The following is a 72,089-nucleotide window of genomic DNA, read 5'->3' as shown; positions in this document are numbered from 1 at the left end:
GATTATTTAACCATTGTTCTTAATTATTTAAGCCTGCTCCATTGATTTTTTTAATGTAAGTTTACTCCATCGCGTTGTGTTCCGAAATACGATTTTTAAAATTCTTAAATCATCGTACTTTTAATATTAATAATAGAAATTTCATTAAATTTTTCTATTTTCATTATTTTCTTATAAACCTGTCTATTAATACTATAATATATTTAATATTCATAACATCTTTCAATTAAAGTCCCAATTGAAAAAATTCTTTTATTACTTATTCACTTAGCATAACATGATTATTTGATTATTTGATCATATAATCATTATATAATAATTTTACTGACTTTTTAAATGAACTATAAAAGATGACCGTGTATTTTCATCTCGGTAATCATATTTTCATAAATCTTACATATTTAATATTATGACATCATATTGAGAATTACCTGACATATATCAAAAAGAAAACTTGAAAGAATTTTCTCATCAAATAAATTGATTAATTTTTAATTTTTCTATTTCTATTTGAAATAATTTTATGTATAATTAATTCAGTTTTAAATGTTTTGCTTATTTCTTTTTTGTTTTTTTTTTCTTTTAATAAAAACTAATATTGACATTATGCTTTATGCTATGGACACCTAATAACAGTGTTGAATAATAAATTCATTCAATTTGAAACTTACAATTAAAGGAAAAACATGTTTAAATAAAATTTTAATCATGGCATTTCTTTATTATATGTATATATTTATCCAAGAACTCGGATAAAATCAGTTATACCAAAGCTCATTGTGCAGAAAAAAAAAAAAAACATTAAAATATTGCAAATCATCGATTTCATTTCGACTATATTAATAAAATTGATTATAATAAAAAATTTAGGGAAAGTATTGCATTGCAAGTAATTTAATTATTGTGAGTTAATTAATAAGTCCTCGTATAAATAGCGATAGCTATTGTTAATTAAGTTCAGCGATCGCCGAATCAACCATACATTCGCAAAGATTCGACATTGTTCGCCAGTTCATTCGGTATTCTTAAAACCGACATAATTAATTTCAAATCTAAACGTCATACTGGATGAGAAGCCGCAATTATCGTTAGGCTCTTAAATCGATGCCACTCAATTACATAAACAATAAATTTATTAAAGCTAGTGCGATAGCAATCGACGGTGTTTCAATGTATGTGCAAAAGCTGTCGCGACGGGACAAACCTGGCAAGCGAAACACGACCGATCAATCCATCAAAAGCAGACGGCTTATCCGGACAGGAAACAAAGGCGCCCGAGCGAGCGCGAATAAATAGAAAAACTAAATGTAAGGTAAAGGGGGGAAAAAAAAAGAAAGAAAAGAAAAGAAAAAAGGCGAAGTAGCAGAGAGGGCAATTCGAGCACCGATGCCGGATAAGTGCTCGGCTCGAGCATCGTCTCGCGCAAAAACGAATCCGAATATAACCAAGAACAAGCAAGGGGGAAAAATAAGGCGCACATCGGATGGCACTCAGGCGGGCAGCGCACGAACACGAGAGAGAGAAAAGTGTGCCTCGGGTTGGACCGGGAAAGGGAGGAGCGCGGGGCCTTAGGCGGCCGCGGCCGCGGGGAGTCGAAGACGCGTATGCGGGTCCCCCCTCCAGTGGACCTCGGTCCCCGAACTCTCGGGCCGCGGCGAGCGGCCGTGTGGTGAGGGTAATTTAGGTTACTCGTAGCATCAGGGAATGTGGGCCGACTATATACTGAAGCGTCACTCGCGCCCGTCCGTTCATTCCTTTCTCGTGTTTCCGATTCGCAGGGCACAGCTAGAAGCACCTGGGTGCATCGCACGAAGCCCATTGGACCTTGCAAGTCTCTCGTCGCACAACTGGCTGGACAACCAACCCTTCTATCCACTCACTCGCCTGAAGATATGAGAGGCACATGACATTATCACTTATAAAGTACTTGAAAGAAGAAGTCGCCGGTCCAAAATCGAAACGCTTACGCGCAGCTCACTCATACAAAAGTATATATTTACAATCACATCTTTGCTCGAATTCTCTCTCTCTCTCTCTCTCTCTCTCTCTCTCTCTCTCTTGCAGCCCTTTACACCACTCTCGGTAAGTTGTAAATTATTTAACTGCTTCCTTAATAATACTTTTGCTTTACGATCGTTCGTTTCTTCGGGGCACAACCCCTAAAGGATAAAAATACGCGAAAGCTCTAATACGTTTGTAATTCTTAAAATTCTTAATTCGAAGCTCTCGTTATGGCTGAATGATGCGAGCGATGATTTCTCGTTGTCGCCCTTCATTGTCAATTTCTCCGTTAATTTAAGACACGACGTTAATTACGCTAAACTCGAATGAAATGCAACATTATTGTTATAGGAAGCAATTAGTATATTTAAATTACTTATATTTTTCGAGGATTCGTAGGTCGTTCGTAAGAGTCGAACGAGAACGTAAAAGCGCGAATTCACTTTTACCGACACTCGTGTTAATTGTTTGAATAAGCATTGTCCGTAGGATGCTATAAAAAGAAAATACTTTAGGTGGAGGATGGATTAATAGAACGACTGTGATTTATCAACAATCTTATTTATTAAGTCGACCGTATAATAATAATAATATGAAAAGCACGATTATCGTAGCATTTAGATCGGAGCTCGATAAACAGTTGTCAATCTTCCGTTACATTCCTTTCATCTTATTTATAGTGCGTTCCATTGATCTTTGCTTAAGAAAAATTAGAGCACCGATCACATTATATATTCCGTAGTTATCATCTTAACACACATATTTTTCATCTCACACGTAGCTCCTAATTAGTGACTTATAGCCCATAATAATCGATAATCGATGGTATCGATTGGAATGTGTTAATCGGAGAAAAGCCTTAACTCCAACGTACTGGGTGCTACGTTATTTCTTAGATTGTACGCGTGGGAGAGTTCACTGAACTACGGTGATTTAAATTTCCCGCTTTAATGCAACAACGGCTATTATGAGACGCCCAAGGCGCTCGGTTTACTTACCTATTTCCGGATATATGATTTAAATTTGAAAGGTTAGCATAGATTTTAACTAATCGCACAAATTGTCATGCGCCTGAAGATATGAGAGGCACATGACATTATCACTTATAAAGTACTTGAAAGAAGAAGTCGCCGGTCCAAAATCGAAACGCTTACGCGCAGCTCACTCATACAAAAGTATATATTTACAATCACATCTTTGCTCGAATTCTCTCTCTCTCTCTCTCTCTCTCTCTCTCTCTTTCTCTCTCAATCCACTTTTAATACGATAAATTCAATCTCATTCGTATTTTTGAGTTCAGAATCAGCTCGTTTAGAAAGGCCCAACATGCCATCTTTCAAAACCTATTAATCTTGCATTCTTCGTTAATTTTTTAGTAACTATAGTAGCTTACAGGATAGTATATTGAGCACCAAATTCGTTTGAAAAAAATAGAGAGAAACAGAAATCGTGAATAATTTTGAAGACTGCATGTTGCTCACAATATTATACTTAACTACAAAACATTACAATATCAAACATCTTATTATCCAATTGATTCAATTACTTGTTTTCTATAAGATGAATTTCTATTGTTTCGAGATTCGAAATGGTGATGAAAATTTGGCATATAAATATATGCAGGGATTTACAATATTTGTTTCATAATTTAAAGAGAATAACATAGTATCCTTGAAAATTGTTACGCACAAACTATTGTTGATGATCAGGTATTACAAAACGTCCGATTCGTCAGTCATCGCGAATGTCCATACTGTATTCTAGAGATCTCGGCCCATTAAAGTCCACGCGAATTGCTCATCGGTAACATCTCGAGGAGGATCGATTCCCTTCCCCGTCCCCGCTCCCGCGCCATTAACTATCTCACGGTCGAAGCTTCACGAGGATCGGCACCATTGGGCTGGGGCAGCGCAATCTATAGCCCGGGCCGTTGCTTTATAGAGACGTTAATTAAACGAACGGCAGACAGAATTAGAAGAGACGGTGATATAGGCGTAAATATGGTGAGTCGACGATGGTTTGGGGAAGCGTCGTTGTGAAAAAATCGGGCGCAGGCCAACGGATAGAAGGGAAAAAAGAATAAGACCAATCGGCCATCCGATCGATATCTGGATCGATCTGCGGCTTGGTACGAAGGTGACGAGGTGGGGGCCCGAAGAGGGCCTTTACGGCGAAATCCCAGTGTGCCAGGTCGAGGCTCCTCGAGCGGCGCATCTCCTCGAGTCGTCGCGTAAAGCCGGCCAGCTAACGGTTAGTCGGCATCGCCACCGCCATCGCCACCGCCACCGCTGCTGCCGCCGCCGCCGCCGCCGCCGCCACCACCTTTTCCCATTCCCGGTTCTCTCACTTGGTACGCACCGCATTGTCAATAGTTCGCTAGCGAGAAATGTATAACACCATTCCGACATCCGGCCGGACGATCTTTCGATCTTTCAGCGGCGCGCGTATGCTATCCATGTAGATCGTCAGCTCGTCGCGGCCCCGACGCTACGCTGTGCCCCAGCAGGACTTGCTCATCGCCTCGATCAGGGCTTTTATTATTGGGAACGCCGTTCTCGGTGAGTGAGCAACGGGATTCGGATGCTCTGCTTTTTCGTGGATTTTACCGGCAGGTGGTGCGTTGACAACGCGCGAATTGTCGCATTGAGCTACGAGGTGGGAAAGGGGGGTGGGGCGACCGATGGGGAGGGGGTAGGGGGGGGGAGGCAAGCGGTTATTGCACTACCTGCACATTGTGGTGATCGTAACAAAATGCGCTGACCGTATTTTTACTATTTCATTCTTTACGTTTATCTGGATTTTTTTCTTCGGATCGAGTTCAAACGTCCGATGTAGCTAATGATACCGAGCACTGTCATTGACCGATTGTCCCGAGTAAATAATGATGATGATTAATAATAATGATGAATAAGGAGAAGATATTCCATATGGGTATGGAAATTTATCGTAAGGAGGCAGTTGAGTAGTTGAATTGAAGAGAATTAAAGTATGTGCTCGTTATACCGGGATGTTCGTCGCGTTTGCAATTCAATTTTAACTTTTATTTTATGTCAATGGCATGATCTGAGTTTATCGAAACTATATTTTGGACGATATTCTCAAAAACATGAACTAGCAATTTCCTAAATTTCTGAAATATTCAAGCTTTGTAAATTACATATGATAAGAAAAAAAATCTTATAATAAACAGTGCCTCTTAAGATTTTGATACTGTACTTGTATTATTAATCTTAATCAATTTTTTCTTCGAATAGATTCATTTTATTTTATTTTAATTTTCATAATTATGATATAGACGCTACGTATTTTCATAAAGTCCAAAATTTCAATGTTCGATCGTACGAATTGTAGAATGAGATAAAAAAAATTATACTCTTTAATTACAGCTTCGTAAGTAAGAACTTGAGGCAACAAATTCAGAACGATAGAATAATTTAAACAAAATAGGGTTAACTACGTAGCTTTTGATTCGATGATTTGGAATTTAAGAAGAAAATACTGGTTACGCTTGAATCACCAGTATGGATAATTTTCGGCGCTCTAATTACTTTGAAAGTGTCTTAAGGTTTCATTGTATTATCACTCCAAATCGTTCGAACTGCAGCTTCATTATAGTATTCCTTAAAGTCAAATGGATTATTATTAAACAAGTATGCGAGTATACTAACAAGATAGCGAAGGAAAGAGGCTAAGAACAAAGAGGATATAAGAAAGAATGAAAGGAAAGCACGCATGGATGTGTACATTCGGATGTCGTACTCTAAGAATAACGGTATTTAATTTTAAAAGGCGTCACTCTCCTTATTTCCTTTTTTCTATCAACCTCTTCGATCAAAGGTAAGCACGTGACTTCTTTTTATTACATGTGTAATTATTGGTAGGCTAGAAAGAGTCTCGGATACTTTGGTTTTCTTCTTGAAAGCGTGGGCACTTATAATGAATGCCGCCATAAATATTCTTCTGCCTGGGTATCAAAGAAAAAGAAAAAGAAAAAAAAAAGAAAAAGAAAAGAAATATGCACATGGATAACTCAAGTATTTGCTTTAATTTCCTATGTATGCAGTCAGCGATTAAGTGAAATGGAAATGGGATTTTTCGAATTTTTCCCATTCGCTTCTCTTACATTTTGTAGAATATTTTGCAATTACTATATTTTACGCAATTCGTGTGTAAAAACTAAAAGAATTTCAATTATATTGGTTATTATTGAATACAAACTACAATCATTAAACTAATACATATAGCGAGAATTTTTTTTTTTTTTTTTTTTTTTTTTTTTTTTTTTTTTTAAAGAATATTTTCTTACTTAATTTTTTTTGTATCTATAAAAAGGGATATTGCGAGTTATGATGATAAAGCCAATTAATTTCATAGTTTTAAATTGATTTATTAATGGCGACAACGGCAATGTGACTTATAATTTTGTTTATTTGATTGAAATACTATAGAGTCTAATTATCTAGAATCTCAGATTTAACGAAAGCAATTGTCATAAAAATAAAAAAAAATAAAATTCAATGAACAATGCAAGACTTAATTAAATATTCTTTATAAATTCCTTATAATCGTTATAATCTACAATTTATTGACTTACATATATATTTCTTGTATGGGCATATGTTGAAATTAAAAATTTGAATAAGAATTTTTAAATTTCTTATCGAAATGCATAATTAAATGCTAATTAATAAATAATAAGTATAGCTCGACTATGCTTATGTTGGCCAATAAATGTACTATAATTTTAAGAGAATGTTACAAGCTTATAAAGTCAAGTGAAAATATATAATTTTTAAACTATAAAACATAGATGGAAAATATATTTCACGCCAATGTTAATGATATTAAGTGCGAACTCGTGAAGCCCAAGCAGTTGTTGGTCGTTTTATTTCGTTGCGAAACATAACGCAGCTAAATATTATCCTGTCAAATGTACGGTTGGTTGAATAGTTTAAATATTTACGCGGCTAAAAACCATTGGGATTGCCATTTTAAGAAGCGTAATGAAATGTGCTCGTTGCGCCTCTCTCTTTCACTTTAGCAACATAAGCCCATCAGTAGCCTCCTACTTGCTAGGCTCGAAATCCACCAATATATCATTCAGCAATCTAATGCATTGACTAATCAAGCAAGCAATTTCATAAGCAGCAATTAAGCGCATCACACAGCTGTGTCGCTTTAGTAAATGTAATTGCATTGCGTTTAACATTCCAATTTCACCAGCCCTCCTCCTCCTCCCCATTCCCCCTCCTCCAACCCCAACCCCAACCCCAACCCCCACATTTTTTTTTATTCGCATTTTAGTTTTTTCTCTGGGAACTTTTACTTTTTACGTGGGAAAATAAGGGAGTTACAAAACACGTTAATCTGTCTGTAACTCAGTGCCTCATATCGAGTCCTTTATTTAACTTTGAGAAAAAGTTTCTTAAAACTGCTATCGCAATGCCCTCAGTTCTTTTTAACGCGCAAGACACTTAAAACATTCCTATACCCAAATATAATATTGTAATTATAATTGTAACTGTGGAAATAATAAGGTTCTTTTATTCATTATTCGAAAAAAAGATATGTTATTATTAAATACTACTAAATATTTGTCTAACGACAATTTCATGAGACTAGGATTCACAATATACACTAACTTCGCTATAAGAATTGAAAAATTCTATGGTAAATGTAAAAGAAAAATAAATAATAATTAAGAATTATTAAGTAATAAATGTATCGCGCATATATATATATATATATATATATATATATATATATATATACAGATGCAAATACGTATGCACGAGTGCACAAACAATTGTGATTTTTATTTCTAGTAAATTTATACTTATGAAGAAATTACATATTTATATATGGTAATTTAATGTAAAGTATGTGGTACATTTTATTTAAGAACGTGTAATATAAATAGAAGAAAAAAAAAACAAATTTTCTTGCACCGATGAAAATAATATCTAAATTCCATGTACAATATTAATAACAAATTTAAAGTAAGCTTTTAAAATAAAAAACTGATTTATTCGAGAAAATTAATTGCTTTAGCGAACTCGAGACGTTTAAAAATGTTTTACCTAAAATATGAAAATATTTCGACGCCTCAGTAATATTATTCAATTATGCATGCGAAGCTGAATTTATTTAAATATTTAAGAGCTGTATATCAAAGAAAATAATAAATTATTTAAAATTCTTGACGAATATAATTCATTTAGGCTTGAATATTCTCCTATTCATCAAAGTACTTATAATATTATTATTAGCCTAGTCAAGAAATTTAGCAACTTTTCTTGGCAAAAATATTGCATAAGATACTACATATACATTTATCCAAAACATCAAGTTAATATAAACACAAATCTATAAACTCGATATACTAGTCTCTCTTTCCTCCTATTTCTCTGCTCTCTCTCTCTCTCTCTCTCTCTCTTAAATAGCATAGGCTCGTGTGCGGTTTACCTCTCGCGTGATAATGGAATTTCAGATTAACCTGCCGGCTCGTATGCGTACAGACACAGCCTGAACATCAGGTTCTTCGATCCTATAAACGCGTGCGGGTCTCTCTCGCGAGCCGCGCCAAACTGGTATCCTCGTCTCTTCGCAGTGATCGGCGCCGATCAAGTCCAAAGGCTTAATAAAGAGAAAGGATAAATTTGCGGCAACTCGCGAGAAACCGATGCCCGATAATAAGATGAAGTCTATGCAACGAGGAGAGCGTATCGCTTGAATTAATCATTCCATATCTCGTCCAGCTACCGTCAAGTCATCCTGTTTATAAACCGCATGACTTGGCAATCGAATCATAAGCAAATAGTTTAATTTAAATTATTCACTTTTCGTCCTTTCCAGCCAACGCGCGAACAAATTCACCAGCATCGCTGATTTCGTGATTCTACACAGCCTCTTGCATGGCAATTACGAACTTGTCGGACTTGTCGCATTTTTTAAAGTTCAAAGTAAAGATTAGAGCTTTGAAAGCTGTTAAATAACTTATGTATCGAGAATTTAATAGTTTATAGAAAGAAAGAAACAAAAAAAAAACACTTTAATTTAGTTTTCATTTAAAATAAACGCTTGCCAATGTTAAACTTCCCAAAGATATCTACAGTTAAATTAAAATTCTGCATCTTCTCATTTTTATTACCAAAATAATTCACGTTCGATCAAGTGTAACTTCGATAAGACATTTCAGTATACGTATTATATTTTTAATCGACACGTTGTTGTTTTGTTAACTGAAATTTGATGATTAATTCTTTGAAAAAGATAAAAGTACATCGAGCCTATGGAATACATAGTTAAAAGAGTACAATATCTCTATACACCGTGTAAACTATACATTTACATGAAAATTTATTAAAAAATCATAACCCATATACATAACAATAACCAGAAGTACAAAAACTTAAATTGCTCTCTGTGTACTCGAGAACTCGTCAGACAGCAAAAAAATCCCGATTTACACATTACGTAAGTAAGCGAGTCTCGATCTCAAGATGCTCGATGTTATAAAGACAAATCTCCACCTCACTTTCGAGACAAAGGAAGAGAACGAATGAAGCGAAAAGCAAACGCACAGATATACAATGTGATTAACGAATACCAAAGTACGTCAAAGGAAAGCTGCATCTTCCGTAAGATCGGCCAAGTAATTATCTTTCATGAAATTGCTCGTTGCGTTTATCTATCACATTACGCAACGCGACAAACGTCGATTTGCAATGAGCTACTCGTCTTCCCCTTTAATTCCCGACAATTAAATCATTGAGGATATTGATCAATGCAAAGTGATATCTTCGCTTAGCCAGCAATTAAGTACAGTACTGGTCACTTAGGTACGGGAGCCTTACTCCCTGTCAACTATCTTCGAATTATAATATCGAAACGGAAATTTACATAATCGTGCGCCAATTCTGCAGCTTACAAACTTTACAACATTTCTGCATATTCTTCTTTACTATAAATCTTATTGTCTTCTAATCGAGGACATTATATCTTCATTTTTCTCTGTTCACATTCAGAGCTTCATTGTCGCCACTCTGATTATTAATGATCACATTGTACTAATGAATCTTTATAATTAAAATTTTCTTTATCAACATATAACACGTTATCCTATTTTACAACATTACTTCTTCTAATGACTCTATGGAATTCTTATATAACAATTGCAAACATAACTATATATATATATATATATATATGATAAAAATATTTTATTCAAAAATTTTTATTTTATCGAATATATATTTATCGATCCACTGTCACCTCCAATACATTTACTTCAAAATTAATTTAAACTACAAATTTAATAAATACTATTGAAAATTTCTATCGTTTGGATAAATTTTTCTTTTCTTTTTTTTTTTTATTAAACGCAATTTTTTCAACAATTTCATCACCCTAACAACTGCTAGTGAAAATAAATTAATCTCCGGAATTAAATTTAATAACGAATTATATTTCATTAATTATCAGATTCTAAATAGTGAAATTGAATACTGTAAGTATGAAACTCTATTGCTTCTTGCGTATCACGAAGTAAAGAAGGACGGCTGATAAAAAAGATTTCCTCCATCATAACAGTATAAGTGGCATTAAACCCCGGCTTCACTTACTCCGTAAAATCACATTTCTTTCTCTTCCGTATAAAAAATTTTTACGAGAGTGTACGAGACAAATGCTTCATTCAAATATTAACAAATATCACAGTGAAATTTCATCGAGCGATCTTTTCTTTTGCGAGAAAAATCTTTTTACGCTTAAGTCACTTTCGATGCGGTACGATTGGATCACGATAAGTGTCACTTACTTGAATATCGCTTGGTTTCACATTACCGGCTTTAATCATAATATTTGCCAGTTGAAATGATTATTGATAGTTTAAGTAATGATTATTGAGCTGAAAACAAAAACCCATTTATCTTGTTTTTACACCGTCTGATCGTTATTATTGCTATTGTTGTTGTTGTTGTTGTTGTTGTTGTTGTTGTTGTTGTTATTGTTATTGATGTTGTTGTTGTTGTTATTGTTATTGATGTTGTTCTTATTATATTCGTATAATAATAATAATAATAATAATTATTATTATTATTATTATTATTATTATTATTATTATTAACTTCATCAACATTATAAATATATTTTTTTTTTATTATTATTGAAACAAAGTAATATTAGAATAAGAAAATAAGATTACACAAATAATATTAATTCATATATATATTAATTCATACATATATATATATATATATTTAAGAATTTTGATAAAAGATTTTTTTTTTTAACGTATTTTTATAATTTCTAAGATTTTGTATATTTATTGGCTTTCAAAATCACTTAATTATTCTTCCGAGCAGTATTGAATGAAATTACACATGAAATTACAAATTTAAAAGGTTGTATATGATAAGAGGACTTCTCTATTGATGTAGAAGAAAATATTGAGTATGTGGTGCTACAATATTTTATGAGTAATGAAAAATCTTTGTAATCTTTGAATAAATAATGAGATATTTATGAAGGTTTTGAAATATTGATACGTAATTTAAAATATTAATACTTTGCTTTACTCGAAATGCAGACTTATTCGTATTATAAATTAAATAATCTTGTCATATTAACTATGTCAAAATAAATGTTAATAATATATACAATGTATGTATAAACTAATGAAGAAAATATCTTAAGTTAATATAGATAATAGCTTAAGAAAAATATAAAATTGTTATCAACTTGTTAATTGGCTTATAGATAAATATAACTTGACATGCTACTTTCGAAATACACTTTGTATAAGCATTAAAATATATAATTTAATTTCTATTTTAAAGCCTTAGAAGGAGAAAAGATTAAAATACGATAAAAATAATGTCTGATTTAATGAAAAATATTATTTTCTACGAGAGGGCAAACGTATAATTATCTCCTTGACAAAAATTTAAGATAATGACACATAAATACTAACCATTCAAATAAGCCAAATTAACGACTCCACATGATTCGAAGCAACAAACTGAGTTCTCGAGTTCGCATGCGATTAAGAATTAGGAAGAATGTCGATTGTAGTCGAGGTAATTCAGAGGTAAAATGAAAAAACTTGAAGACAGACAAGAATAAAGGAAGCGATGAAATAATAAAACTATGGAAATGATGATTTGAATGAAAGTCGCACGCAAGAAATTGCATTGGCAAATAACCCTTGATTACACACGCGTACCAGACTTGTGTAACAGTTTTCTTATTGCAAAAGTGCAACTTCGCTATGCCACTCTATCGCTCTCTCTCCCTCTCTCTCTCTCTCTCTCTCTCTCTCTCTCTCTCTCTTTCTTCTCTTTATATGCCACATATATGTGGTCAGCAAATTTCGACTGTGGAATACAATGCCGCGAATGACGTTTTTTAATCCAAACATCTACCAAGACATTTTGCCAGAAGAAAACATAAAGAAATTCCTTTTGAATTATTGGTGAACCTAAACCAGCTGCTGTCGCTGCATAGCTACGTAGTTTACGACCTTTTCATTATTGTTCTTTAATCACATGCGCTTAAAAACTTACCACTATACATAGCCATTTTTCTTATCGTCAGTTAATACGAACTTTTATGATCACGAATGCTAATCATGTTGAGAGTTACATTTTGTTTACGAGATCATATGCAAAATTCCTCGAATTAATTTCCGCTTTAAAAAGTATGTATTAATAAAAAACCGAAGACAAAAAACTCGAATTTCAAATTTAAAACAAAAAATTGTTAATGAACGTTAATTTATGGTTGGTAGTAGTAATATTTTATGCTATGTAATTTAGAAGAGTGAGAGGAAATTATCTGATTCTTAATAGTGATGAAACGAGTCGTTTTATTAAAAAAAAAGAAAGAAGAAAAGTAATATAATAATTATAAAAACTATATTGTAGTAGATACAAAATGTGATTGATGAATTATTTATTTTTGTAATTTTATTATCTTTTTGGAATGTGTGTATTGAAAAGTCAATCCAAAATTGATTATTCTGCTTAATTACTTTGCTCTTGTGCAAATATCTTAATATTTCTTTTATATAATTTAACATATCGATTGAATGTTGCTATTAGACAAGATATAAATCATCTTTGAAAATTACCTTACTCTTGGCAATTTATATGAGATAATATAGAATTAAGAAAATTCCATATATAATAAATAACAGTAATGTAAAGTATGTTGAGTATATTTTCAAACTGAGTCTGCTGCTAAAACACTACGTAATTAAAAACAGGATCATTATGGTTAGCATAGCACAAGGAAGAAAATAAAGAGGAATTCTCGGTATTTTAATAAAAATGACTCTGCTTTATACCGATAATAAAGCATTTGGTGTTTGGACGCGCGTATAAGAAATATCAAGACGTTAATAGGCCTCTTCCCACATAATTCACGTAAATGTCCTTCTCTTTACTAGACAATCGACTGATCAAAACGATTTTTGCCTCTTAGAATTGAATCGACACAAGCTTACGGTAATCATCGTCTTGCTCCTGCATTAAGAATTACATGCATAACACAAGTGAAGCTCTACATGCACTCGTTTAATAATCAGTCCTCGACGCCAATCATCTACGTTTACTGGCTACACAAATCCGTTACTTCTCCTCGCACGCCTCCTCCTCCGCTTCCTCATTACATTTTCCTTTGGTAAATACTTATAGCCAAGCTGTGTATTACTTTATTCAAATGAATACCGTAATCCAAGACATCGGCGAGCCTCGTTTATCTATCATTTCCGAGATTTAAAGGATTAAAGCTGATCGGCAACGCGCTTATTTATTATTCTCTTGAGTTAAAAATTTAATGGCTTTGGTTGAAATTTAATTATCGCAATGTCGGACTTTTCCTGTGTCTATATATATACCGTTCACTCCATATAAACGTTGTTTCTTTCCTTCAAGTCTCTTTTACTATTTCTCTACATTAGTCTACAATACATTTATATTATATTTTTATATTATATTTTTATATTATATTTTTATATTATATTTTAATACTGTTGATTGACTGAGTGAAAAGAAACGCGTCTTTTGTATTTTCATAAATACTTTCGAAATTTCATCTCGTCGTAAAACGATTAATTTGCTCGATGTCAAACATTTACACTAAAAATAAAACAAACGTTCATACGATTAATTTACAATTTTAAAACCTATTCCTTTTTTTTCTATTTTCTTTTTTTTTCCATTTATCCATTTTTGTTTGTTTTTTTTTTGTTTTTTTGTTTTTCTTTTCTTTTTGTTTACACAATTCCATACAATAAAAAGACTATACTTCAGTACATTGTCTTACGATGTAACACGCTGGTACAGTAAAATGATTATATTATCGTCGGGCACAGAGATTATATACAATTAGCCAATTAAAGTGCCGAATCGACAAAAATGCAATAATTAACTTGGCTCCACCGTATATTGAAAAAAAAAAAGAAAAAAAAAGAAAAAAAAAGAAAAAAAAAGAAAAAAAAAGAAAAAAAAAGAAAAAAAAAGAAAAAAAAAGAAAAAAAAAGAAAAAAAAAGAAAAAAAAAGAAAAAAAAAGAAAAAAAAAGAAAAAAAAAGAAAAAAAAAGAAAAAAAAAGAAAAAAAAAGAAAAAAAAAGAAAAAAAAAGAAAAAAAAAGAAAAAAAAAGAAAAAAAAAGAAAAAAAAAGAAAAAAAAAGAAAAAAAAAGAAAAAAAAAGAAAAAAAAAGAAAAAAAAAGAAAAAAAAAGAAAAAAAAAGAAAAAAAAAGAAAAAAAAAGAAAAAAAAAGAAAAAAAAAGAAAAAAAAAGAAAAAAAAAGAAAAAAAAAGAAAAAAAAAGAAAAAAAAAGAAAAAAAAAGAAAAAAAAAGAAAAAAAAAGAAAAAAAAAGAAAAAAAAAGAAAAAAAAAGAAAAAAAAAGAAAAAAAAAGAAAAAAAAAGAAAAAAAAAGAAAAAAAAAGAAAAAAAAAGAAAAAAAAAGAAAAAAAAGAGAAAAAAAGTGAAAAAAAACTGCTTATCGTCTTAACGTCTTATCAATTCGCCGCATCTAAAGTAACGTTCGGCCGAGCCCAGCCGCGACGCAGACGCGGAAAAACTCGGCGCAACAACCTAATGTTCCTTGGATTCGTCGAGTCTCGTAATTAGCAATTATAATTTCAGCACTTCGGTGAAATTAATGGGCGATTATAGGCCTTTGCGCGCGTAGCCGACCACGGACACTTTCACTCTCGATTCACTCGGCAAGGGAAGCCTCTCCTCTCCGCCTTTCGGTTTCACATCCAAGTCCCTTCGACTCGCTGATTTAATCGTCCCTCGCTCTTTTTATCTCGGCTCCGCGATGTTTATTTTTATTTTACGCGATGCCCACTTTTACGAGCGTCACTCTTACGATGAATAGGATTTCTTTTTAAACTGCATGTTTTCGCAATCGTAGCTGCGCCTCGGAGAAACTCCCAGTGATTTACTATAAATCGATGCTGCCATAACGCAGCCTTATCCTTCTCCTTCTCCTTTAATTTAATGGTCGCTATTCGATGCTATTATGGTACCGTATAAATTTTTTATAAGCTTCAATGGAGCTTATGAAATGGCTTAAATTTTCAAAATTTATTTTACTCTTCAAAATAACCACCGCATGACGTATATACGGCTTTGCGGAAAATGTGATTTATTTATTATGTTTTTATATTATGAAATTGTGCTCACTAATATACCGATTATTGAGAAAATTATCCATGCTATCGATTTAATTACTCCAGCTTTTCCAAATGAAATCGATATTTACTTGTTGAAATATCAATCGATAAAAAATTATTCTTATCAATTTAATAGAATAATAATTGTTAATGAGTGCAGTAATTCAAATTAGAATCTCGCTTGTCGTTGTTACCATCGTTCTTGTAAATCTTATTCGAAATTTTCATTGAAGTAAGATCCAATTTAAAGGTACTCCACGTTAATACAACAATCGTGTAAATAGAAAAGATCCGCTTTCGCCATTAACATTGCTGCAAAATTAATTCAATTAACATCTATAACTCTACGTGACACTGGTGGTGACTGAAATAATGATTAACAAAACATATCCTGAGAGCGTGATTGCCATAATAAAGGAGTCCTTATACGCATTATTTTGTGAATTATTGCCACTTTTTTTTTTTTTTTTTTTTTTTTTTTTTTTTTTTTATTTAACTGAAATTGAAAATTAAGAACGAATGGTATAAGATTATAAGTATTATAGTACAGGATATACTAGTCATGGTACTCCAAATAGTTGCCTTGACTAGTATAATAAGAGGCATTAATTTCGTAATTAGAATATAAAGTATGAAATTAAGGAAATAAATTCTTTTCCAATCTACTTATATTCAACAAAAGCATAGTTTTACATATGAAAAACATTATACACGAATACTGCAAACTTATAAATTCTTATAAATCTGAACAATGTATTAAAAATCGAAAAGCTATTTATCGAAGAAATCCTAATTTTCAAGCTATTTTTTAATCTTAAAATAATCATCAAGGTTTTGTTTTCTACATAATTATTATATTAAATGACGATAATTAGTCTAATATTAAAAATGTTCATTTTAGCAATGAATTATATATGTCTGATATGTAAATTAATTTGAAAATAATTTAACTATTATATGACTTTGTCTGCCAGTCCATTAAACATTAATGTTTCAAATAAATTTTTAATCATTTAAAATTTTTCCAATATTATTTAAAAATTATTTATGACGCATAAATCTCGATTATTTATTCTATTTTTATATTAGTTAAAATGTACGATATTCATTGATGATGAAATAGAGTTCCAACTGACATTATTAAATAAAAAAAATTAAACAAAATTATTTTACTTGTGTATGATGACCGTATATGGAAAGAAAAAACACCGTTATCTGCTTAGTTATACAAAAAACTTATCTCAGATGACAAGTGTTGCAAAATTTATCTGCATTCTAACTTTAATACACGTGACCAAAATATTCAAATTTTTTTTTAAATTATAATCAAACTTTTTTTTAAATTTTGTTTTATATGATTTTCCACCTTCAGTAAATATTTATATTTATATTTTTATGCAAATGCACATATCTATGCGGCTCTTCTCAAAATTGCCTATCAATCGCTAATCTTGTCTAACTACATGGTTTTTATTTAACTTTTTCACTAATTTGAAATTATTATTATATTAAGCTCATGAATAATTTTTCCATTAAATAAAACAGTCATTATTTATACCTACACTGGATATATATATATATATATATATATTTTTTTTTTTTTTGGGAATTGTCTTGATCGACGCTAATTAATTGAAAATTAATGATTAAGGAATTTTTTAACATTACAATTATTTTTTTCTGAACTAATAGATTAATAAAATTTGTATTTATATAAATTATTAATCATAATAGTATAGATCGTGAAATAGTTGATGTTAAGATAGAATCATATATTTGTAAGAGTGTGTGTACGTAATTTTTGTTGAAATTGGAACATTTTTATTAAAGAAATTTCTACTGTTATGAATATTTTCTCTAATTTTCATGAATGATTATCTTTCTTCTTTTTCCATTTATAGAAATCTAATAATTTCATTCAATAAAATAATTTCAAATGCGTCTCCATACTTCTTTTCTCTTTTGTTATAATATTGTTGTTATTATAATTAGAAATTATTAACTTAACAATTTTCAATTATAACTTTATATTATTATAATTTCGAAAATATAAAATTTCAAATTCCCTATAATTTTATTGATAATAATGTCTGTAATGCAATGATGAAGTAAAATTATAGGACATATTATCACATCATTATCAATTTCTAAAAATCATTTCGTGTCCTTGATCATGATATCCTAGACAAATTAAAGCTTCCGCATAGTTCTCGTAAAAACTTAAAATAGATATAATTTGTGGACCAAATGAACTCCGACAGTACTATTTACTTTCAAATATTTTTTCGTGTTTAATTGATTTGTTTAAAAAATTTCTCTAGAATATTATGGATTACAGAATTTATTAATTTTCTTTTCTGTTTAATTGTATTATTATTGCTTAGAAAGCCTTAAATATTCGCTTCTTAAATTAATTAGTATATTTCATTATTTAACGATCTATATGTTGAATAAAATAACGATACATAAGCGTACTTAATACTCTTTATATAGTTAAAAAGATTATGATAAATGCATTTTTATTACAAATAATGATTTATTGTATAAGATAAATATCTTGAGCAGCTAACTTTAGGAAGCCTATAAGTATAAGATTTATAAATTAAAATTAAGAGTTTCTATTCTACGGTTTAAGCAAAAATTAGATAAAAAGTTTCCCATAATTTAAAATTTAATTACCTCCCAAATATAAATCTCGTACTTAACTCGGTAGATTTAATTAACGAATTAAGGAAATTACGAAAGCTTCGTTCGTCAATGATGTAGGAGAATAATTTTCGCAAACGGTTCCCACATTAAACATACGAGATATAAAATTAAAATTTCACTTTCCATATTTTTACTATATTTCACATAACTTAATTAGCTATATTTCTTTGTTGCAGATCTACTAGGATGAGAGCTATATTTTTAGTGTTTTTTGGTCTTGTTGCCTTGGCAACGGCACAGCGTCGTCTTGCATTGCCGGATCCGCGAAGCTGCGCCAGCCGTAAGTGAAAATCTTGCCGATAAAGCATCTCTATTATTAATTTAAGGACAGACATTCGTAAAAATTGTTTATGCCTCGCTGCAAATAAAATAAGAATATGTCATCAAAATGATAATATCAAAAATTCGCTTATCATTGTAATAAATTATAAAGGAATTTTTTTTCCAAATTAAACGAAATAATGAATAATATTTCATTGTATAAAATAAAATTTTATTTAATATATTCTATTGAATTACATTCTGTTTTTTTTTTTTTTTTTTTTTGTTTTTTTTTTTTTTTTGATAAATTTATAACCAAATGATAATAAATTCGAAAAATTTTCTTAACTTGCATATATCTCTGTTATAATATTATACATTTTTTTTTAACAATAATTGCGAGACTCGTAATTTTTCTTATACGCATGATGCATTTCCTTGCTTTATTGCATTACATGAAACAGAACATAAATATAAAACATTTTTAAAATCTTTCAAATCGACACTCTAAAGAAAGTTTTAAGACATATTTTAAAAAGTGGAGCAAATACCATGTAAAGTCAATTATAAATTACTAAAATTTCATCGTTGTTTTTGCATTTAGTTAATTTCAAATACATTGTAAAATAAATTTGATGCCAATTCTTTCTAATGTCATAAAAATCTCAAATTTTGCATCGAAGGAAAAGTTGAAAATCATTGAAATTCATAATTACAAACTGCACTTTGTAAGTAAAATGTACATGGTTATTAAAATATATCAAGTAATATCGAATCAATTAAAAAAAATTATGAAAATATTATAATTTTTTTTAAATCATAAATTTACAATAAGAGAAAGTTTTAATTAATATAACATAAGATAAATTATTTACTACGGAATATTGGAAGTACATTAATGATTTTCAATATTCACTACTATAAACATCCTTATTTTCACTTCATATTCAATTGAGTTGCACATTATTTATTTATTTTTTAAACGTTATTTATTTTCTGCCTGTTACTTTTGCCTCTCTCGTTCATTTTTGAAGTTCATCGTTATTATAAATTATTTACATCGAAATACAAAACATTAAAAATCATAATTTTTTACATAATGTTTTTATGTAAATATCATGTTTTTAAAAAACTTTCATTTTAATTACACCTTATTTATAAATACAAACAAACAAGTGCAAATACTTTCTCTCTTATACTCATATTTGCTTGCTGATTTATGTTTAATAAAATTCCTGTGTTTTTCGATAAATCGTTATACAACCAGTAACATGAATTATTCGATTTTACTAAATTGTGTTCTCAATATAATAAAAAAAAACTTTTTTTTTTTTTTTTTTTTTTTTTTTTTTTTACAATCGCATCAACCTACCATTAACTTCTCCTCCATCGTTATCCGAATTAACGATACAACTCCAGAATTCTCTTTAAAACTCTCACGCGTAAAAAAACCATGACTTTATTGTTCGAAGTTTTCTCAGCTTTTTAAATCCTTTTTAGATATTGTTTACTTTTACTCTTTCATTTGTAGTGGTCTACATGACGGAGGACGGAGATCAATCGTTGCAAGAAAAACATCGCGATTTCACCGTGAAATTTACACATCGGCGATTTTCCAATAAGAAGCCGTTTGCCATTCGTAAATCGTCGTTCACATCCACGAATCGGTTTTTTGCTCCTTTTTGTAACGATAATTGTATTGCGGTCGGTCGCAACTCTTTTGTAGGACTTCTTCTTTAAAGCTTCTTAGTACAGCAATAATTTTTGTTCTCAATTTTTCCTTGAATCTTTTTGTTTTCATCAAATCTTAATGTACGAACATTTTATTTGAATATGCTCGTAAAGGGAATATTATAATTACTTAATGAACACATCTATACGCTTAATCTATTTCTGTCCATATTAAATTTATATTTTCGATAGTATTTATTTTTAATGTGTGGAATTAAATTGTAAGTGGTAAATACGTATATAGTATTTATTATAGGTCAATACATATATTTGTATATCCTCGAATGATCCTTGTGTGAAATTTTGTAATTAAATGTAATTGAAATTACAAGTTTTATAGATAAAAAGTTTTTTTTTAAATCATAAGTATTAACTTTATTATTTCTTGAAAATTAAATAATAAAATATGATTAAAAACATCAGAGTATTATATTATATAAAGCACATATTATGTTACTATAAAAAAGTTACATTTTAAAAATTAATTAATTTAATTAACTGTCGATAAATTGTTTACCATTGGAGTTGAAATGAATTACATATTGCAACGATTTATCTCAATATTTGTATTTATTTAACAGAGTGTATCGAAAATTTTGTAAAAAGTAAGGACTTTAATACGCAATTTAAAATTTCTACATGCATTAGATAATTTTTTGTATTTTTGTAAATTGACGTTCTCTGCTAGTTTTTCATATAATTCATATGGTTTCATCATTTATATTTCATTCAAAACACTATTTCGTGAAGTCTGACTATACTATTTCGTTTTTTAATCTGACTTTAAAATATTTCTAATAACGATTAAATATAATATTTTAACGTTAACGATAATATTAACCAACAGATCGCGCTATTATTTCATAGTTTGATAATAAAATGTAAAAATAAAATATCATTCAATATCAAATGTTCCGTACATGACACGATGTTACATAATTTTATTAACAAAATTAATCTATTTAACTAAAATATATAGCATTTCCTATTTATTGTAAATAAAGTCTAAAATAAAATCTTATAAATTTCTGTAATTATACAACAATTTTTAACACAATTACACTCAATGACGTTTCATTTTTCTATGATTTAATATACTAAGATTGTTTACAATCAAGTATGTAATTAGTACTAGTAAATCTAATGAATCATTAATTAAAGAAAAAACTCACCTTTTATCATATTAATAAAAAGTCACTTGTTCAATCATTAGTACCGCATAAATTAATTATTTAACTTCGTCAATTCTTGCCTTGTGAAATCTCAATATATTTCTACGCTATTTCATTAATATAATATATATATATATATATATATATATAATAAATTAATGTATTCTATATATTAAAAGAATTTAAAGTAAAGTTTAAAATTTAAACACTTTTGTTCGAAATATTAAATAGTATTTTGAACGTTAAATGTATCGAAAGTAGCGAATTTTGTTTAAAGCGAGCGCATACTCATATATTTTCAGAAATGCTGCGATGCATATAATAACCTCGCTACACGTAACATCATTTTATATATTTGTCTTATTCTCACTCTTTCTCTCTTTCTCTCTTTCTCACTTTCTCTCCCACTTAATTGCGTCACAATGATCGGGATGTTGGAAGGTCTAAAGATTGGTTAATACAACGAATCCCCAAAACATTACAACCGTCCGAGAAAATAAAGACGGATAAATTATGTGCCACAGGTGTGCGACACGCAACGTATAGAGATGCGCGTGGTGTCGCTCACTCATACTTCTTCAGCTGGGAACATCAGCCAACAAGAAGCTTAGAGGTCGACTGGCTCGACGCCAGGAACATCTGCAGACGCCATTGCATGGACGCCGTGTCGCTCGAGACACCCCAAGAGAATGAATTTATTAAGCAGAGAATCGCACGAGGTGAGTTGAAATGCTCTTCGTTATTCGTCGTAAATCGCGTAATGGATTCTGCCGAGTGATGTAATATATTTAACGTAATATTGCTTAAAATTGAATAATTATCGAGCAAAGTATTGTACTTTGATAATCCGATAAGGTACGAATAGAATACATCCTCGCTCAGAAGGACATGTAAGATATCAAAAATTAATGATGGATTTTCAATTTTAAATATAACTTACACGCTATTTAATTTTCCTGTTGATTTAGTGATTGATTATATGTTTAACTTATTTGAAAATCGTAGATAAGATAATGAAAATTATATATTTCATATACGTTGCGGAACTAACGATTTTCATCGATTAGATATTAAAATGCACCGATTATTGTTCATTTTCTTTGTTTCTTATGATTAAATATTCATAATTTACATAATTATATAAAAACTAATTACTTTTTATGATGTTTATCCAGTACTACATAAGACAATTATTATGTTTATATAAAACGTAGAAGCTCATTAGAATACAATTATTTTTATAAAATTTAACAATTTAATTTCATTAAGACGAATTATTTAAGCAAAAACTTGCTTTCATTGCTGTGTCTATTAGAATTCATGTACGGTGCAATTGTGCATTGGACATTTTACTCGATAAAAATTGTAGCTTTAAACGCAAATCTAAACTAATCATTAAAAATGTAGAATTATTTAAACTATTGGAAAATATAGAATAAAATAAATATTAATATTTGAAAAAATAATCTACATTTGCATTGATAAAAACAGTATCTCTCATTATATAGATTTTCAAGCTTGATAATTAAATTGCACTGATTGATATCGATAATTTTTGAAATATTACATTATACGTTTTGAAATTTAAAATCAAATATACCGATAAATTAATATTCTCAAAATTTAAATAAAAACGTAATAAACTTTTCAGACATCGACTGATTTTAAATGTGATATTATTTTAATTTTTTTCACATCCAAATTTCGATAATGATGTTTCATAAAACAAAATACCATTGAAATTTAGAAAACCATTTTTTTAAAGTGCATCAATATCCTATTTCTACATTTATTCAATAAATACACAATTGTGTATGACAAAAATTACTTTTTAGTTTCAAAAATGTTGTAAAAAAATTGCACATTTTGAATTTCTTACGTTATTGTCCGCCATTTTAGAATCGAGTATTTATTATATAATGCACATGGAAATTGTATAAAAATATTTATAAAAATACTCAATTCCTATTAAACTAAATGATAGGCCGAATCCAACGTAATAGACAGTTATGCTATCGAATGAATTTAAAAAGGCAAGTCATCGTCTATTAAAAAATTCTCGTGAAATCGCTGAATTAGCCACCGATGTTTTTTTTTTTTTTTTGCCCGATTATTATAATCAAAATATAATTGTTTTCACAAATGTGAAGTCATAAACAAAATATATAGATAAATAATTATTTTGCAAAATCATTCTCAAGTATTGTCAGCATTCGCAGTAATGCATTATTCGCTCGCAAAAATTTGCAACGTAAACGCCAGCTGCTTAAAGCCGCTCATCCATCTTTTATTCATTTTATTGTCCATTTTCTTTACTTTTACAACAATTAATCTCCCTCCCTTTATTTATCTTTAATGTTTATAATGATTTAATGAAGGTATTCTCCGACACTTCCTCTTCTTTACCACTAGCATTTCTTAACTCAAATCCTTTGAGGTTTCAGTTGCCTCCAACATAGTAACCACACTTAAACATCCACACACGCACGCACGCACGCACGCACACACGGAGAGAGAGCATAATGAAAGCGCAAATTTGTTGCGACGGTTTATCCACATATGCAAACGATGTCGCGTGTGTAGAAATATGCCTTTAGACGACACGAATTGTCGGTCCGCTCTCGACCTATAAAGCCTGATTTTGATTTATGAATAGCGAACATTTTTTTCCTTCTTCGCTTCAAATGCCGACGATGTTGTAAGTGCTTTACAAGAGCTTCGCAACTTTTCTTTCAAACCTTCTGTTTATGAATTTCTCGCTTCTTGCGTAGAATAACTTATCATAGAAATGATGAGTTTTATTTTTGTTACTTAGTAGTTTCCTCGAATTGAAAGATAATAAAGTTTCTTATTTATCACGAAAACTGAAATTACATTATTTTCTTTAATTATTGGCCATGTATTACGCTATTACATATTCATATTACTACATACAAGTTGCATATTATCTTATATAATCTTGATTGAGGAACAAGCATTATACAAAAGTATTTTTTTTATTTAAAATTACAAATTACTCCAATATATTTATATGTAAACAGATTACTATATTTTAAACTGAATTTCAAATTTATATTTTTATCTGCATTGTTATAGTATATATTTAAAGAATAAGGAAAAAAGAGTTTATTTTTGTTTTGTTTATTACACTCTATTTTGTACTTTAACCTTTTAAATTCATAATACTTCTTATTAGAGAAAGATAGTAATAATATAGAAATTAGAAATTTCCAACGAGCGAATGTAAAAATGCGAAAAATTTGAGGAAATAGCTCGATGATATACTAATTACTAAAGTATTAATAAATTTTTTATTCCTGAAACTTAATAATTATAATCTTTCTAATAAAGTAAATACAATAATAATCAAACTAACGCAATTGCTTATCATTGTTATATTAGTGGAACGAAAATTTTATAAATAATAAAATTTAATCTTATATACAAGTCCATGACTATATGTAGATTTATCATGGATTTTTAGATAAAATAGAATTGAATAAATTTATTAAATAAAGACTTTCATAGCAGCGGCTTTCCGTGCAATATATCTTTCCTAAAAATCATTCACCAATTCACTTTTTATGTTCAGTTAATTCGCTCGATTAACTTGCAATGAATAGTATCAATTTACTTTCACTAAAATGCACTTTTTATGAAATGAGAAAATAAGTTAATAAAATTATTTTTATTAAATCGGTATTCCTAACTGGTTTTAGGAAATATATATTTATATATTTTTTCTCCATATGCATTATTATTTGTACTTTAAATTTTCAATCATTTTATTCCTAGATGTTCCGATACTTTCAATTAGTTCAGTAATTAAATTATATAATATTTTAATTTTGTAAATTGATTCATATCTAAAATACATATTATTTAACAATAGCATATTACTAGAAATATACATTTGATAAACATTAAATTAATAGCTGCATTTAGAAATACGGATTTTTAATAATCTAATATCGATTCTATCTATTGTATACAAATATTGCTTGCATAATTTTAAATTTTATATCATACATTAAAAACTGAAAATTCAATTATAATTAAACAATAAAAAGATTTTCTACAAACAAAATGTATTTCTTTATGTGTGCGTGTGCGTGCGTGCGTGCGTGCGTGCGTGCGTGCGTGCGTGCGTGCGTGCGTGCGTGTGTGTGTGTATTTTACAATATTACAGAGAATGACAAAAAGTATACTATTAATTCAGAATTCATTAGAATTTTTTCATAATTATGATCAATAAGTATATTAAGAAAAAGCTTATTTACTGGACTAATAAGCATTATTCATATTAAATTTATAATACTAATTCGAATTCGGAATTACGTAAGCAATCAGCAAATGGAATAAATAGAATTGCACAAATCATCTTCCGACTTAACGATTCATTTTCAAAGTATACCGTACTTCTTAAAACAAATTTTTTTTAAAAATTCTATTCAATAAACGTAGATTTTTGTTGTTGTTAAAAATAGGAATACAATAACATATTTTAATACTATACACCAGGTTTGATAGGAATTACAAATGTTTAAAGTCTTGTATTTATTTAATAAAAATATTAATAATGAGTGTAACTAAACCAAAATTACGTTATATTTGAATAAATATTTGTTAAATTCTAAATTTAAATTTTATTTCAATAGATGAGTTATAGAGTAATAGAAACATCTTTCTATCGTATAACTGAAATCGTAAAATGTTTTGTTGAAATTCTGATGTAAGTTTTCTATAATAGAGCTAATGCAATATTTTACTTATAAAAATATAATTCAAATTGTATGGAGATCGTAGAAAGTCTGTTCTAATTAAGATTACAATAGATAAAAGACTATAAAATTCTATTTACATCGTATGTAAATAATTATTGAAAAAGAACTTAATAGCATTGTTTTAAAATATAAAGTAAAAGAAAATATTGTAATAACGTGAAAATAGTGGTATCATTACACCAGCTACCCACATGCCTCTGATAATGTCTTACTTTTTATCAATATAAATTTTGCAATTTTTTTTTACTCATTCTTTCTATGTCTGTATATCAACCCCCCCCTCTCTCTCTCTCTCTCTCTCTTCCTCCTATCTCTCGCACTCATTTTTTTTTCAATCGTGTCTCTTCTGTCGGATTCTCTAAACTTATGTATTGGATGTTTCTTTTAAACATGCAGTGCACGATGAAGTTTAAAATGTTTGTTAACGCTGAATTATTACGTGTTTCCAATATTTAATGTAAAATAGAAATATATTGCAATTTTTTAAACATGAGCTATTTCAATATTTTATAAGTAATAATGAAAACTTTTGAAAATGCACGATATTCTTTAATACAATAATATTCCAAATAATATAGAAAAAGTATACGTTTTACGTATAATTGGAACAACATAAAAAATATAAATTATATTTATTGAATAAAAATGAATTTTTATTTAAATATTGACGAACGTATTGTAAAATTGATACCATATTACATATGCGATTATATTTAGTTATTGTTTTATTATAAATTTATAGATTAATAGTATTATTTTATTTATTCGAATGATAATTATGCTGTGATAAAAGTAATAAACGTCATAATAATGTCATCTTAAATAATTATCCTATTAAGTTTAATATGTAAAATTTTATTGGATAGATAATAATTTGGAATAGATGTTATGTAAAGTTTATAGTATTGAATTAGATGATACGATGAACAAATTTAGTTACTTAAAATATTTAATTACCTAGAACGGCGATTATAACACATAAGACATGTCAATCAGCTGAAAAATTTTATTGCGTGCGCAATGAATTTGTACACAGCTTCAGCCATATCAATGTATAACGGTTAATCCCAAATACATCATTAGAAATGATGGTGGATTCATCAATAGAGTGTCATTGAACAATCTTCTATTTAATCTATTGAGAGAGTACGTAGAAATTCGTGTTTAGTTGTTTCCATTATAAATTATCCAATGATGCAATCAACTCATAATGGATTAGGTGCGCCACCTCCGTGTCATATGTATATTGAATTTCATGTATATATGGAATAATATAACGTGCACAATACCTGTAAACTTCGTTCATTATAAGTTATAGATAATCTTTGTTAACCATAAAATATAAAAATAGAGTATAAACATTGTTAATGATACATCAAACTATCATATTAATTTGAAATATTTTAAACTAATCGAATTTAATATACATAATCACAGTTTTAAATCTATTTATTCGGAGATAAAGTAATTTGAAATTATTTATTAAGGTTAATGAAGCTGCGCATTCAAATTAATTTAATATATTTGAGTAAATTAATAAAATTAAATATATTTGCATTCAATTGAATGAAAGTATATGTAGTTGCTGATGAATCAATATTAGTTGGTGAAACATTTAAAGTAAATTTACAAATCATCTATAAATATTCGTTTATTACCTATAAACATATGGATCTGAATACCAAGTAATTGCATTTTATTAAAAAAGATAAAGTCAATGTTTTTAATCTATATGATTAATTCAAATCTTCGCTAAACTCCCTGTTCACCTTGTTTTTGTTTTATAGAAAAAACCGAGAACTTATTTTTTTTTTTTACAAAACTTTTTATTGCTATATTATTCTCATGATAACTAAAATTATTTGCACATCATTATATGTGTGGCTGTATACAACAATTATTTTTGGATATTTTTAAAATGTGAAAAGTCAGTAATATTTAATCAATTTTATGCTTTTATAATATATATTTGAATGCACACGAAGCTTCCAATTAAATCGAGAATTTATCGTCACTATCAATGTATGCAAATAGAAATAAACTTTTTTTATTGTAAATCTATGTTAGCTCTTGTGAAAATGATCTGCTGTACATAGATCTTTTTATACTTATGACTTAAATGCATTGCAAGCGAAAAAAATATGAAAGCCGATAGTGTTGAAAATGTGTGCCAAGCTTAATTCCATGAGATTCGCTTGATTTCTTAAATTTGCTTAAAATGAGCGATAGAATACTCGAAGTATATCTTAAATTCGGAGATAAATCGTCTAAAAATAGCTGCCGGCATTATATTAAAACATTACGAAAGCTTAATTTAGGATTATAAATCCTAAAAGGCTTGCGGTAATAATAAAGAGATCTACGAATTTTGAAAATATAATTTCGACAATCCAAACATACAAATTCCCATCTCTTCTAGGTAACATACGATACATCTGGACTTCTGGTCGCAAATGCAACTTCAACGGCTGTGACCGACCTGACCTCCAGCCCCAGAATGTTAATGGATGGTTCTGGTCCGGATCCGGTGCCAAAATCGGATCCACGAACCAACGCAATACCGGGGATTGGAGTCACACCGGAGGTTACGGTACTCCGCAACCTGATAATCGCGAGGCCGCTCAGGTACGTTATTTACAATTAAATCACATTGAATTTTATTTGATTTTACTCTTTCGCAAATCCCTTTATTTATACGTTTGATAAGTTGTCGTCGTTTCGTTTAATTGCCCCTACGATAAATCAATAATGAATCGCACTTTTAACACAAATGCAAATTTTGAATTGATTTTATTCTCTTTATGAAACTGAAAATTCTCGGTGCGAAGATCATTGAATTGAAATTAAAACAAATGATTTTTAGGGTAATGACGAGTCATGCCTGTCGATCTTGAATAACTTTTATAACGATGGGCTCAAGTGGCACGACGTTGCCTGCCATCACATCAAACCCTTCGTCTGCGAAGACAGCGACGAGCTCTTGAACTTCGTCGCTTCAAGAAATCCTGGCGTTCGCCTTTAAGTAAGCATCCTGTAACTTCAGCAGTAGCGAATTTCAAGAAGACCAGTAATAGCATCGTCGAAGCGTTTTTTTTTTTTTGTTTTTTTTTTTTTGTTTTCACCTATCTTCCAATAATGTAATGCATGCGAATGAAGAAACTCCCCGCCTGGGGATTGTACACATAGCTGCTGATAATCTTATCACTGCTACTGAACAAATTGCAAAATTCGCGTACTAGCGTGTGTGCGTGCGTCATATGTATGTGCGTGTGCGCGTGTGCGTGGGTGTGCGTGGGCGTACGTATGGGCGTGTGCGTGTGTGCGTGTCCGGTGGTGGTGGGGGGGGGGGGGGGGGGGGGGGGGGGGGGGGGGGGGGGGGGAGGGAGATAAACTCGATGCCGGCCTTTATGGAAGTGTGAATGCCGTGCGCAAACCAAGGGCTTTGATCATTAACATTATGGATTTCTACGTATACAAAAGTCTATTATATCTTCGATGTTTTATCTTTAAATTATTTATGTGTTCACTAACCGAAAAAAAATGACTCTTTATCGCGCGCCGTTATCATTTAACACTGTCTGTGTATCTAATTTAGCCGTTACGAGATTTAGTTATCTCAAACTGATTGTAAAATTATCTATATTTTTCTCACGAAAATAAATATCGTATTATTTGTACAAAAGCATAGAATTGATTCATTTAATTATCTCCAATTTCGCCAACATTATTATAAACTCCTGTCTTACTCTTATCCTTAAACTTGGATTTTCAACGAATATAAAGTAACATGAATAATAAAAAAAATTTTTTAATACTTTAATTATTACGTTATTCCTATCATTTAAATATAATTGGTATAGTGCGCGCGTGTGTGTATTTGTTTATTTAATTACAACCCAGACAATAAAAAATAAAAACAATTTATTACAACAACCGAAAATATAATCTTAATATTATCTTCATTTTTTTTCTGGAAATCAAAACCATAAAAGTACAAAATCTTCCTAATGAAAGTTTCAATCGAAATTAGTATATTTAAAGCGTTTTAACTGTCATTTGAATATGTATTATTATATAATTTAATTATTTAAACATTGAATTATTTAACAATTGTTTAGGTAATCATGAATACAAAGCTACGGGTAAAATGTTTTGCTCTTCGTAATTTATTTTAATAAATCTATTTAATATCTCTAAAATTTGTTTATTTAAGCAGTTATATATACATATATTTATTAGAAGAATTTCTGTAGTAAGAATAACGTGAGCGTAATATTTTAAACAATAGATATATTAAAAATTTTTAATCAAGACAAAGAATCTTTTTCTAGCATGCATTATACAATTTATAATACTATAGTATTTATTTTCTGTTTGGATGAAAAGTGGAGGTAAAGTATGCAATTCGATTAGAATTACACATTCATAATTACAAGTGTTATATTATATGATTATTAGCTTATGATATCACGAATGTAAAACAAGAAAATCATAAAACTATTGCAGCGGATAATTGAACTAAAGACATAAGTGTATAAATCAGATATGCTGCAGATATATTTATAATGTTTATAACATATTTTTCAAATGTCACATGTAATTATTGTAATAAAAATGAATTTCATTATAAAAGTAACTTGAAATACCGCTTTACTAAACATAAAACTAAATAATTAAGAATATTACGACAGTAATTCTTTAGTGATTGAGATCTACAAGTTATTAATTTTAATTGTCCATTCGATTAATATCGTAAAAACGTATTCTAATAAGCACTTGAACGAAAAAAATTATTGCATTTTTCTGCAACAAATTTTATTAATTTTTAAAATGTCTGTAATTTATATGAACATTGTGCTACATGTAATTTTACTTAACAATTGTTATTGTAACTTAATTGTATTTAAATAAAAAATTGTACTGACCTAAAATATGTCTATAGTTAATAGATTTCCCCATAATAAAAGACTAATTCATAAAACAATTTTTATTCATCGTAATTTAGTGGCAAAGAAAGAGTTCTCAATTTTTTTAAATTACAAAATTTCTTTACCGAAGTTATTCTTAACATTTTGATGCATGTCGGTAGATAAATCTAAAATAATATTAGACCAGATTACTAGAAAAGTTATATTTCTTTAATACGAGAATAAAATTATTTAAACTACTGTAATTAATTCAAAGTAAATTATTGAAGAAATAATTTGTCAAACACGCATATATATATATATATATATATATATATATATATATATGTATTATGTATAAAGTGAATAAAAATAATACATTTGATAAAATATTAGTACAATTGATTCATTACTATAATAAAGTTGAAGCATTGTAACGCGTAATTTTCTCAGTAACAACTTTGCGAATTATAGAAAAATAAAAATATTATAAAGGTATTGTTCGAAACTTTTTCATGTACAGTAGTGCACATTTGCATTGTAGCGCATGCGATCAAGGATCGAAAAATTTATCGAACCATTTTTATAATAATACTCATTTTATGCTATATGGCATATCTGCAATGTCTCGCTCTCTCTCTCTCTCTCTCTCTCTCTCTCTCTCTGTTACTCTCTCTTTTCATCTTTGTATGTAGTATTTATATCTACTTTTCTTTTGCTATATAACATGTAAGCAGCACATGTATAGTATAGATTAGCTACTTGCACAACTTGATAAGTACCATAGTTTCCTTTCAATTTTTTTTTCAATGTCCATTACACATTTGAATTCATTTATCGTAGAGTGCTCAAGTATTTTCTTCTTCGTATATTGTAAAACGAGAGATCATTATAATCTATTAAAATCTCAATGAATAAACTTGATAATATTACTATGAAGTAATATGACTAAACATAACGTAAAATTAACAAGATTTTCCTCCACGGTCTTATACGAAAGCAAAACTAAAATTTGTAATGCCTTAAAATGTTTATAAACATCTTATAATTAATGTAAATTAGAATTGACGAATCATACAACTATTAATTAAAAAGGACAGAAGCTAAAAATAATGAAAATGAATTCATTTGACTATATTCATCGACGCAAATTAGTTAGAATTAAATTGTTAATATAAAAAATAAGAATTGAAATTGAGGATAGAACGTGGATTGATGAATGCCAATAGTGAAAACATGACGTAAAAACTCGTTAACTAAATGTGTATGGTTTTCTATTCTAGTATACGAATAACAATCCAAAGTACATCTATTTTTCATTAATTAGTACATTATATTTAAGTAGTTTATTATAATTATATTTACTTTAACAATGAATCATAAGATTTAGAAATCGTAATATTGGAAGTTAAAGATAGATTATTCTAAGACGCATTTATTACGTGGAATTTAATTTATATTTGAATATATGAATATGTAATTAAATATTTATTTAACAATCATGCATAACTCTAATTGTCTCCCTCGCTAACTCGTAGTCATACGACAAAAACGGAAACGCTTATTGTCCAATGCACGAAAGTAGCTTTGTTCATTTTATTCTTTATCATCAATATAAAAAAAAAAGCTTTTGTTGGAATTATAAATGACTCTATTATATTCTATATTACATATATAACTTTATGAAAAGAAAGGAAAACAAATCACATAAATTTTCCTTAGATATTGTGATCGATGCCAGTATCGATGTTTCGTCGCTGACTAGTTAGTTCGGTGTGATTTCTAATTAAATTCAAAATTATAACAAAGTGGAGAAAAAGAATATGTCTCACTTAAAATAAGTAAATGAAATTAAATAAAATTTTTGTATCTGTCTATATTTAAGCAATAAAACTATGAATAATAACAAATTTAGAAAAGACCAACAAATGGTTGATATCTTCGCTATCACCTTCACCAATATTGTAACCTAGAATTTATATATTCGCTTACAACTGACGTTATCTCCACATCAACTTGAAACTATATTTATCTCAAAATACTTAGGTTATGCGAAAACGAGCATACATAGGAAATATTCGATAATTCAAAGGATCACGTTTAATAATCCTTGAACTACATAATTTAGCGATTACTTAAAAAGTTAGAAATAATGGAAGAAATCTTCTTCCAACTCAAAGTGTATTTACATCGACTCGGTGGAGATACTTTAATTACAATCAGCTTACAAAATATAACATTATAGGTGTAAAATAATTTGCCCAGCTTTGTTCTAAAATGCCTCTTATTCATCAAATTACTACACCTCCCACTTACCACACCAATTCTTCTTGCACGAAATACATTCGTCTACACCAATAAATACTATTAGAAATTAGCAAATTATTCCCATTACGTTTCATTCAGCTTTACTATAAATAAATAAATAAATAAATAAATAAATATATATATATATATATATATATGCGGATTACCATTATCATTATAAATAAGTTATAATGTACAAATGTAAATTTGAAGATGTTTGAATATACAATCTAATAAAATGGATCGTATAAGTCTTTAATTTGTACTTCAAACAAAAATGCACATAATATATCATCAATATAATTGCATATTTAATTTATTATTAAAAATAAATAACATTATAAACTGTAATCATAGATAACAGTTTATATTGCAAATTCGTTTTTTCAATAAAATTTATCTTATTTCCAAGAGATCACATTTATTGTACATATTTGTCGTAATTCTTTCAATAATATTATCTTTGTTAAAACTGATAATAATATATATATATATATATATATATATATATATATATATTTGTACAAAACTTGTTTTATCATCACTACAATGTTGCTTAATATATAAAGCACGAAGTAGTTGCAAAATGATGACGTCGATGATTCATTTTACAATAAAAAAAGTTATACGCTACAAGAATTATAGCATAGGAGAAATAGTAGACTCGATAAAAAAAAATTGTTGTTACATATCTACCATTATTTTGACTACTAATGAAAAACAACATAAATACGATGATACATAAAGAGATAAAAAAAAGTCGATAAAAGCTAATGAAATGAAAAAATATTAAAAAAAAAAACAATATAGATATAACATATAACAAAAAAAAACAATATAGAGAAAACAATATATGAAATTAAAAGTAAATTATTGAAGAAATTCTTTTTAAATTGTGTACATAAGCGTAATTGTAATTGTATAGAAATAGCAGCAATAATTTATTTGAATATTATATATAAAACTCGGCGGCTCAAAATAATGTATTGTTTTATACTTTATACTGATTATTATTATTATTATTATTATTATTATTATTATTATTATTATTATTATTATTATTATTATTATTATTATTATTATTATTATTATATTAACTTATTATTTCTCGTTCCGCGATCTCGAACTATTTTACTTTTCATTAAATCAGAACAAAAATAAGAGGATATTTGTCATGCAACACCCCTTTGTTGGATTACATTGAGCGATAAGGGGTCGAGAAAGATGACTGCTAATAAATCTTTTTCTAACTAATAAATGATACCTCGTATAGAATTAATCCTAGGTTCAAGTATTTGCAAAATGTATTTTTTAATTATTTCTGATTTCTATGGTAACACATTGTATACAGTTTAGTGAATAATAATTTTATATAACTATGTAATAAAAGCATGTGTCTAGCAACAATTTAATATTTAAATTAAATGGGCTTTGACTAAATTACCATTTCCGTTTTTGTAGAATTAGATACTTTAATATATTTGAATTGTATTAAAATAAAGTAAAATCTTAAAACTTAAATAAAATTTAAAAACTTTTTTGTAAGAATTTGTTGGAATTTCTTTTATCGTGTGTAATAAAGTATATATACATGTAAAAAAAAATTTTGTTTCTGTTTCATAATGTAAACCATCCAATAATCAAAATGAGATCAATTGATATATCAACCAAATAGAAAATAATTTACAATAAAATGAACGATCTTTTTCATAATAATATTATACTATATTTATACTAGATTAGATACCATACTTGAACAATAAGTTTTGCATTAAAATCTGAAAATTAGCAATTTGTAATATTATATTACATAAATCATGAGCTCATCTCATTTTATTATAATAAAACTTGTGCTTCGGTTAGTTTGCGATGTGCCGTATTCGATAAAAATCCGATATTTCTTAATGAAACTCGTAAGTAGACAAAATTATTTCGGCTTTCATTTTGCAAATATTATTAATTTCATGATAGAAAATTTATAACTTATCAATATTTATATCTTTCATATGTTCATTTTACATATGAAAAAAAATTTTAAGTTTTCTTAAATATTAAAAAATGTTAGTGAAAAAAACAATATACACGAAATTATATAATCTAATTATATATAATATTTTAATCAAAATTTTGAATAGTTCATTCCAATAATTATTTGAATTTTTGGATATGAATATATCAAAAATTGTATATATGGGTATACAATGTCGTATTATCGATATGAAAAGTAAATATTAATAGTATATGTAATTTAAAATATTTTTTTTGTAATAAGAAGAGATACTATGGACATAAATGTTTTGTTAATTTTGAATTACACTGACATATTTGAAATTTTCATCTAATAATTTTCACAAAGTAATTTTATACATTATGCCCTATATACATATCACAATATTTAATGCAAAATTATTAATGCATTAACTGCACTATTTAAGCCTAACTTACATTATAATAGATCGAATCTTTTTATTACTTACAGAATATTGTAGATTGGCACATAAAATATTGATTCTCGCATTATTCATGAAAATTTAATAGTGTTAATAACGTCAATTGTAAAGTTGATAAAATTATTCCATAAATAATAATATGGAAATGATAAAAGTCGGATAAGATTGAAATTTTCTTGCCAAATATAATATTTCACTTGGATTAGCGCCTGAACAAAGACGTTATGCGGAAAGCAGTAAATAGAATAAAATTCAAAACATTTATTACTTAGTCGGCTTAACGATGCTATATATTGTCAAGTAAATTTATTTTAAATTCTACGGTCTCAAACTACCATTCAACTACCTTTTCTTATACTACTTATAAGCGGACATAATATATTGCAGCCGAAAATTAAATAAATATCGCAACGATCATTTGTAATTCTATAACGATCATTATAAAATGATTTATTTAATAAAAGAGGAATTAAAATTAAATGATTGAGTAGAAAATTCATAATGTTAATTTAATTTAACTGTTAATTTAACTGAGCAAATTATTACGATATATGAGAAAGTATCCCACTTGCTTTCATTTATATGCAAATTATCGTATTCCGTTATAATTCTTAATATTATAATTAATTTCTATACAAATAGTTGAAAGATATTTTTTCTTTTATTTCATTTGATTTTATAAAAAACTATTAAGCCTAATGTTTAACGAGAACTGAAGCAAAATACATAAATACCTTTTTGAATAATAAATTAAAATTTATTTATTTGATAATAACGAACACTATTCGTTAAGTAAAAAATAAAATGCAAGTGAATTTATAACTCAAATATTTTTATTATTTTTCACATTTAAATGTTTTTATAACCAAAATCATTAAGAATTCCAATAATTATATGTTAAGAAAGAGAAGAAAAAATTATTGGATATGAATTATTTTTCTAGTAGTAAAAACAATCTCATTTACTGCAAATATATTTTAAACATATGAGAAAGGTTATAATCATTCTCTAATGACGTATTAAAAAATATAAAAAATATAAATATTTATTATCTCTGATATATCTATAAGTTTATTCTTATTTCAAAATTTAATGTTTACAAATATCAAAATCTAGTTTATGATAAATATTTGTTTATTTTGATGTATTTCCTTAAACTTCTGTCAAATATTTTAATATTTAACTAAATAGTTATATATATATATATATATATATATATTGGTTCAATACAATGACTAATAAATTGTCCTTTCATATATAAATTTGAATATTGTGTTTGAAATGCTAATGTATAATGTGGCACTTATATTACTGTTATATTAAATTAAATTTACCATTACAAATTTTATACTTTAAATCTTAAGAAGCATTTAAATGTGTCAAAGTAAAAAAAAATTTTGTTTAAATAAGCTATATTGACTATATGATAAGATTAATTAATATTTCACTATATATATATATATATATAATATATAAATGTTTTATACGTAACTGAAAAAATGTTATAAAAAATAAATATGATTCAATAGAAATGGATAAAATAAATTTAATTGTTGAACGATGGCCTATTTGTAAATGACAGGAAAAGATGACCAATATACAAGCCAAATATAAATTTATAATTACGTAAGAGATTGATTATATATATATATATATATATACGAATAAATCAAGAGAATAGAAAGTATTCAAAAACATCATCGAATATAAAGCGAATCTACTATAATGGGTTTCATGCACGATTTTAAAAGAGCTTAAAAATATTGATGAAAATATCACTATTTATTCATTATATATTTAATCGCTTAAATGACTATTAAAATTAGTTATAAATGATACAATACCTATAAAGTTAATTAATTATATTAAATGGATAAATTATAAATTGATTATTAATAGAATACGATAATGAAATGTTAGACAATATTATAACACTGGGTTAGGCAGATGAACGGAGATAAAAAAAAATAGTTAATAATAGTAATAATAGTTGTCTTTAATGCTGAAATATGAAACCACTTGAGCATCGTCTGGGGTAAGTTTTTAGTATGTGGACGAATCGTGCAACGATACCTCTCAGTGTTATTGTTTATTTAAAATTATGCTATTATTTGTCGAATGATTTAAATAGCAATCGGGTATTCTTGTTTAAACGAAGCCATAGCAACAAGCAATATTGCATGCCGAAGTGAAATATTAAAAAACTTGAAATAAAAAAATAATGAATAACATTTCAAAATGACTTTATGAACATTTTAATACTTTAACATTTTACATATTTTCTGACATTTTTTAGCTGTAATTAAGACTACGCTCTCTCACTTGAATAATAACTTGAACATTAAATTCCGTACTACTTGTCGCTACAGAATTGTTTTATCTTTCTGTGTGAATCTTTTATACAATTTATTTCATATAAATTATCATTGGAAAAGATTGCAGAAAGAAATTGCTTTTTTGCTTTTGTTTATACGTAGTTTTTTTTTTTTTTTTTTTTTTTTTTTTATTTTTTTTTTTTTTTTTTTTTTTTTTTTACATCATGCTATGTTCTATAAAAGTACAAGTACTTAAATGTCAAATAAAAACTATGAGGGAAGAAAATTAATTTTAATTATAAATATTGCGGTAGTCGTGAGTGGTGATTAGTCTACAAAAAAAAAAAAAAAAAAAAATGATAATCCTAAAATTCAAAATTCATTGGAAAATGCCAATAAAAACTCATGATTTTTTTTTCACATTTTCTTATTTAATTTTACTGAAGGGCTATCCTTAAGAAATGTTGATAAACATATAGATTTATGTGAATATTCACTTTATTAGCGTGAAGTTGGTGATTTTCATAATGAGGACACGTGCCCATATTAATGCCTATAACGCGATTCCTGTACACAACTGGTCCTCCATTGTCCCCCTGAAACATCGTATTATTTATATAAAAATAAGAATTTGATGCATCATAAAATGGATATATCAATGATAATTAAATGTATGTAACAAGAAAGTAACAAGGATACTAAGTTATAAGGTATATTAACTCCAATATAAAGTAGCTATAGATATATTGTTTATCAATATTAAATATATTTAAGTCAGTTTGTAGACATTGTCAATTATCTTCAATTATTAATATGTTAACGATTTATCGACTTATCCCGGTTACTTCGTTTTGTTACTTAGTATTTATTGGTTAAGAGGATTCATTAGGGAAAAATGACGTCAAAAAGAAATATAAATTGTTTTTAGCAAATGATAATATTCGTTTCCTATCTAAATATTATACATAAATTAGCACAATATGATTGTGTCATGTTTATCTATAGTAAATATAGCGTAGATGAGAAATATAAAGCTCTGTGAAGATGAAAAAAGAGAGAAGAGCGTGCTCAATATCGTTAGAAAAAAAAGAAACTATAATGAGGAATAGGAAAGGAAAATTAATTCCCAATATGGAAATAAAAATAAGACATAAACAACATGATTCCACTTAATTTTAACAGTTAATTTTAACTTAATTTTAACTATTTAAAACAGTTCGCATATAGTGGAACCAAAAGGATGAAAGAAGAACATAATATAAATATAAAAAAATTAAAAGAAAAAACAATTAAATAGTAGGCTAAATTTACTACTTTAGAATGAAAAAACATTTTTCATTTTTCTACACTTTCTCTAATATTTTGAAATTTTTAATAAGAATAATAATATGAATATTTTCAATATCTTAATAACCGATTATGTGATAATTGTATGCTAATAGCTGATGATTCTATTTAATTGCCGACAAATGCATGACTATATTTTATTTACAATACTTTGTATAAAATGAAAAAATAATATAGAAAAATGATATACAGTCTAGTTAAATTATGCAATTATATTTTTGTTGAATTTCGTATTATTGTATTTAATAATATAAGAATATGCGTAAGCAATTAATACTAACCAACATTACATAAGTAAATGGATTTCCAGCACTGCAGAAAATATTCCCATCGACAATGAACTGACCCGAAACTAATTGATTAACTCTAGCTAGGCAATTTTCATTTGATAAAACCGTGGCAGGACTCGTTTGCAGTATCCTAGGAAACGTTGTATTATTTATTTGACCCCAACCTGCTAGTACAATATTTTGTCCATTAAATTGATTATATGTTTCATATGCTATAACTGCAGGCTGAATAGTTCGATGAACGTGACTTGTTAACTAAAAAAATATTATTAATAGAATTGGATTAAAAATATACCGCTCCTGGATTATGTATCCAGAATGCTGTTACGCAATTTGTCATATATTAGGAATCATTGTCGATTTTCAGAAATTAATAGTCCCAGGTTTGTATTGAAAAATTATTTACCCTCAAAACACAAATATCGTTGGTACTAAAAGTCACGTGTATTCGTGAATACTGAGCCCACTGATTATACGATAACCAAAAGGCTATATGATACTGCGAAAGGCTTAATAAATCGTTTGACCCAATGATAAGTTTAATATTATATTCAAAGTCTTGTTCTAAGCAGTGAGCGGTCGTTATGACGCTCTGCCTATTAGCCAATACCCCAGTGCATATTAAATCCTTGTCATACTCAAAATTTGGAATATCATTTACAATTGCAGCTATAAATGGAAATTCATCAGGTAGTGCGTCCCTAACACTTGATCCAACTAGCGCTTTGACGTTTACAATTTTATCATGGACAATGATAACTACATCAAACAGTTAATAACAGTTATTCACAGAATTAAAATATATATATATATATATATATATATATATATATATTGAAAGAAATATATAATTTGTTCATTTGGCAAATTATTGCAAAATAAAAAAAAAAGATGTATTTATTACTTACAAAGCATTAAGTATTTACCTAAAAATAGATAATTTAACTTCATAGTAAAGATATAAATAATAAAAAAAAAAAAAACAAACAATTTAACTGACTATACAAAATTTAATACATCATACCACTTGGTTATATATACAAATTACCATAAATCGAGCCAAATGTATCCATTTTGAGTTAAAATTTTATATGAAAAAAAAAAAAAAAAACAACATTAAATTTTTTAATATATCTAAAAGAATTTCATTTATTATTTGCAGTTATTATTACGCTGATATGTAGTTTATTATTAAGGTTGTAAAATTTATTGAAAATTATTTAAAAGTTTTGATAATACAACTATATAGTCACTTATAAGACCTTATACATAGTAAAATATTTATTTAACAAAAAATTAATTTCTTTATCGCTCGTATCTGAAATAAACACTTTTTTTTTTTTTTTTTTTTTTTTTTTTTTTATAAATATAACGTCTAAATGTTCGTACATTGTTTTGCAATAATTAGTGTTATGTTCAAATAATCGTGAAACGTATATATTAATTACTATACTCATAAATATTATATACTAAATAATATTACGTTAAGTACATGCAAACTCGTCGTCGGCAAAACAAAAAGTCCTTATAAGAGATAAAAAATACACTTATGTACTTATGAAATTTTACATACTACCATTAAGTGCAAAATATACATTATACTGAATACAAGTCTATGGCATAAGTTTTAAATGAGAAAATTATAAGTATAAACATAAATTTTCAAATAATTTTTATCATTATAATGCAACCGCATATTTTAGTGTAAATTTATGCTATTCAAATTCAAAATTATTTAAGAATATTTAATTATTTGTTCACTTTCTTAACTTATTATGAATGAAATCAAAGCAAAGCTTTTAAGCTAGTGAACCGGAATTTTTAATTAATGAATTCAATTATACAGTATTACCAATATTAATACATTGCACACGTATTTGTGAGATCTATATCCCTGTTGTAACATAATTTTGACTTCAATTACTTTAGTTTGCTTTTCTCCTTATCAATAATAAGCATTCTATAATAAATCCTAGTGTTCCATTGCTTTGGAATTAGATTTTCTATGCTTTAACGACTTTAAAAACTAAAAACAAAAAAACGTGAATTTGTCTGACATTGGAAACAATGACAACTTGGGTAAAGAATAACATAAACTTATCAATATTATGCAAGTGTTTGACACTCGTAAATTATGCTAATAACACCGAACTTTCTCCTTTTAGCGCCTTGTGCATTCCTCCATTTGAAATGTTTATAGTCAATCGGACAAGAAAGTTATTAAAAACCTTAAAAAAAGGATTAAAGTCAAGAGATTTCAATTCAAGAAATATTTAATAATATTATTTTCCATTTGATCGATTCATTTATATCTATTTATATATAATTTTAAATACTATTGAAACAATTCATCCCTATTAATATGTTGATATTAATATGTCTTCTTTAATTAAAACTTCGTGTGAACATATCCTGTTGTATATTTATTACCCACATTTTTTTTTTTTTTTTTTTTTTTAATTGAATGCAATATAATTTCAATATGTCCATATATGCATATGTGAATGCATGCAAAGCGTGTGCATAAATTGTTTTTTTTTTCAATTTTTTTTTCTACAAATTTTTCAAAAAGATTTTAACTAATACTTTACATAAATATATACAAAGTATCGTAGAAATTATAAATTGCAAAACTATAATAGTTTTAATTATATTATTGATATTAAAAAGTAAAATAAATTATACAAAATCTAGGTTCATAATGTTCGACAAGCAAATATTTCTAAACTAAACGTATATTTTTTCATACCTTGTCTGTCAAAATATGTAAATTTAATTAAAAAATAATTGTGCTATGGATTATCATATACAATCTCAAATTGATATTACTGATAATTTATATATCATAGCCATAAATATATCAATGATAATTGCCATTGTAGGAATATTTAAAATGCAAATTCATCATGAAGACTATTGAATTTGAAAAACTTTTCTAAAATCAGGTCGTAGTTAGTCTTCGTGAGAAGTCATTACAAAAAATCAAAATGATTAGAATTCAATTAAAAGTTAAAATTAATCTACCTATACAGTACATCAAAATATTTATTCTTCATTAGAAACTGGACCATTTAGTGTATTAATAATTATAACTTCATTCTTATAAATAACCGGTTTGCCACTGTCTCCCTAAAAACTATAATATCTATTTTGAAATCTCCATTCGTGCCTAAATAAACTAATATTCCAGATATATTTACAAGATGCTAGTCAAAAAGGTATCTTAAACGAAAAACAATGAAAAAATAAAACAAAAAATATAATATTTTCTTTAACACTATCCTAATCAAATATTGAATTTAATAATCGTGATTAATAGTAATAAAAAAATCTTTCATCTGTAACTATTTTTAAAAAGCATTCGAATAAAAAACTGTAATTCCTGCTCAATGTCAAAATTCAATATTATGCAGTTGATAAAAATTATTTTTATGACTTTGTTCAAACGAAAGCACTTCTCGAACAATATATTAGGATATTTTTATGAAAATTACCAAATCCTTGTTTGGTAGAGAAAAAGAACTTTGTATAATATAAACATAATTTTTATAAGAAAATATAGCGTAAATAATACATTTTAGATGACTTTTAGACAAGGAATTCTAATATTATAAGTATTCTTTTTTAAGAACCAAATGAATTTTTTTTTTTTTACGAATTTAGACAAGCATAAAACACTTTTATGTCTTTTTTTTTTGTTTTTGGTTTTTTTTTTAAAACTTACCAGTAATAGAAATCATTTATTCTAATGCGAAAGGGCATTCTTGAAAAAATTATAAATCACAAATTTGTAATATAAAATCCTAGGATTTTAAATTATATTGACAAATGCCATTTCCTAACTATAAATGATTTAATTATTTATTCTTTGTTTTATATAGGCATTGATAGATATTAATATTACATTTTAATCATTATATTTATGAATCCGTAGGACCTAAAAGAAATCTCGAAATGCAATACTTCTATAAATAAATAAATATGTGCTAATTATAATTTAAAGCACATATTTGGAACAAACGCAATAAGATATATAAGTGTTTTTTTATTTTTTATTAAATGATTATCAAAATACTACTAGAATGAAGGTTAAAAATAGATAAAGAAAAAAAAATGTTTAAACATCTATGGCAGTCAAGTTTTTCAACTTTATTGTTAAAAAAAAATTGTGTTAAAAAACAATTCAGGTTTTTAAATTACTTTTATATAAAATTATTTTTCACAGTGAATTTTTAATTATAAAATTATATATTTTTTAACCTTGAAGATTTATAAGTGCTTATTGTTGTTATCTACTCGTTATTGTTCTAAATCAAAATTTCTACTGATATTTTATAAAGTAACAAAAATCATGAATTTTACTTATCAATATAATTTATTTATCTTACTTATTCTTAAAACATTTTAGTATTGTCATTTTTTTTTATATTAATATTTTATTGTAAATGAAAAAATATTAAAAATTAGATAATTTATATTCTAATTGAATATTGGACATTTAAATAATATTATTTCAAAAAAAATAAATCATGAAAATAATATAACACGTTTATCTATTATTATTTATTATAAATTCATATGTATTTTTATATTTCATGAAAAATAAATACTTTATAATAACATTTAAAAATATAAAGTAATAAAAGCATTATTAAATATTTATATTGATATTTTCATTTTTAGAACATACATTATTATACGCAACACATTCAATACTTACAGGCATCGATAAAATAGAATTTTTATATATTACATAGAAAATTACGATCAAGTCTATATATTCTTATTCACTAAGAGCTTTAATATAATTTTAACAATGTATATGTGTCATAATTTTCAGTATTGCACTATAAAGTTGTGCAAAAAATGAATAATCATTTATCATGCCCCAGCCTAACACTACAATCTCTTGGAATAACAGGTGATGGTATAATTGAAATGATAATTCCATAATGCAACCTACATTCATTTTTTCAATAATTCAAAACTAAAATATATTTCTTCTTCATATATATAATCAGTCAGGTTAATTACATCAATTTTTAAAAATATTTCCAGATATATTTCATTCATGCATACAAATCAATTTTTCCTTTATCATTTTAATATATCAAATAGAAAATATGTATAAGGATTAAGATTCGTATGCACATTAAATTTTATAACGATGAAATCCTTGCTGTGTAAAAGGACTTGTCCCTGAATTAATACCTATAATCTTATTCATATACAAAATTGGTCCTCCACTATCGGTCTGAAAAATTGAAATATATGATATATCAATGATAAATATGGGATCGCGTTGAAAGAAAGTTATTGAATTTTCGAGAGAATATTGAAGAGAAATTGTTCATAAATATTCTTATGAAATTTTTGAAACATATATGCAAAAATATTTATACTGCTTTTAAATAAATTTAAGCGTTTTCAGAATTTAAGTTTTATTTTATAATTATTTTAATCAACAATTTTCTGCAAAGATGTGTTCACACATCGTTTAAATTCCAATAAGATTTTAATAATTAACGTCGATGCATAGTTTTTTATTTACTTAGAAACAATAATGATCAAAAGCACGCTCGATCATAAAAAATCTAGTAATTGTTATTTAAAAATTCTCAAAAAAGTAATATTTTTACTATACAGAATTATTTTACATGCAAATTATTTAGAAAATAATAAATTTAGAAGATATAAAAAAATCTGAAATGTTTAAAAGGTTTTTGCATTATGCATAATTTTAACGTTAAAATGAAGTTTTGCAATTATTAATATAAATGCTCAAATTCAATAATAATTTTCTTGCAAATTACGTTATAAAAGAATCTGTTAGGCAATTAATAGATATTTTTGTTTCTCAATATATTAATTATACTTTTCACATTTAGGCAATTTATTTCTTCCTTCGATGTACTTAAAATTGTAAATCTAAATTTTAATGCTCAACTATTAGGTCATGTAAGTTAACATTCATTTAAACTTGGAAATACCTAGCGTAAATGAAATAAATAGATATTCCCATAAAAAAATATTCAAAATTCAAATATATAACTCTGTATACTAATGAAATAAAGCGTATGCATTCACATTCCAGAATTCAATATTTGAATCTGTAATTTTATGAACATACTGCTTTTATATAAAATGAATGTAAGAAAAAAATGTTTCCATTCTCTTAAAATTACAACCTACAAAATTTAATCGATTATTTATTGATTTGTATTGAACTTTAATTTATAATATAATAATTTTAAAATAATTCATATAATCGGTTGCATAAATTTTATTGATTATATTATGATATGCAAAAATATTTTATATTCACCCCCCATTAATAAAATATGTGAATCTCCAATACTACACAACAAATATCGATCAAATTTCAAATATTCTGCACTGAGCGCATGAATTCGTTCGACACACTTTTTATTTGTTATAATTTTTAGTTTAGCGGTTTGAAGTATCCTAGGGTATGTGCCATTGTTCACTACACCCCATCCCGCTGTTACAATAGATTTCCATTTCAGATCTTTATAGGATAAATATAATAACATTGTAGGATGTATTCCATCAAGCACGGCATTTCTTAGCTAAAAATATTTAAATAAAAATAAATAAATAGATAAAACGCTCTAATTGTTTATTAAAAAAAAAAAAAAAAAAAGCCAATTTTCCTTAAAAGTTACTATAATTTTATATAACTGAATAAAGTTTATGTGTCAATTAAATATTCGTCGTCAATTAATAAAATATTAAAAATAAAAAATCTTAGAAATAATTTACCCTTAATAATAAAATATCATTTTCGGCAAAGATTAATTTCGAGGCTAAATTAACTTCCTCCCACTGATCATATGATATCCACCAAGCAGCGTAATATTTCTTAACGGAATTTAAATCAATCGATCCAATGATTAGTCCAACGCCATTTGCCACTTCATCGTGCATGCAATGCTCAGCAGTTAAAATAACTTTATTCGAGATCAGTGATGCTGTGCATATTATATCTCTGCATGGCATGACATCTCGATTACGCCTTATAATTGCTACAATAAATGGAAATTCATTTTCTTTTGCTTCTCTGATCTTTTGTCCCATCAATGCTTTAGCATTTTTAACACACATTTATGAATAAAATCAACTAAATAAAATATATATTTTAAAGTGTATAAATGTACTTAATAAAGATATTAATTTAACTGTCTTAAATATTATAGAGAAAAAAAATAGTGATAAATACTTATTTCTTACAAAACATTAAGTACTTTACGAGAAATAAAAAAGTTTTTAAACTCATAATGTAAACAGAAAAATCGGTATAATCAATTATCGAAAAATGACGTTACATAAGATTTTAAACAACTCGCATTAATAATTTATAAATATATATTAAATAAAAAGTTTTTTAATTATTAGTTATTATTCTATTTTGCTCAATGTATCTGTTATAACATTTCTTTTAAAATATATATATTAAAAAGATCGATTTTCCCATTAAATGGTAATCATTTTATAATAAAACTCTAAATATATATTCTTACACAATTTTAATGTAGTATAATGTTAAATTCATAAAATATATTAAAAATAATAATTATTGTAGATATATTGAGTTACCAACTGATGCATATTTTCAATTATAATTATAAAAAACAATGATTAAAATAATTTGTCCATAAGTAATTAATGTTTTTATGTGATAGCAGAAACAAACTTTTTCTTTTGTAAATGTAATGCAACAAAGACTTGAATACTTTCTAAATAGATTAAAAGTAGCGTTAAAGGATTGTAAAAAGTTTAATTGCATCCACGCATTAATTTCCACACACACACACACACACACACACACACACACATACACACAAATAATATAATGAGTAAAAATATACTCATATATGTGTATATTTATCATGTGTATATTTAATTGTTATGGTTATGGTTAACTTGTTTATGGAATTATATAATGAATAATGAAAGAATTTTAGCATATAATGAAAGAATTTTCGCAACTTTCATACAATCTTTACATGATTACTACTAGCATATCGGTTTTCTCCTTTGTACGTTTTGTACTTAAGAATTGTGTTATATTATCTTATAAACATAAATTTTCAGATAAATTCATAATTTTCATGTATTTGTATATTTAAATTTTAATTTATTGTATATTAAAATTATTATTTTAAAAATATTTTATTACTCATATATTTATTAGATAAACTAAAAGATTAGATAAACTAAAATTTTCCTTTCAGTAAAAGTTTATGAATAATAAGCTTTAATTTTAATATTTAATTAAATACAGAGAATACTTCAAACTTACTCCTTATAAATATTACTATAAAAATACTAATACATTCAAAGATTTATTTCACATAAATTCAGTTTCAATATTCCCTGTAGGATTCATCGTACAAACATCAATACTATTTGAAATGATATTAACATGTTTTTGCCTAAAAACTTATACTCTACACTTTTAATAAAAATAATGTATATAGTTTTCTTTAAAATTATCATTTATATGTAAACATGATTATATAAGAATTATTTTATAGTTTTTTTTTTTTTTTTTTGTGAAATCGTTTGCATAATATTATTTACAATATATAATGATTTTAACTTTAAATAATTTGCTATTTACATCAATGTAGTTCTATTAATATTTTATCTGAATTAAATTTTAATAATTTTATGAAATTTTATGAAAATCTATTAATCCCAGTTTATTGTTAAGAATTAAAAATGCACTTGCATCAATTGCAATAATGTAATTTAATCGGTATTTTGGATTTAAACATTAATAAATAATTTGCGAAGTATTATTAGAAAGTAACAATAAGTTGGCTTTAAAATGTTTAATGTTTATTATAATAATCGAACAATTTATGAATGGAACAGAAAAAAAAGAAATTCTTTATCCGTTTAAAAATACGTATTGAAGTTTGCGAATGAAAGAATGATTGCAAATTCATAATTCATTTTACAAATATATATATATATATATATATATATATATATATATATACATATATTTATATTCATATTTTACTCGATATTTGCAATGCATATTATCAATTTAAGAGTAATTTAATACAGATATTATAAATTTTTTATAATATTGAAGAGTCGTATGGATGTTGACTTTATCAGGATGGAAATGTTGTTGAGCCAATGGACACGTCCCCATGTTAATAGCTACAATCTTGTGACCATATAAAAGTGGTCCGCCACTGTCCCCCTATAAAAATTATATTAAAAAAATGTATGCTAATAAATAATGACGTTGGCGGTGTTATCTTGTCCAACAAAAATATTTCAGTTTTTTAAAACACGAATAACAGTTCGATATAAAAATATAAAGTATAGTTTAACTAATAAATATTAAGTTGTTTGTAAAAAAAAAAAAAGAAAAAAAAAATTGATGATATATTGACGAAATTGATGATAAAAAATAATATTTACTATTCTTACAATCGATTTTAAGAAGTATAGGGTAAAAATAATGTACATAATGTTTTTCCTAATTAATTTCTGAAAATAGTAACTGTATAATATTTCAGCATTTAACAGAGAATGAAACGGAATTTAACTTTCAAAATGTCATATAATTTAAAATTTTTTCAAAAATAAAATATTCATGTTATATGATTGGTGTGGTGCATTTGTTAAAACTATCCGCAATTAATATTCATACATTAATATCCTAAATTAATAATAATGTTGTAATTACTTTTACAACTTAAATTTATTTAATGAGAAGGATTTTCTTTTATTTCAATTAATGCTAAAATGAAACGTCAAATTAGAACTAAATTTGACAGTATAAAATATATTAAAAAAATTTTTTAATCACAACAAATTTTATAAAATAATTAAAAAAATGAATAAAATATACATAATAAAGCGAAAGTCGCTATTAAAAAATAAATGGCTATTTTTATAAATTTCTATAAAAAGAAAAAAATTATAATAAAACAATTTAAAGGGTAAAAAAGGAAAATTCATATTCACCCCCATTATTGTTACAAATGGTGTTGCGATGGTGCAAAGAACATTTTTGTCAACTTCTACAGCGGATCCATCAAGAGTGCTGACTCTATGTTCGCATTCATCATTTGTTATAATTTTCAGTTTAGCGGTTTGAAGCATCCTAGGGTATGTGCCATTGTTTACTTCACCCCATCCCGCTGTTATGACAGATTTCTCTTTCAGATCAATATAAGATAAATACAATAACTTTGCAGGATTTATGCCTTCAGTTACGGAATGCGTTAACTAGAAGATTTCAATGTTTATATATTTAACCTACATTCGTTTTTAAATTATAAACAAATAATGTTAAATATAAAGTAATATATATATATATATATATATATATATATATATATTCGTTAATTATATTATTAATCATACATTCCAAATTCAGTATATCCAAATTAATAGAATTTTAACTTAAAAATTCACAGTCCCTATAATAAACAATTAGAGATAATATCCTACTGGTGGTAATTTACCCTTAATAATAAAATATCATTTTCGGCAAAGATTAATTTCGAGGCTAAATTAACTTCCTCCCACTGATCATATGATATCCACCAAGCAGCGTAATATTTCTTAACGGAATTTAAATCAATCGATCCAATGATTAGTCCAACGCCATTTGCCACTTCATCGTGCATGCAATGCTCAGCAGTTAAAATATCTTTATTCGAGATCAGTGATGCTGTGCATATTATATCTCTGCATGGCATGACATCTCGATTACGCCTTATAATTGCTACAATAAATGGAAATTCATTTTCTTTTGCTTCTCTGATCTTGTGTCCCATCAATGCTTGAACATTTGCAATATTGTTATAGACGATATAACCTTAATAATTTACAATTGTATTAAAATTCTGCACATGACTTAATAACGATTTATTAACGATTGATTCTGTAAATTAATGAAAAAATAAATAAGATATATTACTTACAAAACATTGCATATTGAATGGAATGAATACTATTTCTGAACCGCATACTGAAAAAAAAACAAACAATAATATATGACATTTGTTAAAAAAAAATAAAATTATGAAATGCTATGAAAATTATTATTATTATTAATTTAAAAATTATATATATTTATTATAAAAGCCAAAAAAGAAAAAAGAATTTTATTATATAATTAAATTTTTCTAAAAGGAAAAATGTAAGTAAGCAAATTAACGTAATCTATATAAGCAAGTCTAAAATGTATTAATTTTTAAGTAATAATTGATAAAATTAAATTTCTAATGCAAAGAAAAGACTATAAATAAAATAACATCATACACAATAATAATGCATATTATTATAAGATTTAATCTTGTAATGTATTATTGATTTGAAATTTGAACAAAAATTTAATGCGAATGTAAAGATTAATGTAAATAATCATAGGAATTCGATATCACAAAATATGTTTTTCAAATTGATAAACATTTACGATAAATTAAAAATTATTGCTAAATGAAAATTGAATAATTTTATATAATCAAAGTGCTAATGTATATTTAAATATAAGTTGCTGTTTATAAATGTTTTTATAAATCTTCTAAAGTTTAAAATCCTTTAGAATTTTATAAATAAATTAATTAGACTTATGTGTATGTACTTCATTTTTGGTTAAAATAATATTTTCATAAATTACAGAAATTTTGAATTAAATATTATTATCCAAAACTTAATTGTTATATATGTACAAGCTACTTATAAATTTTCTACTAAAATTAATGTACAATTTTAAATGTTTATATATTGGAAAAAAATATGAGATTTCATAAATGTATTGAAAAAATATTTTTTTATTTCAAAAATAAAATTATAATTATCAACAATTTTTTGCCTGATACATAAAATATTGATTTATGTTACTATTTTATGTAAAACATATTATTAATAAACTGTTATTTTGTATTTCCGATTTATATATGATTTGTTTAAAAATATATATTATACATAGGAAGAGAACATATATTTCAATATCATAAGATTGGTTTTAATTATTAATTATAACTCATACATTCGATCTCCATACGATCGCAAATACACAATTGCAATTTTTAATACAACATATTTACAAGCTGAAATTCCAAAAAATTTAAGACTTTTATTAAAATATTTGAATGAATAAAATGAAATTAAAAATAATTGAAGTAATTAGATGTAAATACGTAGCTTTTATAAGGATTCCAAGAAAGTTAAGGATAACTGGAAAAAAATTTTTTATTTCAATATTAATTGTGATTAACTATGAAATAGTTAATTTTAATCATTAATATACAAAATACCAAGAAATACCGTTACATATAAGATATGATATTCAACAAAAAATCATTATAATGTTTGAGATTGCAGTGAACGTTTATTTTGTCAGGATGAAAGCTTTGTTGAGGAAGTGGACCTGTGCCTGTATTAATGCCTACGATTTTATTCTTGTACAAAAGTGGCCCACCACTGTCTCCCTGAGAAATAAAAATATATTATATATATGTTATAAAATACTCAATGAGAAAATTCATTTAAATTAAAAAAAATCTTGATTAAAAAATATACGTATTTAACGTGAAGAAGTATTAATGAAAGAAGCATTGGAAATTATAATTGAATCCGAAGTATTTAATATTGATGTACGAATGAAGATAAAATTTTTTTCAGGCATAATATTTAATAGTTTAAATTAAATTATTTATAAATAATGTTAGCAATATATTTACAGATAATGTTTTAAAATAATTATTTTCAATAAAAATTAAACTACTTTTAGTATGTAAAATAAAAAATAATTTTAATTTATAATTAATTTTATTATATATATTTTTTTTTTTACATAACAATGATTATATGAGTGAAATTAAATGAGTGTTAGAAAATAGTATATTTTTCTCTATGATATCTCACCAAAATAAATAAACATATTATTATTATTATATTCTTACAAATGCATGTACAATTAAAGGATAATATTTGTATATATCCTTAAAAGTTTCACAAGGACTAATCGGTTAATATACAATGTACAATATTACGTATGAAATTATGTAATCATTATTACAATTATATAAACGAAAGTTTATTTTAAATTAAGATAACAACAGCCTATAACAGGTAAAGCCAATGAAGACTTGTATGAATGTAATATCTAAATTAATAAATATAAATTATCCCCTTTTAAAACATTTTATCAATAATACAACTTCTCTTAACTAGTAATACTCAATTAAAATTTTACTAAATTCCGTAAAGTTTTAGAATTGTTTTCGAAACATTAAATAATAATTTTCTAATGTGATTCATTATAAAATTTCCATATCCATTCTGCTTTATATAACAAGTAAAAACAATTTTTCTATTGATATTTGCCAACTTTACAATATATATATATATATATATATATATATATATATATATATATATAAATTATATAAAAATTTAACTTTATTTAAGTTTGCTCATTACTTCTGCAGTCAGAAAATAACTACATTAAAATAATAAAATATATTGATTCGATAAAATTTCAATTGTAAACATTCATATTTTCTTTAAATTCAAAAGCTGTACAAAAGACAAAAATAATTACATGTATTACTTAAATATTATATGTAAAACTTTATGAAAATAATATATGATTTAATATGAAAAACTATTTACAGATTGATGCTTTAAACAATAAAAGAAATAAATAATTTGATATTTCTAAAATAAAATGACGCAATTTTTGATAAATAAAAGTTTGTTGAGGCAATTTTTTAAACAATCATAAATTATCACATTCACGTCGATATATTGTGTAAGAACACATCAAACTTTAGATTATAATTTAGATATTTCGGTTCTTTTTAAACTTTTTCTAATTATTGATTATAACACCAAAAGTTCTATAAGAAAGAAAAATTTCAATGACTAACTTTTTTTAATGATAATATAAAAATATTAATTTCTTTACATTATCTGAATGAATGACATAAAGATCATAATTACATGTTCAATTATTATAAAACTTTTTCCAATGGTTTCTTTAAAGCAGTGGAAATAACTTTCAGTGTAAAACAAATTATTTCAATATTTCATTAAGACAGATATTTTTAGTTTGCATTTTTAATATTCGTATGTGTATATTGTAATATTTATTACGAATTTTTATAATGAAAAAATTAGATAAAAATATGCTTTTTTTTATTGTAACTAATAATAATAAAATTATATAAATTATAATAAAAACCTTTATTTAGATACATATACCCTATGTAAAATATTTAATACTTACCCTCATTAGTAATGCAAAAGGATCTCCGACTGTACATATTAGATTTTCATTGATTTTAAAATTCTCACCACTGAGAGCACGAGCTCGCAGTGCGCAATCCGTTTTCGTTAAAACTTTTAAATTAACTGCATGCAATAACCGAGGAAACGAGCCATTATTTATTTCGCCCCATCCTACTGTAACAACGTCTTTGTTCCTCAGTTCGCGATATGATAGAAAGGATAAAATCCCATAAGGAATTCGGTCGCGAATAATAGTTGACAACTGAAAAAGTTTTAGCTTGTGTATAAAAATAATATCAAACACTATCATTCTATGGTTTTTAAATTTCAATGAATATTTTATAATCGAAGTGTATAACTCATTTATTAAAGCTGTAAATTTATTAAAATTGATAACTTATATACGTTTATAACAGCAATATCATTGCTATAAATTGTGGTGCGTGAAGATGGAAGCTTAGACCATTGATTAAAAGATATCCACCAAGCTGGATAATATCTGGAAGGCGATTCCAAATCATTTGATCCAACAATTATTATAAGACCATTGACTACTTCATTTGTCAAACAATGCTCAGCAGTTAAAATATTTTTATCCGTTATTAGCGATGCTGTGCATACGGTGTCTCTTTCTGTTATGAAATCTCGATTACGCCTTATAATTCCTGCTATAAATGGAAATTCAATTGATGAGGGTCGTCGAATATTATGTCCCATCAATGTTTTAGCGTTCGACACATTATTACAAACAATATTACCTGCCGAATTTTAAATAAAAAGGCACGTATAACGGTAGCAAACATTTTTATTTATTTATTTTTTTAATTTATTTATATTAACATTATTATTCTTAACTTACACAAGAGAGTATAGTGATAAAATAAGAGGATATTTCTTAACCGTGAAATAAAAGAATATTTAAATGTTAACATTGAAAATATAATTATGTGAAAAATAAATTATATTAAAACTTATAGAAACGTAAATAATTTCTTATCAAATTATTGTATTAATATTGTATGTTATCATAAATAATTCGTTATATGGATGTTAACTTTTTTTTTTAAATTACATTAAACGTAACTACACAATTTTATAAGCAATAAAAAAATTTGCATTACTTTATATTCGAAAACAGTTAAATTTTTAAAATAATTTTTATTAGTTCGTTCGACTTGAAAATAGGCAAAAAATATCATAAATTAATAATAATAATCGTTAGTGCTAATCTTAAATAATATAACGATTAAAATATACGATATTTATTTATTCAAGAGTTTTATAATAATTATTCTAAATTAATTCAATAAAATTAAAATAACAAATTGAGATATTCTGAACTCTTATGAAGTAACTTTAAGACCCACATTTTTATTTAAGTAAATGAGGATTTTTAATATATAAACTTCCCTTTCCATAAATTCCAAAATAATAAAAACAAAGTATATTTCCATATATCATTTAATATTACAATTGAAATTTTATCTAAAATCAATTAAATAATTAGATTTTATTGTTTTTAACGATTTCATATGAAAGAATAAAAAATAAAAAGAACTTCTATTTTATTTGCATAAAAGCCATCTATTCCAAGATAAAAATATTATAATAATTATTGAAAATCATTAGAAATCCTCTAATAATATATTACGTTTAAAATTATCCTTAATTTACATATAGACGATATGTATATATAAAGCGTGCTTTTATAATATTTGCATTAATATTTTCTTAACAAAGCTCGCATAAATATAAAAATAAAGGTTTTTGAAGGAAAAGAAAACATGAAAATTGTCAGTAATAAGAAATTTCCAGCCGAGTGAGCAGCTAATCAAAACTATATAATCATAAACTTGACTACATCGTCTAGAATTTAAAATGGTTACTTCTTCACGATAATAGTATGATTTATATAATAAAATAATTAATAAAATCTTTACAACAATAAATTACTTCTGCTCTGCTGTTGGATTGATAATTTATTTATAATCATAAGCGTATATTTATTGTAAAATTAAGATTAAGGTAAATCAAATGTAGACTATTTTAATTAATGGCAATAAATTCATTAACAAATGAGAGTACAAATTTAATTAAATTAATAGAATTTTCTACACTAAAAAAACATGTTTGCAATCAAATGAATGTTAAAGAAGGCTCCCATACAGCAGAAAAATTAGTATAAATCATTGTATCCTCGATGGACAAAATTATGATTCATTCAAACCCAAAGCCTGTGTGTATCATAAAAAAAAAAACACTTATGAATAATAAAGTGATATTTAATTTAATTTTACAATAAAATTATCGATAGATATATCAATAGATAGATCTGAATATAAGCTTATATTGGAGTTAATTTAGTTCTATATTACGTAATTTTTCTATCGTAATGGTTGATCGTACAGTCGTAGAATATTATCTATTAGGATTACTTAAAGATTCCAGCATTTGCTCCAAGTCCGCGTAAATAATATTTTAATACTAACGAGTGTGTGCACATATATATTTTACGCCATACGCATAATGAAATTTATTCTCAGTTAATGTGCAATAGTTACTAATAAGAAAACAGATCATATAAATTGCAAATAAAAATAAAAGTTTATTTAGACAAACCATACGATAAATACGAATAAATTAATAAATTAATATTAATAACGTAATTCTTGTAAAATCAATTTACATGTAATAAACTTATATTATTTAAACAACTCAAACTTGGTAAAAAAAATAACAAATTATTAACAAATTATACATTTTATTAAGGATGTCTTTATAAAAAAAAAAAAAAAAAAAACATCATCGTTTAGTTTTTCGTAAAAATAAAAAAAACTAATGGACGCATTTGTGATCGTTGATTTTTGTTTTAGATCAAAGAAACTATCAAAATTAATATTACTAGATTATTTTAACGAATTATGCAAAATAAATCGCAAAATAAATGAAAAATAAATTTTCCGAAGGATTGTGCATGAATTGTGAACAATAAATTAAAATATAGTATGATTAATTTGAAAATTTTTTATAACAAATTTATTAGAAAATTTAACGGAAAATATCTCCGTAAAATGATCTGCAGGTAATATGAAAGTTCTTACACAAGATTACTTTCTTAAATTTAATAAACAATTTTTTTTGAAATAGCAAAAACATTGTATTCATCCATACATGGCGCATAGTAGCGCAATCCATGTAATGGTGTAGTGGTGTAATGGTGTAATCCATACTTACACTAAAAATTAGCCTTCATACGTTTAAGAAATATAAAAATTATCTTGACGCATCGATATGGCTCGTCGACATAAGCATTAACATACACACGATTGTCCACTTGCTTAAATCACGTTCGTTTGTTCAATGAACTTATCCGATGGTGCTAATTTCTTAACGAAATTGTAATTTTTATTTTTCTAGTCGAGATTTATGTAGTCCGTGCAAATAATATTGACCGATCACTTTTTGTTTAGTGATTTGCGCTGTTTAGTCGCTTGAATGGAATAGGATGCCACTCAGCTACGTGAATTTACTTCTTTTGTATGAAAAATTATGTAATCACAGTGTGGTCCGCTGCACTTTCATATGTAATGAAGTAACTGTACTTAAATAATTTATTAAACTTACGTGGGTGACTGATCGCAATGATTTCTAGCGATGAAAATAATAAAGAGATTTATTCGTTCTAGTTCGAGCCATTCTAAAGGTATAATAACATTTCATTCATGAAGAATAAAATTGACGATTCATCTATGCGATGCGTTAAAGTGGAGTTCATTTATTATTAATTCTAATCTTTAATATTTTTATCGATATTAATTAATTATAATGAGTTTATTACTTTTATTCGATTAATTATTTTTTTTTTTTATTTTTATTTTTAATTTTTGTAACTTTTTTGATAATGATCAAAAGTCTACATAATTAATATACGCTTATCAATTACTTACTATATTTTACAGTAAACAATGTATTGACATTTATATAAATTACATTTATAATTTGATAATTAATTTATTAAAAAAAATTTTTTATTTTATTAATTTCAGCATTATCATACAATACATGAATGTAAATCAAATCTCGAAATTTCAAATATAATTAATATTGTATAAGAATTGATTTATAATAAAGATTGAATAATATTGATAGAATATGTAAACTTTAGCGATCATATTTATCTTATCTATTTCTATCAATTTTTAATTATTCGTAACGTAATTAATCTCATTTTAGGTCAATCAAAAAATACTCGATAGATAAAAATATTCAGGTGGCATATTTTAGATTACAAATTGCGATATGAAACTGTTAATTATTGAATTTTTGTAAAATGAAAACTAGGTAAAATTGTTTGAAATAACTTATAATTTGACCAAATTAATTGTTTATCTTATCACAAATAAGGAAAACTTGCTGAAATTACATTACAACGACAGAGAGCAGATTGATACTGTTTCAGCAAATGCATAATCGAGTGATTAAAAAAAAAAAAAATTAATTAAAAAAAAAAAACTCCATTTCTTAAGAAATCATATATTTTCTTTTTTCATAATTCCGATACTTTAAAGCTTCAAAAAATATATAATTAGATTCAGTGGATACATTGTTGTAGTTAGAATAATAGGAAATCAAAACACAATTACAGGAAGTATGAAGCATACAATATTAAAATATTTAAAATACTTTATTGCAATTGCTCGATTTATTATCAGTTTATTTGCGAAAAATAAATAATTCATATTAATATATTAAGTACAGAAATACATAAAATATAGATGTATAAATAAACAATAATGAAATGTAAATAAATAAATCAGGATATAATTGAGAGTAAATATGTTCATAATTGCATCTATTTAGTATTATTAATTATTTGACATTGGTAGCATTATAAAAGCATTAATGATTAATATTTCAAAGGTATTGATTGAATAAAATTGTAGTCAAAGACGAAAATAACTTTTGTCCTCCTCCTCTCCTCTTCGCCAAAACATAGCCAACTAATTTTTATTACCTTAAAAATCTTCATATTTTTTATTGATTCTTATTTATAGTATGAACATTTTACTTTAAGAAAAAGCACTTTTTTCCGTATCATTTTTTGTTGCACTTTTTGTTTTTGTAAAGTAATTAGTACAAAACTTAGCAATGATAGCAAACATGGATAATCCTTAAATGGAATGGAAATTTATGAAATTTAAATCGAAATGTATTCTCGGGTTTAAAAATAATGCGTTGTATAATAAAAAGCATTTTAATGAACTATTGGAGATCTTTTGAAATACAAATTGACTCCGTTAAGTGGAGCCGTAAATATACTACGCTTGTTTACTTCACATTTATAATTTGAATTTATCGACACTTCGTATTCTCTTAAAATTGTTATCAATCCAACCATACTCATTAATATACCAGTACGCATACCTGTAGCAGAAAATTAAGTTTATTTAAAATAAATTATCGACAAACTTGTTATTAATTGTTATATATAACTTTGTCATTACCTATACACGTTCTTGGTCCAATTCCAAAAGGTATGTAAGTACCTGGTGTCATATCGGATATCCGTTCGTCGGAAAATCGGTCAGGATCATATTTAAATGGATTAGTAAAATATTTAGGATCTGTGTGTAATCCAATTACACTAGCAAAAACAGCGGTTTCTTTGTCGAGGACGATATCAGTTTCAGGTATCTGTTTAAATAAAAGGATACGATTTATTCATTATAATTTCACTTTTATTATAAATCATTAAAATTATTTGATAAACATATACATAAATATAGTGGAAATAATTGTAAATATCTTTAATATTATAATATATATATATATATATATATATATATATATATATATATATATATATATATATATATATATATCATATAATATATATCATATAATATATCTCATATAACATATCTAATAGATATTAAAACTATTAGAAGTATGCACAATTAAGCCTGAAGAAATTATATCAAATAATATATGTCATGCAATTTAATTATGAGTTTGGTAAAAATGCAGAGTTTATCAAATTTTCTCATTTTCAATCTACTAAAATAATATAAATACAATACAATGGCATATTAAAATATTTTTAATTAAATATTTAGATATCTAAATACTAACCTTATAATCCTCAACGGAGATTCGATCGATCAATGGAACAGGTGGATACAGTCTAAGCGTCTCCGATACAACTTGATTTACATATTTCATTTCAGAAATGTGTTCATAATTGAGTTTATCGTCACCAATTTTTTTTTTAATTTCTTCACGTATTTTTGCTTGTAAACTCGGTTGCATTGCGAGTTCATAGAGTGCAAAAGATATTGTCACTGAACTTGTCTCAAGACCAGCCACTAAAATTATCGCTGACTGAGCCAAAAGTTCATCATCTTCAAATTCTGGTATAAGTTAAAAGATTTTAATATATTTAAGGCGAGGGATTTTTCATTTAATTAATATTAAATAAATCATGAACTTTTGATATTCTATATTCGTTTGTAGATAATATATTCTTAATTAAATTATTACCTCATTTATATTGACATTAAATAGAAGTAATAATTTTAAATGTTTGTTTATTACTTTCTAAATTAATTAATTCACTATATCGTCTTAATAGCAATGGAGAGTTGATTTATGTATTAAAGGCAAACTGGGAAGAACAAGTTTGCATTATAAAATATTAAATTTCCGTTCCTATGTAGAAATATTCGAGCTTGATTCAAAATGTTTTTTTAACACAGCAAAATTTAAACAATTTTTTAAAATCTTTAATATATCAAAAAATAATTGCTAGTAAAATAGATATTAGCGGGAATTAAATTTCGCAAATAAAATATTTCTATCACTTACACAACTTATCATTCTATCATTGTTACGTAATGTTCGTGTAACTTTGTTAATAAAATCCAAACTTACCAAAATCTGGATTTTTTTCTTTTTTTATATCCAGCATTACATCTATCACATCACCCCTTTTATATCCTGACTCCTCCCGGTTCTTCATGGATAGGCTAAATATTTTTCTAAAGTATTCGGTTTCTTTTCCAAAGAATGTGAAGCCGAATATGTCATTTAACTTTGGGAAAAAGAAATTTGCAAACAATTGTATTGCACCCCTAAAACTCAGAATGAAAGGTGTACGACCTGTTGAAACGAAGAAGAAAAAAGTGTTTTTATATTATAATAATTTTTTTTCATACAAATTTTTCAAGGGAAGTATATTTTGTATTTAACACAATTGCCCATTTATTAAAGCCATAATTATTGTCTCATATCAATAAGTTAGTCATCAATAATCAGTTTTTTATAAAAAAATTATCGTCTTAATTACTTAATTACTTGTGAACAAAATTTGCAATGTAAAAATGATTCACGTATGTATTTTTTTTGTTTTTTTTTTTTGGTTCTTTTTTTTTGTTTTGTTTGTTTTTTTTCCATCGGATGTTATTATAAAGGCAGAATATAAAATTCTAACTCACTGCGAACGAAAAATTCGGGTTCGGGTTTCTCGAATGAATTGGTCGAAATTCCAAAACTCAGCGATGAAATGACGTCTGTCGTGAATTTGGATGCACCATCTTTGATATTAATAGTAGATTGTTTGCCGTTGTCTAAATGGTCCACTATATATTGCTTGAAATTCTCTGAGATCTTCAATATTTGATTGAACAAGTGCTTCTGCTTGCCAGTCGTAAAAATCGGCGACATCTTATTTCTCAAATACTTCCATTTGGGATTATCAATAGAAAAAAGATTCGAGCTGCCAAGTACATCGTTCTTCCGCTTCGAAGCGAAATAATGGTTCGGAAAGAAGTTGAAGTCCTTAATGAAGATATGCTTAAGAACTTCGGGACTGCGCACTATGAGAAATGGTTTTTGAAATATGTAAATACCGACGACCGATTCATTGCAACTATTATACATATCAGCTAGCATTTGCGGCGACGACGTACGCTGCATAATACAATTTTTAAAATGTCCAAATAACCAATGCACTGGAGGTGTATAAACTCCTTTGCGCGACCAATATTTATGTTTATATTTGATGTATAAATAAAACGTTGTTATAAGACTGGTTAATACTGCCCCGTAGATGCAAAAATTTGACATGTCTGGTATCATTGTTGGATACTTTGTATTATATAATTATCACATTAGTTAATGGTTAAGAATATTCGAGTTACTTAAGCACAATGGAAATGTTTTACCTTAACGTAGATGTTTCTGCGTCGACGCTCGCAAAGAAACTAAGTGTAATGTGTAATTTATCCAGCTTATATTATTGTACTATAATTTAACATATTGACGCAAACTAATACTGCAACGGGAGTGTCATAACTTGTTTGTGTTTATTACTTGTTGCTGTGATTGTAAGTTTTTTTTTTTTTTTTTTTTTTTATAACTGCTATAAGTAATTCATATTTTTTAATTGCATATTATATAAGTTACTTTAGACTTAATTAAACGGTATAACGCTAATAGTAATTCCAAAACTTGAAATATATATTCGTTAAATATAGTATGCATTTTTTTAATTTATGAAATATATATCAATAATTACATTATATAATAATAATTACATTCATACATTTATAATTTTATTTGTATTTTATTCAATAAATTTATAAACTTAATTTTAGCTTAATCAAAATTGATTAATAAACAATATTATTTAATTATTAACGCGTGATATTACATGCACATTCGTATAAAGCTGCAATTATTATTAATATTCTATTTACTTATATATATATATATATATATATATATAAACTATGAAATAAAAAGATAAAGAACGTAAAATTTCACTATGACAACAGTGAGTAAAAATCTCAAATAATAAGGAAATGCAAAACAAAACAGTGAAACAACGACTAAATGATTAATATAAAATCTTCTTTATCGTAATATATAAAAAAGAATAGTTGATTAAAAAACAAAACAAAAAAATATAAATAAATAAATTTTAATACATAATTAAAATTTGTAAATTTTATTATTAAAACATATTTTTTAAGTACGATTCGAAAAGTACATATATAAAATTCACAATGAAATTCTCTATAATTCAACATTTATATTATAAATGAATTGCAAAAAATTTAATTATTTAAATATATAATTATTACATACCTAGGCGTAATACACAATAACAAATCAATACCTGATCACATAAATTAATAAATGTTATTCCGTACAATGTTTATACTTAATTACTATTATTTAAATAAAAATTTTACATTTTAAGAAATCTCTTCAAGAGATAATTTATCAATTTATAACGGTAATGATAATAATACACAAAAGATCTCATCTTTATAATAAGTTTATGCAAATATCTCAATTATGAGAAGAAAATATAAAAAATTGAATGCCCGTTACAATTAAGCACTTAATGAAGAATAATTTTATAACGAACCATTACAACATGATCTCTGAATTAATTCATATTTATTGCGTTCTTATATTCAATCAACATCCACACATTCATTTATCCGTACATATCTACTTATTGAATTGTTCACTGCTAATTGAATATGTTTATATCTTAAAAGGTTGGATTTTAAAATAAGATTGAATTTAAAATAATAGTATCGCGTAATAATTGGTTTGTAATTGGATAATGGTAACATTAGATCACGAATAGATATTTGATGTTTTATGATTTTCATCATTGTCATTATATAATGCTAAATCAAAATATTTATAGAAATTAATAAATTTGATATAGCGATGAAAACAAAAATTTACAATAATAAACTTAATTATTCAATTTTACTCTACGAAATAATCTAAAACAATGGTTATAAATTAAAATAAAGATAATAAATATGGTAAATTATTTAAATGTTGTATAATTATTTTAGAAAATTTTGTTTCTTCGTATGTATAAATTAATTTTATTTCTTATCGTTTACGTAGTACTTATAATCTCAAGCAAAAATTCTTGATAATAGTAAATATTGATATGAAGATTTACTTTATCTTCTAGAACGTTTTCTGCAACAAGTGGACATATTCCTGTACTAACACCAATAAGCTTATTTCTATATAAAAGCGGACTACCACTGTCGCCCTAAAAAGTTATAATACTTTATAAAATATGCAAATATAAGTACATAGTAAATATATAATCCATTTCAAAAAGCAAAATAGATATTCAATTAGATATTATTAAACAAAAATCCTATTAATACACGATTCATTCTAAATCTTGTTTTTAGTCAAGGACAGTGAGTTGAAATTATTTATAGCAGAAGCATGTCATGCATTTTTCTTAAATTTTATTACGATTATAAATATTTTCATACTACTCAAATTCCTCTCTTGCTTTTTTTTTTTTTTTTGTTTTTTTTTTTGTTTGTTTTTTTCTTTTTTTTAGTTCGAATATTTTATACGATTGAACTAATACTTAACTGAAATAACCGAATGTAATATTAAAAATGGTCGATGAAAAAATTCATTTAATATTATGTGAAATGAGTGTTTGTTTAGAACTTGAATAATACTACATTAATAATTTTCTTTCTTTCTTTTAATTTATATTAATTTTATAGCTACAAAAAGAAATTATTAATATACAACGAAATAATTTAACACAAGAGTTAGCATGAGAAAATTTGTCTGTTGAATGTAATTTCTTCGAAACTTATATTGCATCGGCTTTTATAATTTAATGAGAAAAATGGAAGCAGCTGCGGTCGTCTAATTACGTAACTTAAGAATTTATCAAATATACTTTAAAATAGTAAATGAAGAAAACTATCACTCGCTCAATAATACTCAAACTCGTGCATTTTCTCTTTAATCGTTCATTCTACTTCAAGGGCATTTACATTTATAACGATAAAAAGAACTGCCATTACAATTCGATAAACGAGCCAATTGTTCAAATGTCCCGTGCCTGCCGCGTTTCTTTATTAGATTTCAATGAAATTATATAAAATAGCGAATACTCACATCCATCAACACCGTAAACGGATCTCCTATAGTGCATAAAATATTTTCTTGAATTTGTATACGACGCCCAAGGACTCTAGAAATTTGACGATCACATCCCTTTTTCGACATAACTTTTAAATCGGCAGCTTGCAAGGTCGTAGGATACGTATTATTATTTAAGCTACCCCAGCCCAATACAACGACGCGTTTGCCCGAAGTTTTCTTTTGCTCGTAGAAAGAAAAAGTTACAGTATTAAATTCGTCCATCACAATACTCGTCAACTGAAAAAATTGGAATGTTTTTAAATATTCAGTTTTATGCATTAGTGAGGATTTTATATAAAGCTATATTTGGATTAAAAGTCTTGAGCGTCAGAAATCAATCCACGCTTCTTTCTATAATGAAATCTGAACTTTTATAAAGAATTGGATAGTACGATGATCGAGGCAATTACCCGAATGTCCTAAAAATATCCTTAAACATATATCGACAAAATATATGGACCGTTTATAATGATTAGAACAAAAGGATAGATAGAAAATGTTATTAATTGGTATCGTTGCAATTAATAATAATAATTCGTCAAGTTGTCTTTAATATATAAAAGTTCCTTCATAACAATATATTGTATCTCTCATAATACAAATAGACAAAAATAAAGATAAAACAAAACAACAACAAAAAAAAAGCTTAACTGAGCTGCTCTGAAAAAAAATTCCTTAAAAGTATATTTACCCTTATAAAACAAAAATCATTTATCAGATATCCTTTCCGTTGATCGCTATGTTGTTCCCATTGCTCGTACGAAATCCACCAGTTTGGATAAAATCTGAATTGTGGCGAATCCGTTAATCCAACGAGAAATTTCGTATTATTCATTTCCACATATTGCATGCAATGTTCGGCGGATATAACATCGTGTCTGGTAACGAGTGCACCGGTGCATATGAGATCCGTTGATACATTAGCACCCGGAACTATGAACATTACTTTAATAACAAAACTTTGTTCATTCTGCTGTGCCGGTCTAACGTTATGTCCATACAGAGCCTTCGTGTGCGAAAAATGATGAAAAATCAAAATCCCTAAGGACATGAAATGTCAGGTAACTCTTTATGACTACAATTCCATAAGTTCGATGAAAATTATTTGTATCCGAATTATAAATGGAGCGAATTGTGGCTTAAGTTAGTATCGATGGCATAAAAATTATGAGTATACGTGGAGTGCTCGGATCGTTCGTGCTCTAAATAATTTTTACAAATAATGAATTCGTGAATGTCCATTGAGTGTCACAGTGTTACGTACCAAATACTATGTGTCGGATAATAAAGAGGTAAATGTGATGCTGCATGATTTTACAATATAAAAATTTAAATCACAACAGAAGAATATGTATGATAAAACAAATAGATTTATAAAATATGATACATTTTAAATGGTAAACAGCAAATACAACACGATTCGATCGTAAAAAATTTTTTTTATTGCTTGTACGTCCTAATGCATTATGAATAAAATGTATTTGTTAAATTTATAATTATAAATTATATATTGAAAAGTTGTATTTATTATTTATATATAATTATAGACTATTTACAAATTGTTATATACTAACGGATCGTTATTGTATTTATTATAAAATTACCACTTGATGATTAATCGTTTCGTTATATTTATTTAAACTGAAAATTAAGATTAAATACGCACACATATGTATATGTATATATTATAAATAAAATGTAAATAATTATAGAACACAATGCTTAATTTACAACCTGTTCTCTTACATCGCTAGACAAATCCTGTCGCTTTTACTCATTATTTATATCTGAAACGTGAAAGCGCTAAATGGGAAGAAAATCCAAATATTTTCCTCAATTCGTACTAAGAAATTTCGATAAACTTGTTACGATGTGGTTTCCGAGTGGATTCGGAAAAAAATTATAAAGTTTAATTAAACATATTTTCGTCATTTATTAGATAATCCTTTTTTTATGCCTTTATTTATTTTTAGCACACGTACATAAATCTTTTTTTTGTTTGTTAATCGGCATTTAACGTTTCGTATAAATAACGTCGATAATAGTATAAATTATCATGAAGATTTACTTTATCCGGATGCATGCCTTGGTCAGGCAATGGACCTGTTCCCGTGCTAATGGCGATAAGCTCATTATTATAGATAACCGGACCACCACTGTCACCCTACAAAATTATAATTGTAATTAAAATTGCATAAGGGAAAATAAGTTGCGTATTATTGTTATTATTTTGAATAATATTTGTCGGGAAAAAAAAAAGAAAATGAAAAAGGGAAATACTTATCAATAGTGCCTAAATTGTATACTATCTCTTTTTGAATGTGTGCACTTGATAAAACAAAACAAAAAAACAAAAAAAAACAAAAAAAAAACAACAAAAAAAGAAATAAAAGAAGAAAAAAAAGAAAAAAATGAAGGGGGATTGATAATATCACACGTCATAAAGAATATATCGACACCTTATGTTTAAGTTAAAAAATGAAATATCGATCACGAGTGACATAAGATAAAGTTGTAATCTGATATAAAATTAAAATTATTTGGTGTAAAATCAATTCTTAAAATCTATTGGAGATCAATATGTTGATAAAAATTAATACACCAACTGGAAACGAACGATTTATCTCCAACGACACTTAAATTCACCTTGAAAATCAGATAATAATATTATTGATCGTGATAAAATATAATAGACGATGTTTACTCTAAAATGACCCCCTTATAATAAAAAAAAAAAAAAAAAAAAAAAACCAAAAAAAAAACCAAAAAAAAAAACAAACAATAAGATTGATTCTCAATTAAGATTCTCATTGCCATGCTTAATCAGCGATCTTAATAAATTCAAATTAACCGGGATATGTATAGATATTTAGAAAGAATGTAACCTTTAATCTCATCTTTTAAATTGTTAGCTCATATTGCTTGTCACATATATATTTGCTTCGGATCATGCATACGTATACGCGTCTATGCAATTGTATAAATTAATACATAAAGTCGGGCATGCATCTCTCTTTACGTATGTACGTATGCATTAAGATTATATGCATTGATGCAATGATAATAAGTGCAAAGTTTTTTTGAAATACAAGACTTAATTGGCGAAATATCGTAAAAATTGTGCAAATGTACAAAAATTGTGAAAACGTACGGTCATCATGAACGCATAGGGAAATCCAACACTGCATAATACATTATTTTCAACCCTTAATGAACGTTGCTCGAGCATCGTAGCTCGCATCTGGCACTCCTCGCGTGATATAATTCTTGTGGTAGTTGTTCGAAGTGTCGAAGGGTAGGCGCCATTTTGTATTTCACCCCAACCTGCAGTCGTTACGTTTCTACCTACGAGATCCTCGAGAGTGTAAAATGAAATAAGCGCATACGGAGTTCCAAATTCCAATCTATTAATTAACTAAAACATTATTCATTTTAAAAAAAAAGAAAGAAAAAAAAAAAAAACGTTAATTTCCATTTACAAAGCTATTATTGTTAATTTCTATCGAAGCCAGTTACAATTTTTAAAAGATTTTTGTATAACTGCATACAATGAGACGAATCAATGAATTTATTTACCCTTATAACTGCAACGTCAGTCTGATATGGATAATTTAACTGATACATCGCCCACTGATACTGCGATATCCACCATAACGGATAATGTCTGTTTGTAGATCTTATGTCGACCGATCCCACAATTAATTGAATGCCGTTCAATTCTTCATTATTCGTACAATGGGCGGCTGTCAAGACGTCCTGACTAGAAACGAGTGTCCCGGTACATACGATGTAACGTTCGGCATTAATATTCTCGATTCGCTTTGTAATTGCCACGATAAATGGAAAGTCTTGCTGCCTCGCTTGCGTAATGCCATGTCCAATCCAAGCATCGACACTTGCAAAATTACAAGCTATAAGTAGCTCTAAATAAATCAAAATTTATTTGTAATATTAATATTAATCCAAGGCGTTTCATTAATTTGGAATTTCATTTCACATTCGACATTTAAAATTATATAATTAATTATAATAAACAAAAAAATAATAGAAATATTTTCCTTACCAAGTATTGCAATACATATTTTAAGAATATTACTTTGGCTTCCCATGTTAATTTAAAATTTATTAAAAGGATAAAATTAATTATTAAATCTATCTAAAATTTCGAGATTTTCTAAAAAATATATAATGCACAGTCAATTCTACGTAATACGCATAAAAAAAATGTAGGATAAATTCGTTAAGCAATTAGAATAGAAAAGACAAAATGATTTTATAAGGTTTTGTCAACAAAAAATTAATATATCATATTAATTAAACAAATAATTATTCTACGCTCATTGGCGGTAAAATTGTTTTTTAATTTATTAGCAAGAAAGCGTCAAGTTTTTGCCAATGAGACATTGACTTTTAAATTTTCTTTTACAAAATATTTCCTTCGCATCTACCTGCACTATAATGAATATAAAAATTTTTGTTTAATTAATATGATATATTATAAATGTAATGAAAATAATCTTCATCTTTTTATTTTTCTTTTTAATACTTTTATAAATATCGTCTATCTCGGTCGCACGTAATAATTTATATTCTATTGAATTGATACTATTAGCAATGATATTGATTTGTCCGAAGATTAATTTCATCCGAATAAAACACTTGTGATATGTGAAAGTTAGCTTGTACCGAGATCAACAGTTATAAGCGAATCACCTCGAATCACCCTAAAAATTCTGGTATATTTACATAAATTAATGTTTATATAGGCCACAACGTCGAGCTTATAAGTGAATTATAAATATTCGTTTGTGTGTTCGAAAATATTATATAAACTATTGTTAATACATTAGTTTTCTCATGTTTTTTTTTCTAAATACACGATACATGACATTTTTACAAACATACTTATCTGTTTTCATGTAATTAAAAATAATATTTTGAAATATAACGTTTTCAAAAGTCAATTATAAATAATCATATAGAATTTAAGGTATTATATAATTTTTAAAGTCTTAACTATTTAAGTATCTTAAATTTACATATATATATATATATATATATATATTGAAAAGTGATGTAATTTTCTTTTTCATTTTTTAAATATCAATAAATATCATATCTATAACTATTTAGACAATGATTTGTTTAATATGACCTAGCTTACTTATTATTTCATATATCATTAAAGTATTATTGTACTTGCTTAACAAACTATATCCTACTTTATCTATAATCTGCGATTTTCAAACACAGAAAAACTCTATTCGCGTTCTACTGTTGTTATAACTGTAAAGATACAGCTACAATGACAATCTGATCTACTGGCTCAATCGAATCAAGCTTTACAAAGTAAACATATGCAAAATACATCTTCCATGGAAGTTTTTAACTAAAAAATCTTAAAATTTTCTTCCTTCGTAAATTATTTTGAAGTATATTACGAAGTTATGTTTACTGCGTAAAAGAATATTTTGTACAATAATGCTTATCTCTATAAGAATAATATTATTTCCGCAATTAATGATGCATGTATTTATGTAGTAAGGATCTTTGACCATAATATCGCCACCAAGTTGGCTCATGTTTTTTTTAAATGGAATAATTCATTGGGCCCTATGATTATTTCAATACCATCCATTACATTATTATTTATACAATTAATCACTAGAAGTTTCATATTGCAACATGACAATAATATAAAATATAAAATATAAAATATAAAAGGAGAAAGTATAAAATTAAATATATTGTATTTATCTTTATATATATATATATATATATATATATATATATATATATCTTAGAATTAATAATCATAAATCTATTATATGTTTTAAATCATAAATTGTAATGCATAAATTGTAATACAATCCTATAGAGTGTAAAAAAGAAAAAAAAACAATATTATAACGTTCTTAAGCGAATATATTAAATATAAAACAAATAATAAACTAAAAATATTTCCATAATTCTTCTCTACTATGATATTAATATTTACAATATTCTGATAACAATTCGTAAACGTTCACACAAAGTGCTGAAAAATTCAAATATTAAATTTCGTCGAATAGTCAATCTCTGAAAATACTTATTTTATCGTATCTTAATTCTTAAAAATGAATATGATTATGAATATAATGAATATAATGAAAAAAATTATCTATGTTACTATGTTTAAGCTCATATCCAATAAAAATATAATCCTTATTTTTATGATTAAACTCGTAAAATTTATCAGACAGCATAAAAATGATTTTTATTATACATGCCAGCGTATACAAGCTTTTTTTTTCTTAATTACAATATTCTTTTAATATGAAGGTCATTTACATTAAATATAAAATATATATATATATATATATATATATATATATAATATTACACATAATAATTATAATATAAATGGCAAATAGATGTTATCTAGCGAATTTATATTAAACTTTTCGTTTTTGTGGAAGTTTATATTATTTAATTTAATAAAGATTATTATCAATAATTTATCAGAATTATTAACATATTAATAACAGTTTTGATTGGGCTTTATATATTTGATGAATATTTCTCACAGAATTAAGAATTTGAAAAATGAATCGTTTTGACGTATAAAATATATGTTTTTTTTTTTTAAATATCAGATTTATGATATAAAAGTTATCCTTTTTGAATAAAATCTTCCCAAATATTAAAATCATACAATAAAATCGCTATTTGCCATTATAATATTGAATTATAAACAATAATTATTATTTATAACAAAACACTTGTGTTCTCGTTTTGTCATTAGTTTCGCCACATTATACTAATATGAGGCATTTTTCATAAAAATTAAT

The 72,089-nt window shown here is 26.2% G+C and overlaps 6 protein-coding genes across 6 annotated transcripts; 1 reads left to right on the top strand and 5 right to left on the bottom strand.

Annotated features, from left to right (window-relative positions):
* The first annotated feature begins 18,551 nt into the window (after positions 1 to 18,551).
* Positions 18,552 to 29,455, top strand: CTL5 (C-type lectin 5). The gene is made up of 4 exons (XM_011502284.1): positions 18,552 to 18,679; positions 22,088 to 22,282; positions 28,767 to 28,972; positions 29,211 to 29,455. Exons 1-4 carry the CDS (start codon positions 18,586 to 18,588, stop codon positions 29,367 to 29,369), a joined length of 654 nt encoding a protein of 217 aa, XP_011500586.1. The 5' UTR covers positions 18,552 to 18,585; the 3' UTR covers positions 29,370 to 29,455.
* Positions 29,456 to 50,462: 21,007 nt separating this feature from the next.
* LOC105364429 (uncharacterized) lies at positions 50,463 to 50,988 on the bottom strand. Its single transcript, XM_011502341.1, has 2 exons — positions 50,943 to 50,988; positions 50,463 to 50,836 (listed from the first exon to the last, which is right to left on the bottom strand). The coding sequence occupies exons 1-2, from the start codon at positions 50,986 to 50,988 to the stop codon at positions 50,463 to 50,465; spliced, it is 420 nt and encodes a 139-aa protein (XP_011500643.1).
* Positions 50,989 to 52,275: 1,287 nt separating this feature from the next.
* LOC105364375 (chymotrypsin-1-like) lies at positions 52,276 to 55,009 on the bottom strand. The gene is made up of 3 exons (XM_011502283.1): positions 54,664 to 55,009; positions 54,257 to 54,520; positions 52,276 to 52,454 (listed from the first exon to the last, which is right to left on the bottom strand). The coding sequence occupies exons 1-3, from the start codon at positions 54,973 to 54,975 to the stop codon at positions 52,293 to 52,295; spliced, it is 738 nt and encodes a 245-aa protein (XP_011500585.1). The 5' UTR covers positions 54,976 to 55,009; the 3' UTR covers positions 52,276 to 52,292.
* Positions 55,010 to 59,496: 4,487 nt separating this feature from the next.
* On the bottom strand, positions 59,497 to 62,653 carry LOC105364373 (cytochrome P450 6k1). The gene is made up of 6 exons (XM_011502282.1): positions 62,481 to 62,653; positions 61,752 to 62,403; positions 61,189 to 61,416; positions 60,391 to 60,668; positions 59,763 to 59,952; positions 59,497 to 59,682 (listed from the first exon to the last, which is right to left on the bottom strand). Exons 2-6 carry the CDS (start codon positions 62,392 to 62,394, stop codon positions 59,513 to 59,515), a joined length of 1,509 nt encoding a protein of 502 aa, XP_011500584.1. The 5' UTR covers positions 62,395 to 62,403; positions 62,481 to 62,653; the 3' UTR covers positions 59,497 to 59,512.
* Positions 62,654 to 64,186: 1,533 nt separating this feature from the next.
* LOC105364428 (trypsin-like) lies at positions 64,187 to 66,586 on the bottom strand. The gene is made up of 4 exons (XM_011502340.1): positions 66,524 to 66,586; positions 65,951 to 66,300; positions 65,233 to 65,496; positions 64,187 to 64,348 (listed from the first exon to the last, which is right to left on the bottom strand). Exons 1-4 carry the CDS (start codon positions 66,567 to 66,569, stop codon positions 64,187 to 64,189), a joined length of 822 nt encoding a protein of 273 aa, XP_011500642.1. The 5' UTR covers positions 66,570 to 66,586.
* Positions 66,587 to 67,255: 669 nt separating this feature from the next.
* Positions 67,256 to 69,368, bottom strand: LOC105364426 (trypsin-like). Its single transcript, XM_011502339.1, has 4 exons — positions 69,323 to 69,368; positions 68,836 to 69,182; positions 68,411 to 68,674; positions 67,256 to 67,423 (listed from the first exon to the last, which is right to left on the bottom strand). Exons 1-4 carry the CDS (start codon positions 69,366 to 69,368, stop codon positions 67,262 to 67,264), a joined length of 819 nt encoding a protein of 272 aa, XP_011500641.1. The 3' UTR covers positions 67,256 to 67,261.
* Positions 69,369 to 72,089: the final 2,721 nt, after the last annotated feature.

Source organism: Ceratosolen solmsi, unplaced genomic scaffold, assembly GCF_000503995.2.
Source record: "Ceratosolen solmsi marchali unplaced genomic scaffold, CerSol_1.0 scaffold31, whole genome shotgun sequence".
Classification (NCBI taxonomy): domain Eukaryota; kingdom Metazoa; phylum Arthropoda; class Insecta; order Hymenoptera; family Agaonidae; genus Ceratosolen; species Ceratosolen solmsi.
Note: the sequence above shows the minus strand (reverse complement) of the source record. Positions and strands in the feature narration are given on the sequence as shown.

What these genes read in the sequence shown, in the direction of transcription:
- CTL5 (XM_011502284.1), top strand. Translation starts at nt 18,586, where the DNA reads ATGAGAGCTATATTTTTAGTGTTTTTTGGTCTTGTTGCCTTGGCAACG. An exon ending in TAAGCAGAGAATCGCACGAG is followed by an intron (nt 22,283 to 28,766) that starts GTGAGTTGAAAT and finishes CATCTCTTCTAG; the next exon opens with GTAACATACGATACATCTGG. An exon ending in ATAATCGCGAGGCCGCTCAG is followed by an intron (nt 28,973 to 29,210) that starts GTACGTTATTTA and finishes AATGATTTTTAG; the next exon opens with GGTAATGACGAGTCATGCCT.
- LOC105364429 (XM_011502341.1), bottom strand. Translation starts at nt 50,988, where the DNA reads ATGCGGTTCAGAAATAGTATTCATTCCATTCAATATGCAATGTTTT. An exon ending in CATTCAATATGCAATGTTTT is followed by an intron (nt 50,837 to 50,942) that starts GTAAGTAATATA and finishes TAAATTATTAAG; the next exon opens with GTTATATCGTCTATAACAAT.
- LOC105364428 (XM_011502340.1), bottom strand. Translation starts at nt 66,569, where the DNA reads ATGCAGCATCACATTTACCTCTTTATTATCCGACACATAGTATTTG. An exon ending in ATGATTTTTGTTTTATAAGG is followed by an intron (nt 65,497 to 65,950) that starts GTAAATATACTT and finishes CAATTTTTTCAG; the next exon opens with TTGACGAGTATTGTGATGGA. An exon ending in CGTTTACGGTGTTGATGGAT is followed by an intron (nt 64,349 to 65,232) that starts GTGAGTATTCGC and finishes ATAACTTTTTAG; the next exon opens with GGCGACAGTGGTAGTCCGCT.
- LOC105364375 (XM_011502283.1), bottom strand. Translation starts at nt 54,975, where the DNA reads ATGGGACATAATATTCGACGACCCTCATCAATTGAATTTCCATTTATA. An exon ending in ATGATATTGCTGTTATAAAC is followed by an intron (nt 54,521 to 54,663) that starts GTATATAAGTTA and finishes AAACTTTTTCAG; the next exon opens with TTGTCAACTATTATTCGCGA. An exon ending in CTTTTGCATTACTAATGAGG is followed by an intron (nt 52,455 to 54,256) that starts GTAAGTATTAAA and finishes TTTATTTCTCAG; the next exon opens with GGAGACAGTGGTGGGCCACT.
- LOC105364426 (XM_011502339.1), bottom strand. Translation starts at nt 69,368, where the DNA reads ATGGGAAGCCAAAGTAATATTCTTAAAATATGTATTGCAATACTTG. An exon ending in AATATGTATTGCAATACTTG is followed by an intron (nt 69,183 to 69,322) that starts GTAAGGAAAATA and finishes TGATTTATTTAG; the next exon opens with AGCTACTTATAGCTTGTAAT. An exon ending in CCTATGCGTTCATGATGACC is followed by an intron (nt 67,424 to 68,410) that starts GTACGTTTTCAC and finishes ATAATTTTGTAG; the next exon opens with GGTGACAGTGGTGGTCCGGT.
- LOC105364373 (XM_011502282.1), bottom strand. Translation starts at nt 62,394, where the DNA reads ATGATACCAGACATGTCAAATTTTTGCATCTACGGGGCAGTATTAACC. An exon ending in TCTCCGTTGAGGATTATAAG is followed by an intron (nt 59,953 to 60,390) that starts GTTAGTATTTAG and finishes TTATTTAAACAG; the next exon opens with ATACCTGAAACTGATATCGT. An exon ending in TGGACCAAGAACGTGTATAG is followed by an intron (nt 59,683 to 59,762) that starts GTAATGACAAAG and finishes TTTCTGCTACAG; the next exon opens with GTATGCGTACTGGTATATTA.